This window comes from Pseudorasbora parva, chromosome 11 (assembly GCF_024679245.1).
Source record: "Pseudorasbora parva isolate DD20220531a chromosome 11, ASM2467924v1, whole genome shotgun sequence".
NCBI classification, from domain to species: Eukaryota; Metazoa; Chordata; class Actinopteri; order Cypriniformes; family Gobionidae; genus Pseudorasbora; species Pseudorasbora parva.
Window position 1 is genome coordinate 1,514,431 of NC_090182.1, and position 71,755 is coordinate 1,586,185.

The 71,755-nt window shown below is 40.4% G+C and overlaps 6 protein-coding genes across 6 annotated transcripts in view; 1 reads left to right on the forward strand and 5 right to left on the reverse strand.

Annotated features, from left to right (window-relative positions):
* The window catches only part of itln3 (intelectin 3), a 7,494-nt gene extending 1,092 nt beyond the window's left edge, over positions 1-6,402 (reverse strand). The window contains 5 exon segments of the mRNA XM_067456755.1: positions 492-612; positions 1,435-1,593; positions 3,077-3,324; positions 6,020-6,160; positions 6,244-6,402. Coding sequence (XP_067312856.1) covers positions 492-612; positions 1,435-1,593; positions 3,077-3,324; positions 6,020-6,160; positions 6,244-6,295 — 721 coding nt within the window. The 5' untranslated portion in view covers positions 6,296-6,402.
* Positions 6,403-17,371: 10,969 nt separating this feature from the next.
* pcdh12 (protocadherin 12) lies at positions 17,372-35,098 on the forward strand. The gene is made up of 4 exons (XM_067456757.1): positions 17,372-21,229; positions 24,153-24,244; positions 26,093-26,238; positions 33,335-35,098. Exons 1-4 carry the CDS (start codon positions 18,341-18,343, stop codon positions 33,700-33,702), a joined length of 3,495 nt encoding a protein of 1,164 aa, XP_067312858.1. The 5' UTR covers positions 17,372-18,340; the 3' UTR covers positions 33,703-35,098.
* A 2,243-nt stretch (positions 35,099-37,341) lies between these two features.
* LOC137092949 (NACHT, LRR and PYD domains-containing protein 12-like) lies at positions 37,342-41,676 on the reverse strand. Its single transcript, XM_067457517.1, has 6 exons — positions 41,564-41,676; positions 40,661-40,834; positions 40,389-40,562; positions 40,075-40,248; positions 38,038-38,084; positions 37,342-37,892 (listed from the first exon to the last, which is right to left on the reverse strand). Exons 1-6 carry the CDS (start codon positions 41,674-41,676, stop codon positions 37,342-37,344), a joined length of 1,233 nt encoding a protein of 410 aa, XP_067313618.1.
* On the reverse strand, positions 40,081-49,246 carry LOC137092953 (NACHT, LRR and PYD domains-containing protein 12-like). Its single transcript, XM_067457524.1, has 14 exons — positions 49,137-49,246; positions 48,927-49,034; positions 48,052-48,218; positions 45,137-45,284; positions 44,929-45,036; positions 44,719-44,826; positions 44,305-44,412; positions 44,097-44,204; positions 43,889-43,996; positions 43,683-43,790; positions 41,564-43,444; positions 40,661-40,834; positions 40,389-40,562; positions 40,081-40,248 (listed from the first exon to the last, which is right to left on the reverse strand). The coding sequence occupies exons 1-11, from the start codon at positions 49,244-49,246 to the stop codon at positions 41,860-41,862; spliced, it is 2,766 nt and encodes a 921-aa protein (XP_067313625.1). The 3' UTR covers positions 40,081-40,248; positions 40,389-40,562; positions 40,661-40,834; positions 41,564-41,859.
* Positions 49,247-55,874: 6,628 nt separating this feature from the next.
* On the reverse strand, positions 55,875-67,312 carry prpf19 (pre-mRNA processing factor 19). The gene is made up of 16 exons (XM_067456766.1): positions 67,103-67,312; positions 66,478-66,627; positions 64,227-64,303; positions 63,864-64,005; positions 63,286-63,359; positions 61,785-61,850; positions 61,654-61,695; positions 61,496-61,570; positions 60,799-60,874; positions 60,609-60,718; positions 60,370-60,525; positions 60,131-60,200; positions 59,782-59,955; positions 58,162-58,244; positions 57,977-58,082; positions 55,875-56,311 (listed from the first exon to the last, which is right to left on the reverse strand). Exons 1-16 carry the CDS (start codon positions 67,119-67,121, stop codon positions 56,214-56,216), a joined length of 1,518 nt encoding a protein of 505 aa, XP_067312867.1. The 5' UTR covers positions 67,122-67,312; the 3' UTR covers positions 55,875-56,213.
* Positions 67,313-69,640: 2,328 nt separating this feature from the next.
* polr1a (RNA polymerase I subunit A) overlaps positions 69,641-71,755 on the reverse strand; it is a 38,430-nt gene continuing 36,315 nt past the window's right edge. The window contains exons 33-34 of the mRNA XM_067456768.1: positions 71,606-71,755; positions 69,641-69,839 (exon numbers count right to left, since the gene is read on the reverse strand). The exon at positions 71,606-71,755 is cut by the window's right edge and continues 15 nt beyond it. Of these exons, the coding sequence (XP_067312869.1) occupies positions 69,733-69,839; positions 71,606-71,755 (257 nt within the window). The 3' untranslated portion in view covers positions 69,641-69,732. The remainder of the gene's footprint in view (positions 69,840-71,605) is intronic.

Sequence of the window (71,755 nt, forward strand, 5' to 3'; positions counted from 1 at the left end):
GGCGGGGCTTTAGCATATCATTAAATATGACTGCAGTGGGCGGAGCTTTAGCATATCATTAACTATGACTGCAGTGGGCGGAGCTTTAGCATATCATTAACTATGACTGCAGTGGGCGGAGCTTTAGCATATCATTAACTGTGACTGCTGTGGGCGGAGCTTTAGCATATCATTAATAAAGAGCAATACCTTTGTACAGCGTTCACTACAGCAAAGTTTAGAAAGTGGATCTCTGAGATAAGTGAATGGAGACGGAGCTCATTTGCATATTCATGAGTCTGTTTATACAAATGTTGAGTTACATTCAAGTTATTTTAAGGCATTAAAAAATTTTATTTCACAGAAAAAAAACATTGAAGTATGTAATTTTGGTGATGAAAGATGAGTCTTAAAGGATAGAATTACTGACTGCAAGGGCTCTTGAACTAATCTGACAGCTGAAAGCTCATGAAGTGAGCAGGTGTACGCCAGCCCTATAATGGGGAGAGTACCTTGAGTAGATGGCCCGTATAAGACTGCAGTTGAGTCTTTATCTCCAGTATCATACACCACTGGACTGACTGCTCCCACATCGCTCTGACACTGACCAGCTCCAAACCGCACCGGGTACTTCTGTTACAACACAACAACACAACACACCTCAGTCTAACGCTTAAAGCTGTTTCATTCTCTCCAGAATTATTGTAATTTTACTGGTGTTCAGGGGAGAGCAGGGTCAGTCAACGTCGTGTTGCACAAATGCCTTTTCTCCAAGGAAAGACAGGCATGGTTTTTTCAGGCAGTGACCAAATTTGAGAGGTTTTAGACTAGTGGAAATGCAATGCATAACTTGATTTTTCCCTCTCTAAATTAGTCATAAATCTTCACACACACCGAAATCTACAGTTTTATTCCTATACTGTAAAAACATATTTTAAAAATAAGTTACCTGGTTGCCTTAAAATTTTGAGTTCATTGAAATTAAAAAATTGAGTTAATACAATGATTTTTTTTTTAGAATCGACAACCTTTATTCAAATATTATTACAAAATATATAATATTTGGTAAGCATATTGTGTAATTGTGTGTTTTTATTTGTGATGACGCAGCCAAATTGTGCTATTTTCATCATTTATGACATTTTTTATGTGGTTCAGATACAATAATATTTTCTGTTTCTATTTATTAAACAAATTTCCTTCATTTTATCAACTCAAATTTTTAATTTAAATGAACTCAAAATTTGAAGGCAACCAGGTCACTTACTTTTTTAAGTTAAACCAACAAAAACCCAAATATTTTTTTACAGTGTAGAGTGATTTTTGGGGAATTGTATTGAATCCACTTAGGGTCAATTTGACCCGGATCACACTGAGTGTCACAGAAAGCTGACAGTGCATCCGTGCATGCTGGATTTGGCGATTGTACCAGAAGAGTGTGTGAGTGTGTTTGACCTTGAATAAGTGGTAGAGGTTTCCGCCGTGCTCGCTCAGGAATTGGCTCTCCGTATGGTAGCGCAGGATGGCAGAAGATGTCCAGTTTTCCAGCTGCTGGTTATTTGGGATGTGCCACACCGACACGTCTCGCGCAGAGATGTCGTAGTAGCCAGGATTCTGCGGGATTTGAGAGCATTAGTACATCAGATGATCAGGAACATGCACTCAGTTCCAATTTTGTAGTCGAGACCAGCTCATTCGAGTCCGAGTTGAGACCGAGACCAGACGGCGTGATCATAGATATATTTACATAGATGCCTCATTCGACCGATCCACACAGTCACTAATAAGGAATATATATATATATATATTCGGCGGGCGACCTTAGACATTTTTGGTGGAGATGCTCATTTTATTATTAATTAAACAAGGTTTGGATTTCTCCGTGACACTTTAGTCCTACTTTGCAAACAGTAAATATATATTAAAATAATAGTTAAGACCCATAATGTAGCAGCAATATGACTTTCTGGAAAACACGATCACTAGGCGGATGCAGCGTAAAATAGAAGCGCGAGCATGAGCGCAGGCCTAAAAAGCCACTTGCAGACTTCTACAACGAACAAACTACTCAGCATTATCTGTCAAAATGCTGATATTTTATGCATATACAGAAACAATTAGCTCCACATGTTGATGAAAATTGTTCCCTTTGCTTCAGTAACAGATATACCGCTGAATTTACACATCGCAGTATGTTTTTTGTGCTTTTTTTAGAGTCTTACTACATATCTTTGTGGCTCTTATTAGCAAACTGAATATCAGATGATGTGGCAGACATTTACACACATAGTTCAGAGCTAGAGGCTCACTCCACTGGACATCCTTCCTGACCTGAGTCCTGCTACTTGTGCACTAATGTTAGTTATGCGCAGTTGCGCTTAAGAAAATCACACATCATTGGACGTGTCAAACATCAATTAAAAAATATATATTAAAGGGGTGTTTGCATGCGATTTGACTTGTTTAGCTTTAGTTAGTGTGTAATGTCGCTGCTTGAGCATTAACAGTATCTGCAAAGTTACAGCGCTGAAAGTTCACTGCAAACGGAGATATTGTCTTTTAAAGTTACGGCAGTTTATTGCCTACAAAAATGGCCGGTTTGGACTACAACGAGCTTCTTCCTGGGTTGGTGACATCATAAACCCTCGCTAGTCTCCGCAGATGTGACTTCTGCCTGTAATGGGAAGGGGCGTGGCCTTAACCTGTGCTTCAGCCAATAAAAATACAGGAAACTACATTTGGCCATCTGACCAATCTAAGACCATTGTGTTTTTCAGAGGGAGGGGCTTCAGAGAAGCAGGAAGCAGACGAGCCGTTCAAAGGACAGACAGCGGTGTGGAATAAAGGGAGGATAGAAGAAAAATACAGCGTTAGAAAGAGAAAGAAGTATTAAGACATGTTATACTGTGGCCCATAAACACAACCAAGCCTAGAATAAAACCAAGGAACCACCGCTTAGAGTAATAATCATGAATATTTTGAATGGGACTCGAGTGGACTCGGAAATAAGTCAGAGTCCTAATATGTTCAAGTACGAGTCAAGACCGAGTCCGAGTCTCGAGTACAAATCACTGTTTAGTTTGGTGTGCTGAAGCACCTTGTAGTCGTCACTCGTGGAGCCCTCCGCGGAGCCGAATGTGGCGGTGTTGGCCCACGCCCCGTCTCCTTCAGGCTGGCTCTGGTCATTCCCCTGCTGGCTGGACCAGCGGTCACCGACGGAGCACCGGCCTTTAATGTTGTTCTCATGGACGCTGGCCACTAAAGTCCACCCACCGCCGGCCGAACTCATGTCACAGAACGCCTGGTAATAAGAGCCGCTCGCTGTGGTCAGGATATACATGCCATCTGAGGAGACACAAACACAGAGGTGGACGAATACACAACTTCATTACTGGAGTAAAACTGCTGGTCTAATATTACTCCGTTACAAGTGAAAGTTTTTACTGCAGTAAAAGTACAGAAGTATTTGTTTTCTAAAGTACTTAAGTATCAAAAGTAAATTTCCTTCTTTCTTATGTCGCCGCATTATTGTATTATAGTTGTTTAAATGCACATTATGCCATCATGGTTTAAGCCAGTCAGTGACGCTCCATCTGACACACTAGCAGACGACTAACTTAAACTCATTTAAATACTAAAGTTACAAAGCTCTTTATAAAGCTGCTGTCACTTTAAGGCCGAATGCACGGGTCCAATACACTGATACACATCTGATATTCTCACACTGTTCACCTTCACTGAAGACAGAATCAACTTTGTTTATGTGAATCCTCCACTAAATGAGCATTTGGACATCCGTCTTCTTCCATTTTGCTCTAAACTATAAATCAGTGTTTAATAAATGCTGTGAAATCATTGAACTTCACGAGACTCTACAAGAGTGATTCCTGAAAGGCTTTCTGCAAAAACCCAAACACCTTTTAAAGAAGAAAAAAATCATCACTGACTTTCAAAGCTGCGACAGAAACGACTTTCCACTTCGAGGACCTTGATAGAAATGTAGTGGAGTAAAGAGGACGATATTTGTCTTTCAGATGGAGTGAAGTTAAAGTCAGAAGATTACAGAAAAAATAATACTCCAGTAAAGCACAGAGACTCAGACAGTGGACTTCAGTACAGGACTCGAGGAAATGAGCTGAGGGACTGAGCTCAAGCACTTTCACAAAGCTGCTTGACTCTGACCTAACTCAACTCACGGCTCATTCAATCATCATATAAAACAAGCCGAAGCATTGGAGTTATGAAGTGAGCAAAAGATAATGACTGACGAAAACACTTCCTCTCTGTTCAGATTCAGCTCTGCTCAGCTACACAAGGTGATGCATTGAGATTTCAAGCACTAAAAATACTTTTGGGTTGATGATCAGATCCTCATCTGAGAATGATTAGTGAAGGATCGTGACACTGAAGACTGGAGTAATGATGATAAACTCAGCTTTGATCACAGGAATAAATCACACTTTACTATATATTCACACAGAGAACAGATGATTTACACTGGAGGAATATATTACACTGCTTTACTGGAGTTATGATCAGATTAATGCAGCTCTAGTGAGTATACGTGAGAGAACATTAAAAAATCCAGTAACAAGGTTTCATTAGTTAACATTGTCTTAAAATGAGCAATACTTCGGCGTTTATTAATCTTAATCAATGGTAATTTCAACATTTAGGAATACAAGTTTTACATTAAAATTTGTATTTAATAAAAGTTGTAAAGTAACGTCAAAAACGGTTATTAAATGCCTTCACCCTCTGGTGCTCTTCGTTCATTTTCGACTGAATATTTGTGGGGTTTGGGGGTTTTTTTGTTTTGTTTTTGCTTCAGAATGATATGAAAACTGTTAAAGGTTTTGGCACGTGCTGTGGAACACACACAATCATGGACATTTCCCCACTTATTTCAATACAGAAATATTTTTTGTGTGCAGCAAATGGTAAAAAATTAGCTATAATTTATTTTTTCAGTCTATCTGAAATACTATCTCTTACATACATTGGTTTTCTTTAAATGTTATGACTTTCTCTCATTTAGGGTCATGAACATGCATGCAACGTTTCAACATGCTGATGCGTTTTGTCATATACACACAAAATAAATGTTACATTCGTGATGATCACGGGTCAATTTGACCCGCGTATTTTGTTGTTCTAAGGCAACTGTAGAAACCCAAAATAACACGTATTGGTTATACTTTGTTATTTTAGTTTTTTACTAACCTATGAAGCTAAAGAAATAGTTTTTCCCCCACTTATTTCAATACAGAAATATTTTTTTTATACCATAAATGGTAAAAAAATAGCTATAATTTCTTTTTTCAGTCTTTCTGAAATACTATCTAACCTACATTGGTTTTCTTTAAATGTTATGACTTTTTCTCATTTAGGTTTGTTAAAATGCATGCAAAGTTTCAACATATATCGTTTTGACATATACACACAAAATAAATGATACATTCGTGATGATCACGGGTCAATTTGACCCGCGTATTTTAATGTTCTAAGGCAACTGTAGAGACCAAAAATAACACTTATTGGTTATATCTAGTTATTTTAGTTTTTTACTAACCTAAATCATAAAACATGACCAGTAAATCGTAATTATTCAGAAGTTTTGACTGCACTCTTAGAAATAAAGGTTCTTAAATGGTTGTTTGGCAGGGTGTATGGTTCCATGGTAATATCCAAAGATCCTTTTTATTGCACAAAAGGTTATTTAGACTATAAAATGGTTAGGAAAAAAATGTTTTTTTGAACACAAAACTGTTCTTGAATGTTTCTCAAATGGCATCACTGTGAAAGCCCATTTTTGATTCCTGCACTCTAAAAAATGCTGGGTTAAAAACCACCCAAGTTGGGTTGAAAATGGACAAACCCAGAAATTGGGTTGTTTGAATGGGTCCATTCACTGGGTTCAAACAACGCAATTTCTGGGTTTGTTCATTTTCAACCCAGCTTGGGCTGTTTTTAACCCAGCATTTCTCGAGTGTGTCACCTTTATTTTGAAGTGTGTTTGATAATGAGAGACAGCTCTTACCCTGCGCGGCCGGATTCTTCTCTCTGATCTCCAGGCAGCTGCGAGCGAGACTCCTCAATCTGGCGTGATATTTGCCCAGCTCTGGGTTGACATATGAGCCATTGATAATGATCGGTTTAGGGGTGACCGGGGTTCCCAATACTGCAAACAAGACAGAGATATGAACGCCACATTCACAGACACATTTCAGAATAATGTCACGGCCATATTCCTGATCCCCTTACCCGTGTGCTGTAAGTGCAGAAGGCACATGAGGAAGAAGACGGTGTTGAGCATTGTGTCGAGTGTCCAGCTCTAGATGAGGATTGTTCTGCTGACCACCAGCTTTTATCTGCTGATATCTGGAGGAAAACTGCCATTGTGCAACACTGGTCGAGTGTAATCATTAAACATGAATTGGAAATCAGGGAAATGCCCAATACTGAAACACCAGTGCATCCTCATGGGCTGTTTACTTATCAGTTCGTCATGAGACATGACATCTATATTTGTGTTCCCGGCACGTGCTTTCATCACAACACATTATGGGAAAGTGTTCAGCCCGGCCTCCTCTGTTTACATCTCAGTGCCTCGGACCTGGCTTTTTTTACGGGAAAGTATTTGAGAAAGTAATTGTTGAATTCGGCTCTGATAGCTTCAGGCTGATAAACAAACAGAGATGATAATATACCGAAAAAAATCTATTATTTAACATCTCTCAATTGAGAAAAATACATTCATTCATTTATCAACAAAACTAGTAGGATTTGAATCATAAGGGAACACTTGCAGGCTTCTACCTTTCACAGTGAATGTTTTTTCTTTTCTTCCAGCTGTAGCTTTGCATTTCTCCTTTATTTTTCTATTCATCTCTTGCGGATTCACATTGTGTCACTGTGCAGAATGATTAAATGCCCAGCAGGACATTTGCTTGCCCAAGTCTTGTAAACATACTGTGCCTTTAATGAAGCGAACCCAACCAAGGCCAATGTCCACTGGAGTGTTCCAGTCTGTGTGTTCATACTAGGCATTTCCCAATGTGCTAACTTCCCAAAAATAGACCCTCCTGAACGCTTTGGGAAATTCACCACATCTCAGAGAATATCAATAGTTAGGTTGGTGCAATAATAAGGATTCACAATTATTAATTTGCTTGTTTCAAATACACACCGGTCAGGCATAACATTATGACACTGCTGATCTCTTGATCACGGCTCCTGTTAGTGGGTGGGATATATTAGGCAGCAAGTGAACATTTAGTCCTCAGAGTTGATGTGTGTGAAGCAGGAGAAATGGGCAAGCGTAAGGATTTGAGCGAGTTTGGCCAAATTGTGACGGCTAGACGACTGGGTCAGAGCATCTCCAAAACTGCAGCTCTTGTGGGCTGTTCCCGGTCTGCAGTGGTCAGTATCTATCAAAAGTGCTCCAAGGAAGGACCAGTGGAGAACCGGCCACAGGGTCATGGGCGGCCAAGGCTCATTGATGACCGTGGGGAGCGAAGGCTGGCCCGTGGGGTCCGATCAAACAGACGAGCTACTGGAGCTCAAACTGCTCCAGAAGTTAATGCTGGTTCTGATAGAAAGCTGGCAGAATACACAGAGCAGCTCAGTTTGAGGAGCACAACAACCAGTTTGAGGCGTTGACTCGGCCTCCAGATTCCCCAGATCTCAATCCAATCGAGCATCTGTGGGATGAGCCGAACAAACAAGTCCGATCCATGGAGGCCCCACCTCGCAATTTACAGAACATAAAGGATCTGCTGCTACCATCTTGGTGCCAGATACCACAGCACACCTTCAGGGGTCTAGAGGAGTCCATGCCACACACAATATTAGGAAGGTGGTCGTAATGTTATGCCTGATCGCTGTGTATTATAAATACAAAACTATAAAGAATTCAATTTAGAAAAAAATATTATTTATTTTATTATTATTGAATTATTATTACTACTGTAAGTAGTCCTGATACACTCACCAACTGTTGCTCTTGCTTTATAGTCAGATAGTACCAGTGTTGGGGAAGTTACTCTAAAAAAGTAATTACTAGTTACTAATTACATCTTCAATAGTGTAATATAGATTACTGTACAAATTACTCTCTCCAAAAAGTATTTAATTATTACTTTTTAATTACTTTCTAAATCATATATCAACCCTCGAGTTAAGCGATTCAATGTTAGACGTGAAACGGCTCTTCTAATTCATTCAAATACAATATAAATTCACATAAATTACTCTTATTAACTGACCAAAGTATTACAAATGTGAGAAGGATTCATAAAAACATGCATTTTAAATACTAAAGACTTTAAATGTTGATGTTAAGTCCACTATTAAATTATGTATAATTATATTTAGTATTCAGTTCAATTATCAGAAGGAACTGTAATTAAAGTACAGAAAAAATAAGAGTAATCGCTTACTTTACTTTTTCAAGGGAAAATAAATTAAAATACAGTAACTAATTACACCCAGCCCTGGATAGAAGATGAAATAATCTTAATAGAGATTGTTTATTGTAGTATGTTCATGTGGATTGTGAACTGATTTATACACAATGACACTTAAAATTCTGGCTCAGATCATAATTCGATGCATACGTGTAAACACACAAATCTTCATGAGATCCGATTTTTCTGCATCCGTTCTGATCCACTCACAAATGTGGTGTTAAATAATCAGATACATATCCCCATGGGCGTCGGAACCATTGTGTGTGTGTGTGGGACGAGACCCACCCACTTTTTATGACCAATGATATTGGACCCGCCCACTTTTTATGACCAATGATATTGGACCCACCCACTTTTTATGACCAATGATATTGGACCCACCCACTTTTTATGACCAATGATATTGGACCCGCCCACTTTTTATGACCAATGATATTGGACCCACCCACTTTTTACGACCAATGATATTGGACCCGCCCACTTTTTATGACCAATGATATTGGACCCACCCACTTTTTATGACCAATGATATTGGACCCACCCACTTTTTATGACCAATGATATTGGACCCGCCCACTTTTTATGACCAATGATATTGGACCCACCCACTTTTTACGACCAATGATATTGGACCCGCCCACTTTTTATGACCAATGATATTGGACCCACCCACTTTTTATTTGCTTCCGACGCCCACACTGTAAAAATGTTTTGTTGGTTTAACTTAAAAAAGTAAGTAACCTGGTTGCCTTCAAATTTTGAGTTGATTGAAATTAAAAATTTGAGTTGATACAATGAAGGATATTTGTTTAATAAATAGAAACTCAAAATATTATTGTATCTGAACCACATAAAAAATGTGATAAATCATGAAAATAGCACAATTTGGCTGCGTCATCACAAATAAAACACACAGTTACCCAATATGCTTACAAAATCTGTTAATAATATTTTAATAAAGGTTGTCGAATCTCAAAAATGTTCATTGTATTAACTCAACATTTTAATTTCAATGAACTCAAAATTTTAAGGCAACCAGGTGACTTATTTTCTAAATATTTGTTTACAGCGCAGGCATATCCCATATCTGGCCATCTGACCTGCATCTAAACACATATCTGATTTCCCCTGTAGTTCCAAACCACCACAACATGAGGACGGAACAAAGATCACTTTTTAATGTGGTATTATGAAGCAGACATGCATATATTCACTCGCAATAAAACTCTCAGGTTTATTTATAAGAACTTGTTAGTTGAGAAATCGCGCACACGCAGACACATTCAGGATCTTTTTCCTGCCCCTTGTTTTAAAATGTCCATTTAGGTCAGTGGTGCGTGAACACACATCCCTCTCCCGTCTCTGTTTCCGAGCAGCCTTGACAGATTAACCTCAGGATGAGGTCTGGTGTGAATAATGTCACCTGTGGAGTTGAAGAGGCGGAGCTCTGCAGGTGTCAGTAAAGGCCCTCAGTCTCTCTTCACCTCACAGGGACGGAACGGGCGGCCGCTGGCAAACAAAACCTACCTTTAATACTTAAAGTCCCCCTGTGGTGAAAATCAAGTTTTTAAAGTTGTTAGTATGTATATGTGGTGATTTTATTATGCTTTAAGACAAACCAATCACATATTCATAAGCTGAAAATAACACTCTTTAAAACTGCAGTGAACAACATATCATTAGCTATGACTGCTGTGGGCGGAGCTTTGGCATATCATTAACTATGACTGCTATGGGCGGAGCTTTAGCATATCATTAACTATGACTGCAGTGGGCGGAGCTTTGGCATATCATTAAATATGACTCCTGTGGGCGGAGCTTTGGCATATCATTAAATATGACTCCTGTGGGCGGAGCTTTAGCATATCATTAACTATGACTGCTATGGGCGGAGCTTTGGCATATCATTAAATATGACTCCTGTGGGCGGAGCTTTGGCATATCATTAACTATGACTGCTGTGAGCGGAGCTTTAGCATATCATTAACTATGACTGCTGTGGGCGGAGCTTTGGCATATCATTAAATATCACTGCTGTGGGCGGAGCTTTGGCATATCAGTAACTATGACTGCTGTGGGCGGAGCTTTGGCATATCATTAAATATGACTGCTGTGGGCGGAGCTTTAGCATATCATTAACTATGACTGCTGTGGGCGGAGCTTTAGCATATCATTAACTATGACTGCAGTGGGCGGAGCTTTAGCATATCATTAACTATGACTGCTGTGGGCGGAGCTTTGGCATATCATTAAATATGACTGCTGTGGGCGGAGCTTTAGCATATCATTAACTATGACTGCTGTGGGTGGGGCTTTAGCATATCATTAACTATGACTGCTGTGGGCGGAGCTTTGGCATATCATTAAATATGACTGCTGTGGGCGGAGCTTTAGCATATCATTAACTATGACTGCTGTGGGCGGAGCTTTAGCATATCATTAACTATGACTGCAGTGGGCGGAGCTTTAGCATATCATTAACTATGACTGCTGTGGGCGGAGCTTTAGCATATCATTAAATATGACTGCTGTGGGTGGAGCTTTGGCATATCATTAACTATGACTGCTGTGAGCGGAGCTTTAGCATATCATTAACTATGACTGCTGTGGGCGGAGCTTTAGCATATCATTAACTATGACTGCAGTGGGCGGAGCTTTAGCATATCATTAACTATGACTGCTGTGGGCGGAGCTTTGGCATATCATTAAATATGACTGCTGTGGGCGGAGCTTTAGCATATCATTAACTATGACTGCTGTGGGTGGGGCTTTAGCATATCATTAAATATGACTGCTGACTAAATATGACGGCACATCTGGCTCTTTATTACTCCTTCATTCAAGTTTCTTTATCGCTCAATGTGTCAACATTGCACACTAAAAGCTGCGATTATATATTTGAACACCGCGATATACAAACGACACAGAAAAGGTTCAACTGATTCACACATTTAATCATCACCATTATAAAGCCAAATCATCCAGTCCTAGCAGGCAGTAACGCTTAAACATTTGACTAGCTGACAAAACCAACAATCGATTAACTATCAAGACTGACTAATGCTATTTTCCCCTTGCCAATGCTCTTTTATACCTTTATTTTAAATGCAGTTGCCAGGGTGCTCTGTATGGGTGCAGGAGCATTGCTAAGGGGTTTTATGTGGTTTATGTTAGTACAGTAAAATTGTTTTTAAAAAATATGTTAGTTTAGTAAATGCATGTGTGAGTCATTTATAGTGAGTGATTTGTCCATGCAAAAATCTCCAAATCAAATCAACAACCCATGTACAGATCCAAGTCCTGCCCTACATTACAACAACACTGCAAGTGTTTATTCCCAGACAGCAACATACTGTTGGCCCAGATCCAGGCCAAATCTGGTACATGTAGATTTAACGTGTACCAGATGTGGGCCGGATCTGGGCCGAAACTATGTGGCTGTCTGGTTTATGACACTAACATCTACTTCATAGTCTGTGTATTTATGCACATTTCATTGTCAGCTCTTAAACAATGAATGGAAAGTGCCCAGAAGTCTCCAACTTTCTGCAGAGTCAACAGCTCCAGACCTCCAGACTTCTGTGGCCTTCAGATGAGCTCAAGAACAGCGTAGAGAGCTTCATGGAATGGGTTTCCATGGCCGAGCAGCTCATCCAAGCCTTACATCACCAAGAGCAATGCAAAGTGTGGGATGCAGTGGAGTAAAGCAGCCGCCACTGGACTCTAGAGCAGTGAGACGTGTTCTCTGAGCGACCAATCACGCTTCAGTCTGACAATCACATGGACAAGTCTGGGTTTGGCAGTCGCCAGGGGAACGGGACTTGCCTGACTGCATTGTGACAAGTGTGAAGTTTGGTGGAGGGGGGATTATGGGGGGGGTTATTTTTCAGGGCTTGGCGCCTTAGTTCCAGTGAAAGGAACTCTTAATGCTTCACCAAGACATTTTGGACAATTTCATGCTCCTGACTTTGTGGGATCAGTTTGTGGACGGCCCCTTCCTGTCCCAGCATGACTGCGCTCCAGTGCACAAAGCGTCGGTCCATAAAGACATGGATGAGGAGTTTGGTGTGGAGGAACTGGACTGGCCTGCACAGAGTCCTGAGCTCAACCCGATAGAACAGCTTTGGGATGAATTAGAGCGGAGACTGAGAGCCAGGCCTTCTCGTCCAACATCAGTGCCTGACCTCACAAATGAGCTTCTAGAAGAATGGGCAAAAATCCCCATAAACACACTCCTAAACCTTGAGGAAAGCCTTCCCAGAAGAGCTGGAGCTGTGAGAGAGGGTGGGCCGACTCCAGATTAAACCCCACGGGTTAACAATGGGATGGCATTGTAGTTCATGTGTATGTAAAGGCAGGGGTCACAACACTTTTGCAATATAGTGTATCTTTAGTCAAATTAGTGCTCACAAGCTTAGGAGGCATAAAGAGTCTCTGATGTGCCTGTATTTCCTAAAACAGATGTTTGAGACGCACTCCTTCTACTTCAGTCTGATTTAACAGGGTTTTATCTTCTTTCGGCTCAACCTTCCAGTCTGAATCCTGTCTTTTCTTCATCTCCTGCTGGACTCTCTCTCTCACTCAGAGATGAGACTTTGTGATATAGTTCAACAGAATGGATCACTTGTCCTCATTTCGTTGTCATGCTCTGTGATGTCCTGTTTTTTAAAGTCTTTTCATCTTCGTTACGAGAGGCTTGACGGTGCAGCTTGTTTGTCAGATGGCCATAGTTTTGTGAATATCCATCTGGAGATAAGAGGCTGTTGTCTGTCAGGAATGTGTTGTGAGATTGTTCGGCATTCCTTCCAGACCAACTGACCTCACGCCAGTGAAACTTGTGTTTATATGAGTCTTCACCATTTCCTCTCCTTCTGCCCAAAGCATCAACAACAAGTAGCAGCTCACCTCGGCCGGCTGGTTTACTGTGTCACCGTCCATTGTTTAAGCCACACAATGATGTTTAGCTGGTCCTGGTGTGGTAAGGGGAAGCGGGGGAGGCTCATGAAACATGCACACACACACATGCACACACACACATGCACACACACACACACACACACACACACACACACACACACACACACACACACACACACACACACACACACACACACACACACACACACACACACACGCACACACGCACACACACACTCAAACGTACGTACACACACACACACACACACACACACACACACACACACACAAACACACACACACACACACACACACACACACACACACACACACACACACACACACACACACACACACACACACACACACACACACACACACACACACACACACACACACACACACACACACAAAATTATGTCGGGACTGTGGTCTAATTTAAATCACATATGCCATGTCGAAGAAAACCTCAGCGGCGCAATGTGGCATCCAGAGACAGGATATCCTGGGGCTTTAGTTTTTGTGCATGTGGGAAAAACTCACAAATAATTGCATTATGTTTTTGCACACATGCATGTGTGGTATTCGGAAGAGAAAGTGGGAGAGATATACATCTCTATGTGCAGCTTTGCCCACCATTCACATGATTATTACTGGAAAATATAGATCCTCAGCTGGGTGAACCTTTTTTCATGCAACACAAAATAAATACAGCTCATGCCACACTATAGCTTTGTATGGAAGCTTGTTTCCACCACTAAATGAAAAAACAAATGCTTCTTTTTTTCTCAAAATTGCGAGTTTTAAATATAATTTATTATAGAGTTATAAAGTCATAATTCTGTGATATAAAGTCATAATTGTGACATATAAAGTGACAATTCTGTGATATGAAGTCATAATTGTGAGATATAAAGTCATAATTCTGTGATATAAAGTCATAATTGTGAGATATAAAGTCATAATTCTGTGATATAAAGTCATAATTGTGAGATATGAAGTCATAATTGTGAGATATAAAGTCATAATTCTGTGATATGAAGTCATAATTGTGACATATAAAGTCATAATTCTGTGATATAAAGTCATAATTGTGAGATATAAAGTCATAATTCTGTGATATGAAGTCATAATTGTGACATATAAAGTCATAATTCTGTGATATAAAGTCATAATTGTGACATATAAAGTCATAATTCTGTGATATAAAGTCATAATTCTGTGATATGAAGTCATAATTGTGAGATATAAAGTCATAATTCTGTGATATGAAGTCATAATTGTGAGATATAAAGTCATAATTCTGTGATATGAAGTCATAATTGTGAGATATAAAGTCATAATTCTGTGATATGAAGTCATAATTGTGAGATATAAAGTCATAATTCTGTGATATGAAGTCATAATTGTGAGATATAAAGTCATAATTCTGTGATATAAAGTCATAATTGTGAGATATAAAGTCATAATTCTGTGATATGAAGTCATAATTGTGAGATATAAAGTCAGAATTGAGATATAAAGTCAGAATTAAGATATAAAGTCATAATTGTGAGATATAAAGTCAGAATTGAGATATAAAGTCAGAATTAAGATATAAAGTCATAATTGTGAGATATAAAGTCATAATTCTGTGATATAAAGTCATAATTCTGAGATATAAAGTAACAATTTCGAGATATAAAGTCATAATTCTGTGAAATAAAGTAGGATTTCTGAGATATAAAGCCATAATTGTGAGATATAAACGTGCAATTACTCTTTTATTTTTTTATTTAGTGGCGGAAACGGCCTTTTTGATAACTTTGACTTTAACGGTTCCACATTCGCAGTAAATCCCAGGGCTCATTGCTTTAATATCTGTCCGTTGTGACCCGGAGAAAGAGAGGGAAGGGGAGAAAGAGAGGGAAGGGGAGAAAGAGAGGGAAGGGGAGAAAGAGAGGGAAGGGGAGAAAGAGAGGGAAGGGGAGAAAGAGAGGGAAGGGGAGAAAGAGAGGGAAGGGGAGAAAGAGAGGGAAGGGGAGAAAGTCGAGCTCAAACCGCTGGGACACGGCGTGGGGAGCCACAGGAGAACATGAGGACTCAAACCCCTGGTTTACACTCCGTCCAAACGGAGTTAATTAGAAAACGGAGAGAGGATTATGTGTGAAAGCAAAGCCGTGTTTATTTAAGAGATAGACCGCGATCACATGGCGTGACCTCTGACCCCTGAGAAACACATGCACACTAGCTCTAAGAGAAAGAATAACTCCATAGTGCCCAGTTCATGAGCATCAGATCGCACATAAATACACAAGCAGCCTTGATCTCTGAGAGCACGCGTTTAGGAACAGGACAAGGCTGCTATCACCGCTCGTGTTATCACTCTGGGAAAAGCTTTTATTGGCTCGCAGGTAATGGGATAGTTTGTGTTAGGAGACCCCCATGTAGAGAGGAAGCGGGGTCTGCTTTTTTCACCATCCTCTTTTCATTGGCCACAGGCCCTCAATAACATTAGCCCCTCGCTTGAATAACCAAAACCAGTGGGAGACGTTTGATATATGAAGGCCTGACAATAATGTAACAATATTTACCTTAAAATGGATAAAAGCATCTGCCAAATGCATAAATGTAAATGTTAATGTGAAAATGCATGTATGTGAATGCTAGCACATTTCATTCATTTACAGATAATCCTTTTACTTTCGTTAATCTAGCATAATGTTCATTATTAGTTAAATGCATTAAATTGCATTTGCATATATAGAATTAGGTTACCCTTTTTGGTAACACTTTACAATACGTGTGCGCTAATATGCATTAACTCCTGCTTAACTAATGCACAGATAATCATGAGTTAATGTCTGACTCCTGAAGAACTAACACATTTATTAATGATCACTGCATCAGCAACTAATGAGCATTAAATATGATTAATATATTAAATAATATATGAATTAAATATGACATCATGTATTCATTCCCTAATAACCTATTATATTAACTAATAATGTAAATTAATGTGTTAATTACCACAACGGGTCAAAGCCATGCATTTCAACTTCCAGTGTCTGCTTTAATGAATCATTAGCTGATGATTTATAAAGGTTTCATTATGTACTTTACTTGTTGAGGCACATCCACTTGATTTTACAGTGGCATTGTTACAGTGTACTTATATATTTAAGTACTGAGTAATATTAATTATCTACATACTATAACTACATGGCCATACTACTTACTATAGGGTTATTATGGTAGGATTAGGGTTTGGTTGGGGGTTAGTTGCATGTAATTATGTTACATTTACAATTAACTACATGGAACATATGCCACAAGGACACTGTAAAAAAAAAGAGTTGCCTAGAATTATATTTCCACTAGTTTTTTTTTTAAATCAAATATTTTCTTTCCAGTACAAATAACATGCATGAATGAGTAAGATTGAAGTAAAAAATAAAATAAAAATCAACATTATTATTTGGTATGTCTGTCAAAGTGATGCCAAAACTAAAAATGCATGTTGACTAAGCCCAGCAATCCCAGAAACCCATTAGATGCATCAAACTGAAGGACAGCCCAGTTATTTTGGTTTGGGATTGTAAAGCGAGCCCTGAGGGTTGTGTCAGTGTGTCACAGGGGTGAGTATCTGGGTTTGTGATAACAGGTTCTGGACTTTACATCAGCACTCTCAGAGTTCAGATCCAGGTCTCTGTTTGGTTTTCGGGCCCCTGAGGGCCTCACCTTAGGCTCGCTTCAACACCGATGACAGATTCCACAGACCACAGCTCTTATTGTGTTTATTTAGCCCGTTTGGAAACGGAGTAAAGTCAGATGTGTGGAGAGCTAGAGGCAGTGAATGAAAGAAGTGTGATCATGTTTCGACTCATTTCTTCAGAATCCACTAACTTCTAGAGATGGCACTGTAGACTCCTCCCTCGGTGTCTGTGATTGGCTCAAGGGCCATTCCCACTCAATGTGCCATCCCAGAATCCACAGCTCCTCACTTTAGTCCTGAGCCGGGAAACAGCAGCTGTGTGTGAGTGAGTACTGCTGGAGAATAATCTGGCTGAAGATAGACCGCTTTATTTTGCTAAACAGAAGGGTTATGTGTATGGTTTTGTAGTGTGAATAGTGATCAATAGTTGTAGTATGCTATTGGCATTAAGTAATGTGTGATATGTTTTAAGGTTAACACTTCTTTTAAGTTTTTTCATGATTATCATTGTGACTTTTATATTTACTGTAATTGGTCATTTATAGAGTATCTGGTGGTATAAACTATGTTTAACTCTTCAACAGCATTTAAAGTATTTCCTTTTAACCATTGAGTAGTAGTTTTGTGATGCATTAGAAAGCCTATTTTGACTCTACGTCAGCTTTGTTTACAAATCAGAAGGCTTTATATATATATACATATAGTTTTGTCGTGTGAATAGTGATCAATAGTTTACCATGATTGTTTATTGTAATGTGCTAATTGCATTAAGTGCTCTGTTTTAAGGTTAACACTTCTTAAACTTAATTTTCATGATTATTATTCTTGTGGCTTTTACATTTACTGTAATTGGTAGTTTATAGAGTATCTAGTTGTAGTGGCATAAATTATTTTTAACTCTTCAACATTCATTTTAACCATGGTTTATCGGTTTTGTGAATTGTAGGTGTTTTGTGATGCATTAGAATGCATATCTAGACTCTACGTCAGCTTTATTTACAAATCAGAAGGGTTTATATATATATGGTTTTGTAGTAACTTCGTTTTAAGGTTAACACTTCTATTAAGTTTTTCATGATTATCATTCTTGTGAGTTTCATATTGGCTGTAATTGGTAGTTTATAGAGTATCTAGTTGTAGTGGTATAAATTATTTTAACTCTTCAACAGCAGAGTAGGTTTGTTTATAGGTTTTGTGAATTGTGGATGCTTTGTGATGCATTAGAATGCCTATCTAGACTCTACGTAAAAGGAAATAGGAAAGCTCACACACAGTCATGCTCCAGGTTTTGCTTCTTCTGGTTGCTCTTATTGAGTGTCCATCCTGTTACGCCCACAATGTGGGCTCCGCTCCCCTAATTATCCAATATCGTGTCTGGGAAGAACAACCCTCGGGGACAAGGGTGGGTCGCCTCCTGGATGACCTACGTGAGCGCGGGGTGACGGGGTCACTGGAAAACTTCCAGGTCGTCCAGCATGGGCATCAACCACCAGTCACAATTGCTTCAAGGGATGGTACTGTGTCAACATTAGGAAGGCTGGATCGTGAGGAGCTTTGCTCGGGAGCAGAACTTTGTAATCTGGCATTTAGTGTGCTCTACAGGAAAGGTGGTGCTATGCATTTCCTCTCGGTTCATGTGGAGTTGATGGACCTAAATGACCACAGCCCAGTTTTCCCAAGTCTAGTGCAAGAGGTGGAGATCTCAGAGACAGCCTCGCTGAGAATGCGCATCCCTCTGGACCATGCTGTGGATCCAGATGCAGGACAAAATGGCTTGCAATATTACACCCTGTCTTCCAATCTGCACTTTGCTCTGGATGTCCGAACCCCCGGGGGCGCCGAATTAGTGGTCATCAAAGAATTAGACAGGGAGTTGCAGCCATCTTTCGAGCTGGTTCTGACAGCATGGGACAAAGGAAACCCACCAAAATCAGGCAGCACGAAAGTCATAATCACAATTCTTGACTCCAACGACAATAGCCCCATGTTTGAGGAGGCCCCGTCAGTTATTGAGCTCGCAGAGGACACAATTCGTGGGACGAGTGTTGTTAATCTCCGTGCTACAGATCCTGATCAAGGTGCTAATGGGGAGGTGGAATACTCCCTTAGTAAACACGCCCCCGCGGAAGTGCAAAGACTATTCAGCATCCATCCCAAAACAGGTGCTTTGACTTTACAAGGCCTCTTAGACTTCGAAGAAAAGAAGGTGTATGAGGTAGATATCCAAGCTCGAGATCTGGGGCCCAATGCCATCCCGTCCCACCACAAGTTGCAGGTAAAATTGCGAGATGTCAACGATAATGCCCCTCGGATACACATAACATGGACCCCAGCGAATTCCCCCGTCGCAACGGTCAAAGAAGGAGCACCAAATGGATCTTTCCTCGCTCTTGTGATGGTGTCTGATGCCGATTCTGGGGCAAATGGGCAGGTAGGAGTGCACATTCTCAGTGGATCCGGCCCCTTCAGACTCAAACAGATCCATGGAGACAATTACATGGTCGTTACCAATGATACTCTTGATCGTGAGAGACAAATGGAATATAACGTTACTCTTCTAACGCAAGACAGCGGGGATCCTCCTCTATCCTGCGTTAAGCACATGACTGTCCATGTTTTGGATGAAAACGACAACGCACCAAAGTTCACCAAAAGTCACTACCGGAGTGTCCTCAAAGAGAACAACAAACCTGGCTTTCATTTCTTGACTTTGGAGGCTAATGACGTTGACCTGGATCACAGCGGAAGGGTATCATTCTCCATTAAAGAGTCAAATGAACTTGGGACACCCACAGCATTTTTCTCTGTCCACCGCAGCAGTGGGGCTGTAACTGTCCAACAAAAATTAGACTATGAGGAATCCCATTCCTACTCTTTTATTGTGGAGGCTGTAGATCAAGGACACCCACCAATGACCAGTAGTGCAACAGTGGAGGTCGAGATACTGGACGTTAATGATAATTACCCCGTAATTCATGAGCCTACACCCAAGAAGGGAGTTGCATTGCTAAGTGTCCCAGTGAATGTGGACAAAGGGGAGATTGTGACTGAACTTGGAGATAAAGCTCTGGAGGATAACTTCCACAAACCAAGAAATTACTCTTCCCTCAACAAGCCCGAAGGTTTTCTGGCCACTACCATTCGGGCCAGTGATCCAGATTCTGGTCTCAATGGAAGACTCAGTTTTAGTATAACAGATGGCAACCCTTCTAGCATATTTTTTCTGGACAAAACCTCTGGACAGCTCTATGTGAACACGTCTAACGCCACAGAACTGATTGGCAGAACTTTTAAGCTGGGCGTAGCGGTATCTGATATGGGAACACCTATGCTAACCACAAGAGCCACTTTGGAAGTAACTTTCATCAACTTTCGTGATCACCTGAAGAACTTGTCTCACGATAACCAGGCCCAGTACAGTAACACAATGCTTTTGGCCATTTGCCTTGGATCAACCTGCTTGGTTTTATTTCTAGCCATTGCTTTGGCCAAGACATTCTGTCATCCTGACAAACGGGACAACCGTGCTTACAATTGTAGACAAGCCGAGTCAACCTACACCCGCCACCCACGTCGGCCTCAAAAGCACATTCGCAAGACTGACATCCAGTTGGTTCCGGCGCTTCGAGGTCGCAAAGAAACCCCACAAGAAGATGAAGCTGAGGCACTGCCATCTACAGCACCCTTAGTGGAAAAACCAAACCCACATGGCCAGTTTACCCTAACACCAACTCTTGCGCGAATGACCCAAAATCAAGCTCATATGGAAATGGATGGGAATCCACCGCTCACTCAAAGCAAGATACTCAGAAAGCCCGGGAGCATAGAGTGGAATGGAGCACTTCCTTATAGCCCAGGCACACCATATCGAACCCTGCAAAAGACCAGGAATTCGTCCTCCTCATCTTTCGCAAACTCACAGACCAGCACTCTCAGACGCAACAAAACCGACGAAGTCAAGCCCACTACCATCGACCCCTCACAAAGTATAGCTTCACTTCCTAGCAATCAAGCCACATTACGGAGACCGAAAACCATGGAAAGAAGAGGAAGGATGGACGAGTCGGACCACAGGCAGATCCTAAGGAACCTTGTTCGGCTTTCAATGGCGGCCTATGCAGAGAACGGCTCTATTGAACTGTCCTCTGCCTCACCAGAGGTGCAAGTAAGATACTTATTTTTACTATTTTAACATTTCAGATATACATTAGACCAACTTTGAAGGGTATCGTCTTCAATGTCAAGGCACTCCAGTTCATATAATCTCAAGTAGATGATAGTTTTCCCATTCCACTGGATACTGGATATCTATAGCGGCCTAAGGGGACAGTTGACAGATGATGAAGGCATGATGAAGTGTATTCAGACACAGTTCAGTGTCACACAGTAACTTAAACCTTTAATATGCCTCGGGAGAAAACGCTGCCAATCTTCAAAGTTATCACATTACAGAGTCCGACTGAGTGTGAGAAGAAAATAATGATTTGTTGCATGTTTGAGGGGGCAGCTACTTAGATACTTCTGCAGAGTAATATTATCCTTCTCAGGCATGTATGGGCTGGAGGGAGTCTGCAACAAATTGCTTGTACTGATCTGATTCTCATTAAAGGGATAGTTCAGCCATAAATGAGCCTGTGATGTTTATCTGCAGGGCGTCCGAGATGTAGGTGTGTGTGTTTCTTCAGGAGAACACAAATGAAGATTTTTTAACTCAGCCGTTGCTCGTATAATGCGTGTCAATGGGGTGTGTTTCTATGAGAGTAAAACACACACACACACACATACGAGTCCATATTAAACCCTGAGGCTCGTGGAGACACACTGATGTCTTAAGACACGAAACGAGCGCTTTCTGCCAGAAACACAACAGTATTTGTGTTATTTTACCTCATATCAGACGAATCTCATCTAGTGTTCCCAGCGCCATTACTTCTGCCGGAGAAGGTCAAAATATCAGCGCGATCATAGATATATTTACATAGATTCCTCGTTAGTGTCTGCATTGCAAAAAATGAATTTCTTACTTGTTTCAGAAACAAGAGTTTTTGTCTTGTTTCTAGTCCAAACATCTACAAATTCTTAACTTGAGGAAAAAATAACTCAAAATGAAGAGAGTTTTTCCTTAAAATAAGATAAATAATCTGCCAATGGGGTGAGAAAAATAATCTTAATTCAAACAGAAAACAAGATTATTATTCTCACCCCATTGGCAGATTATTTATCTTATTTAAGGCAAAAACTCTCTTCATTTTGAGTTTTTTTTTTTTCCAAAACAAGACAATTTTTACTTGTCTAGTAAATGTTTCTTAATGTAAGAATTTTTAGATATTTTGACTAGAAACAAGACAATAATACTGAGTAAGAGAAGCATACATAAATATATCTATGATCGCGCTGATATTTTGACCTCACTCACCAGAAGTAATGGCGCTGGGAACACTAGATGAGATTCGTCTGATATGAGGTAAAATAACACAAATACTGTTGTGTTTCTGTCAGAAAGCGATCGTTTCGTGTCTTAAGACATCAGTGTGTCTCCACGAGCCTCAGGGTTTAATATGGACTCGTATGTGTGTGTGTGTGTGTTTTACTCTCATAGAAACACACCCCATTGACACGCATTATACGAGCAACGGCTGAGTTAAAATCTTCATTTGTGTTCTCCTGAAGAAACAAACACACCCACATCTGGGACGCCCTGTAGATAAACAACACAGGCTCATTTTGGGGGCAACTATCCCTTTAAATAAAAATAAAAAACTGGAAAATAGAAGAGAGAATAACTACATTTCACCAGTTTATATTTCACAATAGCCAAAAGTGCTGTGCTAGTCAAACGGTGTATCCTTTGGGTCCACCCAGATGCTTACCTCCACCAAAGCGTTCAGCAGAAACAAAAGGTCCTGGCACAGGTTCGAGTCCTCACGTGAATTAGTCAGGAAGAGCGTGGATCCTGACCTCCCTTTCTCTTTCTTTCTCTTTTCCTCCTCTCTAATCCACCCTCCCTCACTCGCTTGGCCCAGTTGGCAAATTAGACCTGTGGCGGCTGCAGAGGAAAAGGGCCGAAATGTCAGCCAAGGCTGGGTTTCTTATGTGCATCCTGGAAGGAAATAGGCTCTAGAAGAATAGACCCTGTGTAGAAACAGCTTCCTGCCTCCCCATCAGCCCTTCCACAACTCTAAATTAAAGGGTTGTCTGCATGCGATTTGACTTATTTAACTTTAGTTAGTGTGTAATGTCGCTGCTTGAGCATTAACAGTCTCTGCAAAGTTACAGCGCTGAAAGTTCACTGCAAACGGAGATATTGTCTTTTAAAGTGACGGCAGTTTATTGCCTACAGAAATGGCTGCTTTGGACTACAACGAGCTTCTTCCTGGGTTGGTGACATCATAAACCCTCGCTAGTCTCCGCAGATGTGACTTCTGCCCGTAATGGGAAGGGGCGTGGCCTTAACCTGTGCTTCAGCCAATAAAAATACAGGAAACTACATCTGACCAATCTAAGACCATTGCGTTTTTCAGAGGGAGGGGCTTCATAGAAGCAGGAAGCAGACGAGCCGTTCAAAGGACAGACAGTGGTGTGGAATAAAGGGAGGATAGAAGAAAAATACAGCGTTTAAAAAAGTATTAAGACATGTTATACTGCGCCCCATAAACACAACCAAGCCTAGAATAAAAACACAGAACCGCCGCTTCAACAAACTCACTAACCCATTTTCCCATCCCAGAATGATTAATGTAGGCTGGCCGTCTATGTTGTTGTAGCTTAAACAAATTACGGCCTTCAAACTTGTCAGCCATTGGACATGTGGGGGTTCATCTTGAAGAAGTCTGGCTTCTCCCAAGGAGTTTTGCTTTTAAAATAAATATCAAATATCTTAATATCCAAATAAAATGAATTACTAAATGAACTATACCAATGATCTGCCAACATTGTCTCTCTCTGATAAATTAAAATAAGCTGATAACATCACTGTTTACTCCAGAACGACTGTACAGCCAAATCTAATTCTGCTGCAGTATTGCCCTGTTTGACACTGAAGCTGCTCAAATTTTTATGATGCATTGTGTGTGTTTTTAATTGTACAGCAGGTGTCTCAGCTCCTGTCTCTTTTGCATCAAGGACAACTTCAGCCTCGACCCAATTTCCGAGGAAACAAGTATTCGCACAGAACCGGCCGGTAAACCTTTTTTTATCCTCCTTTTGACCATTTCTCTTGACTAAATAAACACAGTGCTCATCCCTGAGCTAAAGCAATACCACAATAACCACACTAGCCATCTTAGTCAGGTTACCAGAGTTGAGATTTTATCCGGTATATTTCTGGGAAGTAGCCGTCAGTCAGTGAGTATGAGGGCTTCACACACAGATTGGTATCCAGATGAATCCACAACTGTTTATAATTTAACTTATGTTCATTTTAGAGTCAAGGATAGACTGTGATTCATCTGTGCAAGACTCGGCTTGCTGAACACAAAGACATCAGTCAGCCACGCTTCCTTTTGCTGTGTGCTGTATGGTTTGAGTTTCAGTGTTAGCTCACAGTAAAATCCCAGAACATTATTTAACTGATTAGAGATAATAACATACCTGATATTCCCTGACAAAAGGCATTGTGCCGGCACCCTAGTACAGTGATGGAGCTTCAATATCCCATAGTACTGAATGATCACCATATTAAAATAAAATGGTGCTAGAATGGATACACTGGAAAATTGAAAATTTTCAAGTGACTGATCACATCTAAAATTTTTAGTTTGCCAAATTAAATTTCTGTGAATTAAATTGCATCAATTAACCGAAAATCAATTTGGCCAACTGAAAAATTTAGATGTGATCAGTCACTTGAAAATGTTCAATTGGAGACCTGATTTTTGGAGGTTTTTTTGTATTCCATCATGGATGTGTCTAAATAGTATCCTGGCACCATAATACAAGTCTATACTCTACATGATACAGATTTGCCATACACTCTATTCAACCCATGTTTGGGTCAAATATGCACTGTACAAAAATTGTTTAAAAAATAAGTTTCCTGGTTGCCTTAACATTTTGAGTTCATTGAAATTTTGAGTTAATACAATGAACATTTTTTGAGATTTAACAACCTTTATTAAAAGATTATTAAAAGATGTTGTAAGCATATTGGGTAACTGTGTGTTTTATTTCTGATGACGGAGCCAAATTGTGCTATTTTCATGATTTATCACATTTTTTATGTGGTTCAGATACAATAATATTTTGAGTTTCTATTTATTAAACAAATTTCCTTCATTGTATCAACTCAAATTTTTAATTTCAATAAACTCAAAATTTTAAGGCAACCAGGTTACTTACTTTTTTAAGTTAAACCAACAAAAAACAACCAACATTTTTTACAGTGTACAATGACATTTTTGAGAATCGACAACCTTTATTCAAATATTATTAAAAATTATTTTGTAAGCATATTGGGTAATTGTGTGTTTTATTTGTGATGACGCAGTGAAACATACCAAATTGTGCTATTTTCATGATTTAGCACATTTTTTATGTGGTTCAGATTCAATAATATTTTGAGTTTCTCAAACTCAACTCAAATTTTTAATTTCAATAAACTCAAAATTTTAAGGCAACCAGGTTACTTAATTTTTGAAGTTAAACCAACTAAATAAAATTTACAAAATTAATAAAATAAACAAAAGCGTAATTAAATTCAACTTTTGTGTTGGTCCACACACTGTAAAAACAAATAAAAATGCAGGTGTCCAATTGAAAATTTTCTAGTGACTGATCTCATCTAAATTTTTCAGTTGGCCGAATATAATTTCTGTGAATTGAAGCAATGGGATCAGTCACGAAATTCTTCAATTGGAGACCTGCATGTTTTTTACAGTATATGTAACCCAAACATGGGTTGAAACAACCCAGTATTTTTGAGTGTGAGCAGTTCATCTGCCAGTCCTCCCACATTTCAAACTTCAGTTTGCTTGCATATTTGCTCATCTTTCTGAGCTCTTTGCTTTCTAATTCTCGTTGTGTCCTGTAGGTCAGGAGCGCAGGATGCTGATTGGCTGAGCACTAAAGACAGCGGTCATGGCGAGAGTGAATTGGGTGATATGGACTGGGAAACTGGCAGAGACTCGCCGGTCGACCCCTTATATGAAGAAGGCCTCAATAATCTGCTGGCATCGGGTAAGTGCTCATACTTTTAAAACCTTTAATATTTTAACGAGTCTACTGATATGTTTAATTAAAGGGATAGTACACCCAAAAATTACACTTCTGTCATCATTCGCTCAACCTCATGTTGCTCCAAACCGACTCAAATTAAGATATTTCGTTTGTGTCTATAAATTGGAAATCCACACAACCAAAACTTTTTCATGTGTCAAAAAGTACAGTCTGAAAAAAAAATGTTTTTATTTTGTTGGTTTAACTTAATAAAGTAAGTAACCAGGTTGCCTTAAAATTTTGAGTTTATTGAAATAAAAAATTTGAGTTGATACAATGAAGGAAATTTGTTTAATAAATAGAAACTCAAAATATTATTGTCTCTGAACCACATAAAAAATGTGATAAATCATGAAAATAGCACAATGTGGCTGCGTCATCACAAATAAAACACACAATTACCCAAAATGCTTACAAAATCTTTTAATATTTGAATAAAGGTTGTCGAATCTCAAAAAATTATGAGTTTATTGTATTAACTCATAATTTTAATTTCAATGAACTCAAAATTTTAAGGCAGCCAGGTAACATTTTTTCTAAGTATTTTTTTACAGTGCATGATGTGTGATCCTTTAATTTAGGTTTTTAATTTAATCAACGCACAATCGCACATGCTTGCTTGATTCGCATTGCATTAGTTCTCATTGGTCAAGCACTTTTGTACTGTAAAAAGAAAAGAAAAGTTGAAAACTTAAAAACGCCGTGCAGCAAGTTACCTTACAATTTTGAGTTTACTCGACTTTTACAAAGTAGTTCACTCAACTCAATTAACCGAGTGAGGTCACATGACTCCCAATTTAAGATCTTTTGTTCAGCTGATTGAGTTTTATTGTGTTTTATTTTGTGTTGAATTTTTTTGTCACCATCATGGTGATTAGTGTTTAGTTGGGCAGTTTGATGACTATTGTGTACGCTGTAAAAACATATTTAGAAAAAAAGTTTCCTGGTTGCCTTACAATTTTGAGTTAATATAATGAACATTTTTTTGAGATTTGACAACCTTTATTATAATATTAAAAGATTCTGTAAGCATATTGGCTAATTGTGTGTGATTTATTTCTGATGACGCAGCCAAATAGTGCTATTTTCATGATTTATTAAAAAATATATGTGGTTAAGGTACAATATTATTTGAGTTTCTATTTATTAAACAAATTTCCTTCATTGCATCAACTCAAAATTTTTATTTCAATAAACTCAAAACTTTAGGGCAACCAGGTTACTTACTTTTTTAAGTTAAACCAACAAAAACCAACAAATGTTTTTTACAGTGTAGTGGTTTAATTCACTGAGTTTAATATGAGCAATATACTATTAACTCATTTTTTTGTGTGTGATGAAAAGATCCAGTGTGGTTTAATCAGAAAAGCTGAATAAGGTTTAAAACTGATTGTACTTTAAGCACTTTGACCTCCTGTGAGATTTAATCATCAATAATCAGCGTATGGATCTCAAAAATGGTGACATGCTTTATGCTGCAATGCATGCTGGGAGAATGAGTTGTGCACCCAGAATGCATTGTTAACTTGTTGCAACTTGTATGCTTGCAGTTACAAATCAAATCTACAATTAATTCTAGGTTTGGCCAACAATTGTTGAACCAACGTCTTGTCACTGGTTAAGCCAAGTTTTTTTGTATTTTATTGTCCAGTTAACTAAAACAATCATTAGTGTACATTTTTGTGAGTTGGATTTTTTACAGTGTGTTTGTAGCACACTTTATATTCAGGAAAAACAGCACTGTCGCTCATATGGTGTGACTTGATAATTTACTGCAAAATTACAGTTCTGTCCTTACTACACTGCAAAAATGCTCTTCTTTAGTATTTTTTTTGTCTTGCTTTCAGTCCAAATATCTAAAAAATCTTAAATCAAGATGCATTTACTAGATCAGTAAAACCACATAAGAGATTTTTTCTTGTTTTGTTAAAAATAAAATCTAAATGAAGAGAGTTTTTGCTTAAAACAGGCAAAATGATCTGCCAATGGGGTGAGGAGAATAAACTTATTTCTGTTTGGGACAGAAACAAGAAACAAGATTTCAATCAGAAATAAGATTATAAAATAAGATCATGTGCAATTTAATTTCCCCAAAACAAGCAAAAATCTAGAAGATTTAGTAAAAGCATCTTGATTTAAGAATTGTTAGATATTTAGACGAAAAACAAGACAAAATTATTTACACTCTAAAAATGCTGGGTTAAAAACAACCCAAGTTGGGTTGAAAATGGACAAACCCAGAAATTGGGTTGTTTGAACCCAGTGAATGGACGCATTCAAACAACCCAATTTCTGGGTTTGTCCATTTTAAACCCAACTTGGGTTGTTTTTAACCCAGCATTTTTAGAGTGTAAGTAAGAAGAGCAGTGTTTGCAGTGTATTTAATTTAATTTATTAATGTATAAACATTGATCTTTGCACATGTGGCGCACACTGAATATGGTGAACAGAAAATATGCAAACCGCTGTTGGGGTAAATATCAGCCCTTTCTAACGCTGCAAAAATTAAAGTTAAATTAGAGGAGCAGAGCTAACTGAACTGTGTAAAGTGAAGTCAGGCGATTGTGTTTGTGAATGTAATACAGGATTTACTACTTGTTAGGTGATTTCCAGATCTCTATCATCCTGTTTACTACGTTTCTTAATAAACAGTCCAGTAAGACAACAAATAAAGCATCCGTGTGTAAAGTAGGCCGATTTCTGCCGCTGTGTTTCCTTTGCCTATGTTTAGAGTAAATGTTTGAGTAGTTCCTTCCATCTATTGTTCTGAGATTTAGCACGGGGGACCTTTTTTGTTCTCCTGAATTAACGGTCTGGTTTGTTTTCTCTGTTTTATCTCTCTGATGCCTGAGGGGTTTTACCTCAATCTCTGTTTCACCAAATCAAAGATCCATGGTGAATGATTTTAAACACCACTGTCTCTGAGATCTCACACTCGCGTCCAAACACTAGTCTTCATAGGTGTCCCAAAGTTGCCTTTTAAAATGTCCCATTATGCTTTTTCTACATTTCATGAAGTGTGTAATGAAGAGTTTGTGAATTTAAAGTTTGCAATGTTGTGTGAATCACGCTACAGATGGCAGACAGTCAGTGTTGTGTTCTTTCTGAAGCATGCAGATACATATTCCCTCTCTGCTTCTGGAGTCATCTCAGTCTTAACCCCTGACTCACACACACACACACCTGCTCACACGGCTATTCACATGTCCTTGGGCTCTTCACGTCATGCCTTAACCCTTATTGTTAACACAGGGCAGGTCGTGTGTGTGTGTGTGTGTTATGCATACCCTAAGGACAGAGAAGGTGCGAGTGTGTTGTGCCGTTTGCATTACAACCCTTTCTGTTACTCGTGTTTACGGTTAGAGTTATTAATCTTCAGTGTGTAAAGCCTATCGCACTGACACACTAAAGCAGACGTGCTATCGTTTTACCAAGAGCTCAGACTCACTGGAAGGCTATAGTGGTGATAAAGCTGCACTGATTTACGACCCGTTCACAGCCAGAATATAACGCCAACTCTAAAGATTGTCTAGTTTTCCGAGTGGTGAGCTTGTGAAAGTGTAGCCGTCTGAATGTCACACACATGTCAGTGTAAAGTCTGCTGCTGGCTGTTTGGATGTGGTTGGACTTTAACCATGTCTGTGGGTTAATGAGTTTAACAGTCTTAGATGAAATAACGATGCCACCATTTCCCGCCGTAGCGAATGATGAGGCTCTGTAAGAAGGAGATTTGTGAAATAAAAGCCAGAAATGCATGATGGCTCCTCTAATAACCTGAATAATAGCGTGAAGCGGTGAGGAAGTGGTGGAGCTGAGGCGGTTCTGATGTGGCTGTGTGGGCTCGTTTCGTTTTATCAGATCTTTACTCACACAAGCTGAGCTCCACATCTTTAATTAAGACCCACGCACAAGAACAAAACGCTCGAGAAAGACTTGTGCTCTTTGTAGTGGAAAAGGCTTCTTTAGATGCTCTTCATACTGAGCAGAAAATGCAAACTATCCTCCAAAAAAACGACTCTACAGGTCGTTTCTCAAGCACCTTATTACGAACACTCCCCTAAAGGATTATTAGGAACACACACTAATCCTGTGTTTGACCCTTTGGCCTTCAGAACTGCCTTAATTCTCCGTGGCATTGATCAACAAGCTGCTGAAAGCATTCTTTAGAAATGTCGGCCCATATTGATAGGAGAGCATCTTGCAGTTGATGGAGATTTGTGGGATGCACATCCAGGGCACGAAGCTCCCGTTCCACCACATCCCAAAGATGCTCTATTGGGTTGAGATCTGGGGACTGTGGCGGCCATTTTAGTTCAGTCAACTCATTGGCATGTTCAAGAAACCAATCTGAAATGATTTGAGCTTTGTGACATGGTGCATTATCCTGCTGGAAGTAGCCATCAGAGGATGGGCACATGGTGGTCATAAAGGGATGGACATGGTCAGAAACAATGCTCAGGTAGGCCGTGGCATTTAAACGATGCCCAATTGGCACTAAGGGGCCTAAAGTGTGCCAAGAAAACATCCCCCACACCATTACACCACCACCACCAGCCTGCACAGTGGGAACAAGGCATGATGGATCCATGTTCTCATTCTGTTTACGCCAAATTCTGACTCTACCATCTGAATGTCTCAACAGAAATCGAGACTCATCAGACCAGGCAACATTTCTCCAGTCTTCATCTGTCCAATTTTGGTGAGCTTGTGCAAATTGTCGCCTCTTTTTCCTATTTGTAGTGGAGATGAGTGGTACCCGGTGGGGTCTTCTGCTGTTGTAGCCCATCCGCCTCAATGTTGTGTGTGTTGTGGCTTCACAAATGCTTTGCTGCATACCTTGGTTGTAACGAGTGGTTATTTCAGTCAAAGTTGCTCTTCTATCAGCTTGAATCAGTCGGCCCATTCTCCTCTGACCTCGAGCATCAACAAGGCATTTTCTCCCAGAGGACTGCTGCATACTGGATGCTCTTCCCTTTTCACACCATTCTCTGTAAACCCTAGAAATGGTTGTGTGTGAAAATCCCAGTAACTGAGCAGATTGTGAAATACTCAGACCGGCCCGTCTGGCACCAACAACCATGCCACGCTCAAAACGGCTTAAATCACCTTTCTTTCCCATTCTGACATTCAGTTTGGAGTTCAGGAGATTGTCTTGACCAGGACCACACCCCTAAATGCACTGAAGAACTGCCATGTGATTGGCTGATTAGATCATTGCATTAATGAGAAACTGAACAGGTGTTCCTAATAATCCTTTAGGTGAGTGTAGTTTGCAATGCTTTACCAATTGAGCTATACAAAACCTGAAATATTTCGCAGATAAAAAAGGAAAAATGCTTTAAAATAAAAGTGTCCTATTGTCATTATGAGCACAACTTTAGTAAACGCTCCTATGGGTCGTATTTCAAGGAAGTGACAAACGACCTTTATAGAATGCCATGTCTATGAAAGCACCATCTCGTTCTGTGCCATCTTCACTGATCAGGAACCATTTCTCCACTATAAAGAACATTCTGTGCAATGGCATGCTGAGTTCTTCATGTTTAAGAAGCTTCGCTCACACACAAACACAGAAAACCTGTGAATTACAGTCGAGTTATAACACAATTTAAGCTTATTCACTTAAGCAAGTATCTGTGGAATGTTTCTGGCTTGATGAAGGTGCTTTCCTTGTTTACTGCGGCACTGAATCTTTATCCTGAGTGTCATTTTAAGAGCCGCTGTGCTGTCAGTACTGATGAAGAGGAAATGCCTGTTTACTGTAGTAAAGATAAATGCTCACCTCGTCCTGGTATTTCCTGTTTATCATCTGCACAAACTCAAACGGGTAAACAAAGGAAGATTCGGGCAGGTTCTGCAGCCTTCAAAAACATTATCTATAGGCTAATCAATGTGTATACTTTAAAGCTGCATTTATGGTCAGGTTATTTGTTTTGTAGGTATTCTTTGCACTCACTTTATTTGAGCTTTCTGGGCCATAGTGATCTTTTCACTGTAATATGAAAATATTGCCATTATTTACTCACGCTCAAGTTATTCGAAAACTGTGAATATTTTGGAAAATATTTGTTATTTTATCCACTTTCAACCATTAAAAAGTATGTTAAACAACAACAGGAACATAATGAAAGTAGATGATGTGTGCTATATTAGTCAGTGAAAAAAATAATAGATTACATAAAGACTATATTACTCTTAGAAGAAAGGTTCATATTACACATTTTTTAAGTGACAGCAGCTTTATAAAGAGCTTTGTAACTTTAGTATTTAAATGAGTTTAAGTTAGTCGTCTGCTAGTGTGTCAGATGGAGCGTCACTGACTGGCTTAAACCATGATGGCATAATGTGCATTTATACAACTATAATACAATAATGCGGAGACATAATAAAGGAAATTTACTTTTGATAACAAATACTTCTGTACTTTTACTCCAGTAAAAATCTGTTTTTACAACTTTCACTTGTAACGGAGTAATATTTGACCAGCAGTACTTTAACTTTTACTCAAGTAATGAAGATGTGTATTTCCCCAACCGTTTGAAGAACCCACTGAACCTTTATGTCTAAGAGTGTATATCATGTATATTGATTCATGATTCAGATCGTCAATGTCACGTGATTTCAGCAGTTTGACACGCGATCCGAATCATGAATCGATTCGCTGATTCATAACCGTTTGAATCTTTATTTGAGGATTGAACACAAACGCGGAAGAGAAGCCAATGCTGAATAAAGTCGTAGTTTTTGTTATTTTTGGACCCAAATGTATTTTGGATGCTTCAAGAGACTCTAATTAACCCACTGATGTCTCATATGGACTACTGTGATGATGTTTTTATTCCCTTTCTGGACATGGACAGTATAGTGTGCATACACTTGCATACGCTCTCGGACTAAATATAAAATATCTTAAACTGTGTGTGAAGATGAACGGAGGTCTTACGGGTGTGGAGCGACATTAGGGAGACGAGTTAATGACAGACATTACATTTTTGGGTCATCTAACCCTTTAAGAGATCAACTCAATGATAACCGAGTGTCTAATCTGTCGTTCCAGACGATGTGTTCTCAGATATTCCCGATCCGGCGTGGATGGCTCGTCTTTCTCTTCCTCTCACCACAGACTACCATGAGAACCTGTTTGTCCCGGACGGGCCGCCCCATGACGCCAATCTTGATGACTCCAGCTTCTCCACGTTTGGTAAAAGCCCAGAGAAGCGCGGGCTGGGCGGCAGGGCCCTAATGTCAGAGGTCAGCTCTCTGTTTGAGATGCTGTTGACCCAGAAGGCCGAAGCCCAATCATGTCCTCCCGCAGATGTGCTTTATAGACTCTCGGCCGCTTACAGACGCTCGCTCGGCCTGGACGCATCAGCCACCACACGCCAGCAATCTCCCATAACGCAATATGCCAACCCTATGCCATAACAGCAGCATTTGTGCAAGCCTCTGGAACACTGGCCCCTAAACCCCTGTCAAGCGGCCCTTCTAACCAGGTCTGTCTGGAACAGGCCATGACAAGACTCTTACGGATTGTTTGCTAGTTCTTTCATATATTCTTGTGCCTAATTCGTGAGCTCTGAACTGTTGATGTGTATGTAACAAATGTATTCTTTAAGGATAAATCCCTTGAGATGCATCATCTCGTTTTCAAGGGGGTCCTAATACATTTAGATGTATGCCTTTATCTAAAGCGACTTATAGCTGAGGAGTATAGGAAGCGATTTAGCGAAGAAGCGCAAAAAGTGCCTTAAATACAAAGATTTGGATATTACTCAAGAGTAGCAAAAACTAGAATAGGGAGGGAAACGAGAAACATAAATGTTATACACAGCATTAAATAATAAAACAATAACAACAGTCATATTATCCCAAACCAACAGACATACCACTACACAATTAGCCCCCTAAAAATGAAAAATAGATTTGTTGCCAAACATTAATAAGTAGTATGCTCATATCCTCCAGGACAGTTACAAGTTTCGACACAACAGAATAAACATTTTTTAACGATATAATATATGTATGAGGATAAACGAGTCTCTCTTTGGGAAGCATATGTTTATATCTGCCTGAAGCGTAACACCAGGGCATACTGCACACAACTAGGATAAGGGATTGAGCCGGGATATCTTGGGGATCCTGCTAATATCGTTATCTTTGGTTATCGTTCAGTGTGAGTGTACGTTTACACCACAGCGGTGTACTAAATTTAGCATAAAGACGACAAGATCACCAAGATATCAATCAATGTGCATTTATAGAGCACATTTAAACACAACAAAGGTTGACCAAAGTGCTGTACAAGGTATACAAGTAAAACAAGAAAATAAAGAAGTAAAAGAACGAGAACAGGCACACAAATAAACAATCAACAATAAAGAAGGAGAGCCAAGATAGCATACTAAGCAGTGTTAATAGCCAATGAAAAGAAATATGTCTTGAGATGAGATATCCCGGATTAATCCCTCATCCTAGTTTTGTGCAATAGGCCCCTGGACACTAAATCTGCAGGTCTGAGAACAGCGCCCACTGCTGGCTGTTTTGCTCATTTTCACTTCTCTAATGCGAAGATTAATTTGTCACATAAAAGTTTCTCCAGTCAAACATGTAGAAATAAGCCGAACACTGTAAATACTGCGAAGCACTGACGACGATTCAGTCACGCTCTGAATGTTTTTCCTCTTTTTCTTTGAATGCCATAAGTTATTGATATCAAAAACAAAGATGTATAATTTTTTTTTTGCAATATAATTTTGTATATGTGTAGTGCTTTTTTAAAATTCATAATTGTGTGCACTTTTTCTGTTTGTAAACCATGTAAGCGAAATAAATAATTTCATGAACTTGTGCAATTTTTATTTTTTCAACCCTAAAGTCCCAATGAGTTCAAAATTGAATAATAATAATAATACAAATATTAATTTGAACTGCTTTTTTATTGAACTGTTAAACACATCTTGCAGTTGGATATATTATATTTGACACATCAGACGTTTATGTTTCATAAGTAAAAACTGAGCAAAAATATACAGTTTGGTGCAGATGCTTATATTAAAATGGCCAAAAATAAGATGTAATTCTAAAGCTTGTAATGTATATAAATTAGATAACAAAATGTAAGAGTAATTACATAAAATCCATATACATATATGCCAATAATGTCTTAGAAAGATGACATTTAATGCCTAATAGTTTTATGATCTGTAGTTTTAAAACATATAATGCAATGCAGTGATGATTAAGAGATGAACTAATAAACCTTCCTCAAAAGCCTGGTGGTCATATTTGATACACTTCATACCACCAGAGTTCAGTAATACCTGCATTGAATATCATAGCATATGACAGATTCCCAGTCAACTTGAGGACGATGGGCTCCCCCTGCTGGATCTTCTAAAGTTTGATCAATCCAAGCCAGTAAGAGTAAGATAATTATTGTAATTTTAAAAGTACAACAACATTTACGGTGGCAACTCTTAGACACATTTAAAACAATATATAGAGTACAACAGGGCTAAAGGCTCCACGGGGCTTAAGGCTCCTTTGATTTTATTTTTCCTCTAAACCATTAGATGGCACAAAAACTTGCCTCAGCACTTTCCAAAACATCCGCTTTTCGAGATGCTCGTGGAGATTCGTCTGATCTTTGCAGCGAACTCAGGCAACAGCGCAAAGTTGATTCTGCTCTCGTTTGATCTAAAATTTGATGTTTTAATGTTGTAGATTTAAGTAGCAAATCAGAATCACTAAAATTATTGAATATATTTAGAAACAAAGGTATTGTTAATGTTTGTTAGTTTTGTTCAAGTTAATTCATTACATCTCAGACACACAATAATGTAATAATTGGTCTGTTGGTTAAGTTATTAATAAGGCTAATCTCAGTCATTAATTATTGATTACTTAATAAGGAACTATCTCCTAAATTCAATGTTACTTACTTATTAGTTCAGCTTGTTTCTATATTAGTTAATAGCAGTAGCTGAAGTGTTAATGTAGTGCTACTCGTTAGTCCTGCATTACTTCCTGCATAGTTATCTATTAAAGGTGCACTATGTAGTATTTTTGCAGAAAAATATCCACAAACCACTAGGCCGGTGTTATATATTTTGTTCAGTTGAGTACTAACAATATCCCAGATGTTTCTAACTATTTGTAAATTGTGAGAAAATTGCTATTTTAACTAAGGACCGGGACGTGTCAGTGTAGCGTTTGAGGGAGTCGCCTGTCAATCGCGTCATATCTGCGCTACCCTCGGTTTCGGCTTTTATTTGGCAGGAGCGCTTTACTCTTAGCAGTGTGAACAAGTGAACGCACGGAGTAACGTCATAACATCATTTTAAACACACTTAAATGTATCTAATATGATAAACAGAGCTGCATTACCTCATAATCATAACCGGAAGAGCGGATCTGTGCAGGCGCCCGGTGACTGTCTCCCGTCCCGACATAATATTAGTCCCGGTATTCGCGAGGCGGTATTTGTTTAACCATCGCTCCAGCGGCCGTGCTCAGCTCCACAACACTCGGTCCTGCTCTGCTTCACTACAGTAACGTTAATAACCGCATGCATGAACGTGATTTCTGCCCGATTCCTATTTTCCACCGGCTGTGATGTGAAGACCACATCTCCCAAGATGCTGCGCTCACACTTTGCGTCATCAAACTACGCATTTGTTTTGAATAGGCGCCCTCCAGTGGACGGAAAGTTGCATAGTGCACCTTTAATAACGGACCATTATTCTAAAGTGTTACAGTAAATCCTATTTGCTGCTCTGTTACAACACTTCATGCTGTCATCAGTTCACATCAGTCATTGCTAATTGCTTCATGATTAAATGAGTGATTAAATATGATTTCTTCTATTGCTCTACTCAATTTTAAGTTTCTTTCAATAACAAAAGCTGCTAAATGATTAAATGTACTATTATTAAATTTGATGATCAGGTTTAAATATAAACATTAAAGCAATCTGATTACTCTGTTGTCATAAAACTTTCATGGTTGTTTTTTATAGTTATTCAAATGTAATTATGTGAGAGGTTTGGATGTTAGAAAAAGGATTTACAAGTGTGTGTGTTGTGTTTTAAGCTGACACAGAGACAATAATGAATCACCATAAACTATAAATCCAGCATAGAGGGGTTCAGTGAATGTGGTGCTGAATGTGTGTAAGTGTGTGAGTGTGTGTGTGTCAGAGACTCTGTAGAAGGACAGAGTGCCGGATGACACGTCAATATACACTCCTACTCTATTAGGGGATGAACAGACAGCAGGAATATCAGTGAAGATCTTATTGTGACAGACAAGGAATCTGTCATATTTCCAAATCAGACTCCAGGATTTGTCATTGGATCCAAACTCACAGTCACTCCCTCCTTTCCTCCTGATCCCTTTATATGTCACTGATATACCAGCATCTCCATCCCATTCAGCCTCCCAGTAACAGCGGCCAGTCAGACTCTCTCCACTCACAACCTGAGGAAACTCTTTAAATCTCTCTGGATGATCAGGATACGGCTGATGCTCTTGCACACATGTGATCTTCCTGTTCTCATCAGACAGAACAAGACGAGTGTGTGCTGTGTCTGGATCCAGTGTGAGATCACAGGCATCTGAACACAAGAAGAGAGAAACATCTAGAACAACAAAACAATAGTAACTAGACAAGCATGTGTGTGTGTGTGTGTGTGTGTGTGTGTGTGTGTGTGTGTGTGTGTGTGTGTGTGTGTGTGTGTGTGTGTGTGTGTGTGGTCGTACACTTTTGTAGTCCTGCTGTGATCCTGATCTTTCCTCCATGATCCACACTATAAACAAACAAACACACATTAATGATCTAAAGCTCTAATGTCACGTCATTCAGACATAAATCTTAGGTCTGGAAAATCACTGCTTGACATATTGAACAGGAGTATATCTGTTCTGTACAGTTTTACGTTTGCTGCTGGTGACGCTCACATAATTCACTTAAATTTTAGCTTGACTATATTTTAGTCCATGACATAAATTACATTTTAATTGCTCATGCACACTATATTATAGTGATTATGTAACAAAATAATCACAGGAAAAGTTTGCGGTCTTTGATGTAAAAATATTAATAATTTTACCGATAAAAAAAGGAAATTAGCCGTAAATATGTGCGCATGTATGGACACTAGTCTAGAACATGTGTCTCCACTCTTTTACGGGAGTGAGCAAAGTAATGAAGTAATCTGAATTATTTATATTTTTTACATCTGATATACACATTTAGATTAGATATGCCACTCATGAATGAAGTTATGCACTGAAACTTACTTATAACTTTTTAAAATATTATTAAGGCATAAATATTTGTAGTGGATGTGCTGCTTTTGAGCCCTTTTCCTGTGGCATGCTGTGTTTTAATGTTTTAACCACCACGAGGATTGCTTGGCAGATGATAATTCTGCTTTAAACTGTGTTCAAAATAGCAGAACTCATGTTCTGAGAAAAGATTTTCACGCAAATAATGATCAATGATGCGCACTTGACTCCATCTCAGCAGAGCAGCATAATAGTATAGTGACAGACACGGAAGGACTCGCTCTGTGAACGACCGGTCCATTGGCCAGTTTGAATGCATCTGTAAAAACACTGCTGCACGCAGGTGTGCTGTTGATTTCAAACAAGAAATTTTGATGAATTAGAGCGGAGACTGAAAGCCAGGCCTTCTCGTCCAACATCAGTGCCTGACCTCACAAATGAGCTTCTAGAAGAATGGGCAAAAATCCACATAAACACACTCCTAAACCTTGAGGAAAGCCTTCCCAGAAGAGCTGGAGCAGTTAGAGCTGCAAAGTTTTGGCAATATAGTGTGTACTCACGTTTCTCCAGGTTGAGTAATATACAGGTCTGCAGTTTCGTTTTTTCTCTCAGTAAATGCATAAATTCCTGACTAAAATTATGAAATTATTATTATTTTATTATAATAATTCAATTTTGTATAATTAAATTCTAGATCTTTATGACCTTAGGAAAATGTTGTATGTTTTATGTGCTCAACCAAAACAGATCAGAGTGCTGAACAGGTCCTGTTCAGATAACAGTTATCCAATAGCACTAATTTAATTTGTTATTCAACCCAACACATGGTGCACTCCTTGAATAAACACTGAAAATATCAGATGTGAATAACTCATGTTCCATACGTTGTCCTGTTTAATGAGAGGATTTTGCAAATATGCAAAACACAGTCAGTGAACATGCGCTGAACTGTTATGATCTTGATTTAGTGGGTTATGAAATTTGTGTGCCTTGTGGAACATTAATATCCTTTGTCATTTGGCTGTTTCTATATATGGTAACAGATTTATACTAGTGCTACAATTGTGTGGCCTGTGCTAAAAAAAAATAAAAATCCAACCTCCGTAGCACCAGCATTATGCTTATTATGCACCTTCTCTTTTTTCATGGCTCTCTTTCAGTAAGCATTATCTCTTCAGGTATTGCACAACGACGCTTGTAAGGGTATTGTATGACAAGCCTAATTTATCAATCTTCGTTATCTATTCTATGTATTTCAAGTATTTGTTTTATTTATCTGCCATGCCTTCATCTTTAGACAGGACCAGGCAAATCTGCATCCCCCAGCATTTAAACTTAGGTCCGGGACTACACCAAACAACGTTTCTATACAACTAGACATTAATCACTGCAGCTCACTACCTGATAACACTTTTTTGTGTACTACCTGCTCTCTGAGTCTTTCTGTTAAAAATGTTGATTTACATCATGCACACACACTCAGTATGTCAGTATCAGTGTTTGACATACTTGAGACTTTCTAATGAGCAGTTTGGATCCTCTAGTTTTTCAGAGAGCAGCTTGATTCCTGAATCTCCTGGGTGATTGTAGCTCAGATCCAGCTCTCTCAGGTGAGAGGGGTTTGAACTCAGAGCTGAAGACACAAAATCACAGCCTTCCTCTGTCACCATACAGCCAGATAATCTGTAGTGGGATCAAAATAGTCTCATTATCTACAAAAACAAACATCAACACTCAACAGATTATACAAGAGTTATCTTTATGATGTTTACCACATCAAAAACATTATGTATTCAAACATCAGCAATAGTGCAGAATCAAACCTCAGTATCTGCAGGTGACAGCTAGGACTCTTCAGTCCATCAGAGAGCAGCTCCACTCCTGAATCACGTAGGTCATTGTTACTCAGGTCTAGCTCTCTCAAGACACAGTTCGAGGATTGAAGGACTGATGACACACTCTCACAACTCTGAGCAGTAAGATTACAGACAGAAAGACTGAAAGAGATCAGAACACACAACGGTCAGATTATCTAAAGACACATTAACATTATGTCCAACTGACAGTAAATCATCTCCTATATGTTCTTACACACCTCAGTATCTGAAGCTGAGAGTCTGGACTCTTCATTCCACCCGAGAGCAGCTTCACTCCTGAATCATGCAGGTCATTGTTACTTAGGTCCAGCTCTCTCAGGACAACATTTGAGTACTGAAGAGCTGATGACACAATTTCACAATGCTGACCAGTGAGTTTACAGCCAGCAAAACTAGAAGAGATGCAATAATATTATACAATTAAACAAATAATGAAAAAACAATAATGCATGCAAAGGAAGTAACACATTTTCAGTTTCTTTCATTTCAGCAATAACACTTTTTTAACATTAACTTAATTTCTAATTCATTGGATGATTTTCAAGGGTTTTGAATGTATTTAGTTAATTGGTCATGACATGAGGAATCAAACGTTCTTTTTTTCAAGTGCTCCTCCTGAACTTGAATAAAGCATAATTTGATGAAAACTAAGACTTTTCTTCCTCCTCCACATTGTGATGTTGAACCTCTTACACCTGTCTCATCAAGTTTTCCCATCGGCTATTACTTCCGTCTGGTAAGGTCAAACTGGTGCGATCATTGATATATTACGTAGATGCCTCATTCGACAGATCAGCGCAGGCACTAATGAGGTATCTATATATGTACTATGATCGCGCCAATTTGACCTTATCAAACGGAAGAAATAGCCAATGGGAAAACTTAATGAGACTCGTCTGGATATGAGGTAAAAAAATAACATAAATACTGTTCGGTTTCTGTGAGAATGTCATTGGTTCGTGTCTTAAGACATCAATGTGTCGTCAGGAGCCGCTAATTTTAATTTTTGGGTGAACTAATCCTTAAAGGAGAAGATCTCTCATTTAGGAAATGGTTCATTTTAATGGTGCTACATTCATTACTAAACATGATTCTTAATTTGTCAATTATCAAACACTCACAGAGCTTTCTTGCAGTTGATCAGAGCTGGTATCAGTCTTCTTCTACCCTCATCTGATGTGTTGTATGTCTTGAGGTCCAGCTCTTTCAGCGGCTTCTCTGACATCTGAAGCATGTAGGCGATTGTTGAGCAGTAACCAGGAGAGAGATACGTCTCTGAGTTTTTGTCTGATTCCACAAACTCCTGAATCTCTCTGGACAGAGTCTGATCTTTCCCTTCCAGCAGACAGAGGAACAGATTGATGGACTGATCAGCAGAGAGAGAATTTTGTCTTTTATTTTTAACAATGTTGAGACTTTATATCTTCTTTTGAATGTACTGTGTGGTTCTCCCGATGGTCTCTGAGCTGTTCTCTGTATGTGTCAGTAGATCCTGTAAGAGTCTCTGATTGGATTCCAGAGAGATGCCCAGTAGGAACCGCAGAAACAGATCCAGCTGTCCATTCTTAGTTTCGAGGGCTTTATCTACTGCTAATGTTAGTAGATCAAACAGAGAGACTTTGAAATTGTAAACTCTCCAATCATACTGAAAAATCTGCAGTGGTTCTTTGTTCTCGATCAAATGTGAGTAAAACAGATAGAAAGCAGCGAGAAACTCCTGGATGCTCAGATGAATGAAGCTGTAAACTTTCCTCTGATGAATCACAGATTCCTCCTTAAAGATCTCAGTGCAGATCCCAGAATACACTGCTGCGTCAGTGACGTCTATGCCGCTCTCTTTCAGGTCCTCCTCATAGAACATCACATTGCCCTTCATCAGCTGATTGAAAGCCACTTCAGCAAGTTTCACAATCACTTCTCTGTTGGACGGCAGGAGTTTCTCTGGATCTCTCTCTTCATACTTCTGATTCCTCATGTTGATCTGAATCAGCAGGAAGTGGATGTACATTTCAGTCAGAGTTTGAGGGATTTCTGCCCTCAGATCTTCTTCCAGGAGCTTTTGAAGCACAGTGGATGAGATCCAGCAGAAGACGGGTATGTGGCACATGATGTGGAGGCTTCTTGCTCTTCTGATGTGGGAGATGATTCTGCTGGCTTGAGGCTCGTCCCTGATTCTCTTCCTGAAATATTCCTCCTTCTGAGGCTCATTGAATCCCTGAATCTCTGTCAGACGGTTGATGTATTTGGAGGGGATCTGATTGGCTGCTGCTGGTCTGGAGGTGATCCAGATGAGAGCCGAGGGAAGCATCTCTCCTTTCATGAGCTTTGACATCAACACATCCACTGATGAAGTCTCAGTCACATCAGAAACTTCCTGAGCGTCTGAAAACCTCAGTGTGATTCTGCTTTCATCCAGACCATCAAAGATGAACACAACTTTACACTCCCCATAAATCTTTGAGTCCAGATCGTGAAGTTCAGGATGAAAGTCCAGCAGAAGTCTGCGAAGACTGTACTTCTGATCTCGGATCAAGTTCAGCTCTCGACATGGAAACACAAACATGAAATCTACATCCTGATTGGCTCTTCCCTCGGCCCAGTCAAGAATGAACTTCTGCACAGAGACGGTTTTTCCGATTCCAGCGATGCCTTTAGTAAGAACAGTCTTGATCTGCTGTTTCTCCTCACGTCCTGGTTCAGCTGAGACTGTAAAGATGTCATTGCAGTAGATTGGAGTGTCTTGTGAGTGTTTTTTTCTGGCTCTTTTCTCCATCTGTAAAACCTCATGTTCTTCATTCACTCCTTCTCTCTCTCCCTCTATGATGTAGAGCTGTGTGTAGATCCTGTTCAGGAGGGCTTCATTCTCCTGGAGTTTCAGTCCCTCAAATAATCTCTCATACTTGTTCTTCATGCTGGTTTTGTGCTGGTCTTTGACTCTCTGAAGGACTTTGTCTAATGGTTGAGAAGGATCCTGTGGTTCAGTCTGACCACCTCTATTCACACTACAAAATAAGAATAAAATAATAAAATAGAAGAATAAAAATATGGTAAATAGCAATCATTAGAGTATTAGTAGACTCTTAGGTTAGGGTAAGATGCTATAATTAAAGTTATTAGAATAAGTTGACATCTAGTTGCAAAGGTACTTCTAGTTAGTAAAATATATAAAGTGGACCATTGAAAATAAAGTGTCCCCTGACTTAATTTAAATTTTTGGATGAAATAAACGTTTACACTCACCCGGGGTCAGAGGTCACTGCTTCATCGCTAAATTTAGGAGGATCAGACAATGATCGTGTACTCTTCTGAGACACACAGCTGGGTTCTGCAGATGAAGATCTCTGACCACTGATAGAGAAAACATATAATTCTTCCTTTAGGTCTGTCTGTGGTTTTATTGATTATGAGTCAGTGTCTGTAGTCTCTGATACTGGATTGATTCTCACCTGGGGTCAGAGGTCACGGCTTCATCACTGAATATAGGAGGATCAGACAGTGATCGTGTACTCCTCTGAAACACACAGCTGGGTTCTGCAGATGAAGATCTCTGACCACTGATAGAGAAAACATATATAATTCTTCCTTTAGGTCTGTCTGTGGTTTTATTGAGTATGAGTCAGTGTCTGTTGTCTCTGATACTGGATTAATTCTCACCTGGGGTCAGAGGTCACGGCTTCATCACTGAATATAGGAGGATCAGACAGTGATTGGTCACTCTTCTGAAACACACAGCTGGGTTCTGCAGATGAAGATCTCTGACCACTGATAGAGAAAACATATATAATTCTTCCTTTAGGTCTGTCTGTGGTTTTATTGAGTATGAGTCAGTGTCTGTAGTCTCTGATACTGGATTAATTCTCACCTGGGGTCAGAGGTCACGGCTTCATCGCTGAATATAGGAGGATCAGGCAGTGATTGGTCACTCTTCTGAGACACACAGCTGGGTTCTGCAGATGAATATCTCTGACCACTGATAGAGAAAACATATATAATTCTTCCTTTAGGTCTGTCTGTGGTTTAATAATTATGAGTCAGTGTCTGTAGTCTCTGATACCGGATTAATTCTCACCTGAGGTCAGAGGTCACTGCTTCATCACTGAATATAGGAGGATCAGACAGTGATCGTGTACTCCTCTGAGACACACAGCTGGGTTCTGCAGATGAAGATCTCTGACCACTGATAGAGAAAACATATATAATTCTTCCTTTAGGTCTGTCTGTGGTTTAATAATTATGAGTCAGTGTCTGTAGTCTCTGATACCGGATTAATTCTCACCTGGGGTCAGAGGTCACTGCTTCATCAGTGGATTTATGAGAATCAGGCAGTGATTGGTCACTCTTCTGAGACACACAGCTGGGTTCTGCAGATGAAGATCTCTGACCACTGACAGCGAGAAAACATATATAATTATTCCTTTAATTCTGTCTGTGGTTTTATTGATTATGAGTCAGTGTCTGTAGTCTCTGATACTGGATTGATTCTCACCTGGGGTCAGAGGTCACTGCTTCATCGCTGAATATAGGAGGATCAGACAGTGATTGGTCACTCTTCAGAGACACACAGCTGGGTTCTGCAGATGAAGATCTCTGACCACTGATAGAGAAAACATATATAATTCTTCCTTTAGGTCTGTCTGTGGTTTTATTGAGTATGAGTCAGTGTCTGTAGTCTCTGATACTGGATTAATTCTCACCTGGGGTCAGAGGTCACGGCTTCATCGCTGAATATAGGAGGATCAGACAGTGATTGGTCACTCTTCTGAGACACACAGCTGGGTTCTGCAGATGAAGATCTCTGACCACTGATAGAGAAAACATATATAATTCTTCCTTTAGGTCTGTCTGTGGTTTTATTGATTATGAGTCAGTGTCTGATGTTTACAAACCCGATTCCAAAAAAGTTGGGACACTGTACAAATTACAAATTGCAAAAACAGAATGCAATGATGTGGAAGTTTCAAATTTCTATATTTCATTCAGAAAACAACATAGATGACATATTAAGTGTTTAAACTGAGAACATGTATAATTTTAGGGTAAAAATAAGTTGATTTTAAATTCAACACATCTCAAAAAAGTTGGGACAAGGCCATGTTTCCCCCTGTGTGTCATCCCCTCTTCTTTTTATATCAGTCTGCAACAGTGATGCCAGTAACGAGTTACTCTAATCTGACTACTTTTTTCCAGTAACGAGTAATCTAACGCGTTACTATTTCCAAACCAGTAATCAGATTAAAGTTGCTTATCCAGGTCACTGTGAGTTACTATTTTAGTAAAAACCGACAGCTTATCAAAATTCTCAGCCCGAGTCCGGCTGGAGCCCGTGTTTTTTTTTTTTACATTGTTGCAGCCATTAAAATAGTTCAGTTTTGTTTTTAATGTCAAAGTAGTTATTTTTCGTTTCGTTTCTTTATTAACCTAATTTAGAAAAATGTTCAGAGCAATTTTTTGTTTGTTAAATTAAAGTTTATATAGGCAAGACAATTCAAGAGTTAGTTTGAGAGACTAGGCTATTAAACATGCGGTTAACTCTCTGGGTCGTCACATAAAAAAATGTAAACTTTAACATAACAAACAAAAAATTGCTCTAAACATTTTTCTAAATGAACTTAATAAAGAAACGAAATGAAATATAACTACTTTGACATTAAAAACAAAGTAGGCTAGTTATTATAGCACCACAAAGGCATTTCTGACGAGCTGAGGCAGCTGATAGATTAGCCTACTGCTCGCAACGGCGCTCAAAAAACCCGAAACGGGCTACACAATCCAAACAAAACAAAAAGTACAGGCAGGTTGTCTTATAGCCTACCTTACACTTCAGCTAAATTAATATAAATCCGATCTTCAATTCCCGCGGTATATGCTCATTTAACGGAGTTCACATCAAAGCAAAAGATTCCAGAATTTTATTCAGCAGCTCATTTCAAATTCAAAGATCGCAATATGAGAGAGAGTGGCCTAAGCACTGGTAGGATCATTAGTCTCATTAATTTATATTGAAGATGATTGTGTTTTGTGTGACTTATTTTAAAGTTTCATTTACGGCCATATGCGTTGGCTTGCTTTACTCATTTGCAGCGATGTTGCAGTAGCACCATCATATCTATCTGACTACAACATAACACGCTCTCACACATTTATTTTTTTAATTATTTGCCAGGAGTAAAACTTACACATGTGGTTTAAACAACCAGATATATTTACATGTGTCCGGTTTCGTCTGAAATGCTTTCATGCACCTTCTGAATCGGTTTGTTTGAGTGATCGGAATTAAATATGTCTCGAAAGACTCTCGGAAGGCATTTAGGCCTAACGTTACTCCTGGTCATTTCGCAATCAGATAGACCTGGTCACATAAAATGAATGAAGGAACCAGTTGTAAAAAGGCCATAACTCTAGCAGCTGCACTGAAGAGACGGACTCTTTAACCCTGCGCGAGCCATGTCTGACAGCGGCGTAAGCTATCATGGTCTCATGTTGTTTCCAACAGCACAGCACATCTCATTGTTCCTTTTAATGATTAAAATAAATATAAAACGAAGGAGAAGCCTAAAAAAAGGGGCGTAAAAAAGTCGGGGCCGTCAGGCTCGGGCATAAATGCAATAAAGTGTGTTGCCAAAAACGGTCGTCATTTCTATTTTGAGGCGGCAGCGGTGTTGTCGGCAACTGCTGAATGTAACTAATAAAGTAACTTGTAATCTAACTTAGTCACTTTTAAAATCAAGTAATCTGTAAAGTAACTAAGTTACTTTTTAAAGGAGTAATCAGTAATCAGTAATCAGATTACTTTTTCAAAGTAACTGTGGCAACACTGGTCTGCAAACATCTGGGCACTGAGGAGACGAGCTGCTCAAGTTTAGGAATGTTGTCCCATTCTTGTCTAATACAGACTTCTAGTTGCTCAACTGTCTTAGGTCTTCTTTGTCGCATCTTCCTCTTTATCATGCGCCAAATGTTTTCTAATGGTGAAAGATCTGGACTGCAGGCTGGCCATTTCAGTGCCGGATCCTTCTTCTACTCTGCCATGATGTTGTAATTGATGCAGTGTGTGGTCTGGCATTGTCATGTTGGAGAATGTAAGGTCTTCCCTGAAAGAGACGCCGTCTGGATGGAGCATATGTTGTTCTAGAACTTGGATAGACCTTTCAGCATTGATGGCCTTTCCAGATGTGTAAGCTGGCCATGCCACACACACTCATGACCCCCAGACCATCAGAGATCAGCTTCTGAACTGAGCGCTGAGAACAGCTTGGGTTGTCCTTGTTCTCTTTAGTCCGGATGACATGGCGTCCCAGTTTTCCAAAAAGAACTTCAATGATCTCAGAACAGTTTTCCACTTTGCCACAGTCCATTTTAAATGAGCCTTGGTCCAGAGCAAACGCCTGCGCTTCTGGATCATGTTTAGATATGGCTTCTTCTTTGACCTGTAGAGTTTTAGCCGGCGACGGCGAATGGCACGGTGGATTGTGTTCTCCAATGTTTTCTGGAAGTATTCCTGAGCCCATGTTGTGATGTCCATTACAGTATCATTCCTGTGTGTGATGCAGTGCCGTCTAAGGGCTGAAGATCACGGGCATCCAGTTTGGTTTTGACCCTTGACCCTTACGCTCAGAGATTGGTCCAGATTCTCTGAATCTTTGAATGATATTATGCACTGTAGATGATGATAACTTAAACTCTTTGCAGTGTTTCTCTGAGAAACTCCTTTCTGATATCGCTCCACTATTGTCAGCCGCAGCATTGGGGGAATTGGTGATCCTCTGCCCATCTTGCCTTCTGAGAGACACTGCCACTCTGAGAGGCTCTTTTTATACCCAATCATGTTGACAATTGACCTAATAAGCTGCAAATTGGTCCTCCAGCTGTTCCTAAATGTCCATTTAACTTTGCCGGCCTCTTATTGCTACCTGTGCCAACTTTTTTGGAATGTGTAGCTCTCATGAAATCCAAAATGAGCAGATATTTGGCATGACATTTCAAAATGTCTCACTTTCAACATTTGATATGTTATTTATAGATGTCACATGCCTGTCCTGTCTTGTGTGCACATGTGGGTTTTGTATCTATGACCATCTGTGCTTCTGTCATTGTCTGATCCCTCCCCCTTGTTATCTAATTAGTGTTTGATTTCTCCCACCTGTGTTTCCTCGTTCCCTGCCTCATTTGTTCCCTTTTATAAGCTCCTGGTGTTTGTCAGTCTTTGTCGGATCATTGTACTGTCTACGTCTCCCGTTCCTCCATGACTTCTGTTGGTATGTTTTTGAGTTTTTGGTTTATGTGTTTTGCCCCCTCGTGGGTGTTTGTTTTGTATTTATGTTTATTTTTACAATTAAATCTTTAGTCCTCTCACTATTTTCCTATTGTTAATAAAATATAAGTTTATGAGATTGGTAAATTATTGCATTCCATTTTTATTCACAATTTGTACAGTGTCCCAACTTTTTTGGAATTGTGTTTGTATGATACTGGATTATATCTCACCAGGGGTCAGAGGTCACTGCTTCATCAGTGGATTCATAAGGATCAGGCAGTGATTGGTCACTCTTCTGAGACACACAGCTGGGTTCTGCAGATGAAGATCTCTGACCACTGATAGTGAGAAAATAGAAATAATTATTCCTTTAACTCTGTCTGTGTTTTTATTAATTATGAGTCAGTGTCTGTTGTCTCTTATACTGGAATATATCTCACCTGGGGTCAGAGGTCACTGCCTCATCAGTGGATTTATGAGAATCGGGCAGTGATTGGTCACTCTTCTGAAACACTTTGCTAATTGCCCTTATGCACCATGTGTTCCCCATAATGAGAGACTAACACAAGCTTGTATATGGAAACACAAATAATATATGACATTAAATCCTTTTCTTAAATTAAAATTGGTCAATTTATCCACTACACTTCAAAAACACGATGAATTTGAGAATTCAAAGAATTGCAGTGAGTAAGATGATGATAATTACCTCTACACTTCAACCAGTCACATCACACAGGAAATCAATGTGTATTGTGTCAGGAAAACATGACACCTGTCCCTTTAAGAGAAAGAGACAGATTTAAACTCTAAAGTTGTTCAAACTACAAGATTCTGCGTCTGCATTTTTGTATCTTCATTTAATCAACAGTGATCTGACTGTCCCATCCCCACAAAAGTCAGATCAACAGGACAACATGCACAGAGCTGTCACGTTACTCGCTGTGTAGTGGAGTCCAAACAAACCGCATGATGCAGAATAGCTGAGATAGAAGAATTTAATGAACCACCAATAAATACAAAGCACACAACCCATTTAACAATGATGGTAACAACACAGAACTGAGCAACCAGAGGGTTTAAATAAACTGGGAATTACCATCAACAAAACATGGAAACGGTGTCTGCTGTGGAGTTTCAAAATGAGAAAGCAGTCACTTTTTTTTTTAAAGGGGCGGTGAAATGCTGTTTCAGGCATACTGAGCTTTACACTGTTAAAGACTTGGAATCCCATCCTAAACACAGACAAAGTTTCAAAAACTAATGTTGGACGTTTGATGGAGTATTTCTGTGTCAAAAATACTCCTTCCGGTTTCTCACAAGTTTCGGAGAGTTTTTTTCGAGTATGGGTCGGCTTGACGTTAATAGAGCGGAAGGTCCTTGTATGGGCCGTACGGGCTCTTCTCCCGGTAGGGTGCGCGCGCGTGACTAGAGCGAGAGAGGAAATGCACGCCCATAAACACTCGCTCAGGTGCAGATCCAGTCGTCCGTGAACACTTCTGACGCGCCGCGCTCCACTTTATTCCTATGGGTGACGTCGAGCGACTTCAACGCTTCAGCACAGCATTCTGGGAAGGCAGCGCTGCATTTGAACCGATTTGAACGCAGAAATGACGGGAAGCTTCACAACATCGCTTCAGTCGCGTCTCAAAGTGGATTTCCACGCCACTGCTGTCGGGACTTCACCAAATCATACCAAAGAAGTGTGTTTCTGACGGAGCGGTCCCAGCGATAAAGGTTCGGTCCTGCTTTGGAAGCAGCCGGTGAGTAAAACTGCTTCAAATGTCTGTGCTGTCGGCTATCGTCGCGTGAGTGAACATCAGTAAACGACACGATCGCGTGCTTCATCATTCCCGTGCAAAACCGTTTTGCTTGTTACTGCTAAGGTTTAGTCGCATACAATAGTCCATAAACCGAATCATGTCCTCATAAACTGCGAGTAAACACACACAAATGTTGACAGGCCACTAAATACAGTACATACCACAGAGACGGACGTCCTGATGTTGCCGTTTCTCCTGTTCAATTTATTTCTGCCTCAGATTTGATTCTGGATCATTATCTGTATTAGCTGAGATAGATGGGTTTCTCCACGCTTGAGGACGTCACCGCTTTGCGCGCTTGTCATTCTTTAGCTCCGCCCACACGATACGCCTCGTCATTCTTTAGCTCCGCCCACACGATACGCCTCGTCATTCTTTAGCTCCGCCCACACGATACGCCTCCAGGCGCTCGTTTTTTTCCGGAAAGACTCGGTACAGCCCATATTTCTTTTACAAATATAATAAAACTAAAGACTTTTCGGAGATATGAAGGATGCAATACTACTCTATAGGTACTCAAGATTGACATGAGATTGACTGAAACTGAGTGTTTCACCGCCCCTTTAATATTAAAATTATAAATTTATGTCCCTGTTATACTTCTATTTATTAATACCAAGTATACATGTCATCAAATAATTGCACACATTTTTACATTTATTCCAGTAACAATTTAATATACATTCAACTGTCCAATTTTGGTGAGCTTATGCAAATTGTCGCCTCTTTTTCCTATTTGTAGTGGAGATGAGTGGTACCCGGTGGGGTCTTCTGCTGTCGTAGCCCATCCGCCTCAAGGTTGTGTGTGTTGTGGCTTCACAAATGCTTTGCTGCATACCTCGGTTGTAACGAGTGGTTATTTCAGTCAAAGTTGCTCTTCTATCAGCTTGAATCAGTCGGCCCATTCTCCTCTGACCTCGAGCATCATCAAGGCATTTTCTCCCACAGGACTGCTGCATACTGGATGCTCTTCCCTTTTCACACCATTCTCTGTAAACCCTAGAAATGGTTGTGTGTGTAAATCCCAGTAACTGAGCAGATTGTGAAATACTCAGACCGGCCCGTCTGGCACCACCAACCATGCCACGCTCAAAACGGCTTAAATCACCTTTCTTTCCCATTCTGACATTCAGTTTGGAGTTCAGGAGATTGTCTTGACCAGGACCACACCCCTAAATGCACTGAAGAAATGCCATGTGATTGGCTGATTAGATCATTGCATTAATGAGAAACTGAACATGTGTTCCTAATAATCCTTTAGGGGAGTGTTTTTGCCTTTACAGAATCTCCAGAGGTATTCTAGCAGGCATTTAAATCTGCTCATTGAACCAGACTGGATTGTGTCTGTTAGCAGCAATGGAGGACTTTGGATCAATAGGTTTAGGTCCGATGCCTCAGAATCCATCAATAGAGTAAAATCCACAGTTGTATCTTTTATTGTGCCATCCGACAAAGCTTTAAGACAAGATCCCCAAATAAGGAATGTAGACGGATGGACAACTTAATAGACAAAATATACAATTTGGTGGCATCAACAGCAGACCACTGTGGTAAGGTCAAGGTGCACCATTAAGTTTGGATAACGCAATCACATGTTGCATTCAAAATAAATCACCAGGGTGAAAAGAGAACATTGAAACTTTGGTTATGGGCAGAGGCTCCTCTATTGTATCAAAGGGCCCTTTCACACGGAGCTTGTTTGGTCCGGATTTGAGCCAAATCAAGATTACAGGTTTGAAACCTTCCCCGGACCACAGTCCGGACCAAACAGACAAAATTTGGTCCGGTAAAACGAGGTAGTTCTATGTCCGGATCAAACTGAGCACAGGTTTGGTTCGTTTGTAGTGGGAAAGCATTTTCTGTATGATTGGGACTTCCAGACCATTTACAGGAAGTTCCTGTTTATGTTTAAATATTATAATGTTATTTTAAATATTAAACTATATTGATTATGAAAAGATGTGCAATATGTCAGAAGACAGAAGGTCGGAAACAGTGGCGTAACTTTGTTTTATAAAGTGGGTGGGACATAAATTGTGTATCATATGCACGCGAAAAACTGCATACTATATGCATGCCAAAGCTCATGAGGGGCGCTCATCCGTCAACATGAGCTTTGGCGTGCATATGGTAGGCAGTTCTTCGCGTGCATATAATATGCACTATATGGCGTATTAAGGGGGGTTGCATTGCTGATACAATGTTATATCAGATGTAAAATATGTACAATAACAATTGCAGAAAAATTAGTATTAAGATGTCCGTAAATCAATTAAATAGTTCATTTATTGATATAGATCTCGTTTAATTATTGCATCTAAACACAATATAGCGTTGTGCCAAGAGTGTTCACGTGAATAAAGGCATATAGATTTGCTTATAATCCCTGGTCTAGTTTGTTAATCTTGTCAGAAGTTCTCGTTTCTAATCTGCCCTCATAGCCTATTCTCTCTCTCATCAAATCTGAATACCATCAGTGGCAGTACATCAAGAGCAGGGACAGTTTTTGTGCATTTTGTTTCGTGATCTGACCGGAACAAATAGAAAGTCTCTGCAACGGCGTTAAGCGCTCGTCTGTGTGGAGACTGCATGAGCCGCGAGAGAAATCTGCTCCACTGATAACAGCAGCAACGAGCGCCAGATCGCCTCTTATTAACAAACGAGCAAAATGATGCTCTTCTAGTTAACCAGAGATGTTTTGTTTGTATTAGTTCATCCGTAAAGCAAGATGTTTTAAAAAAAGTGGTGGGGACATGTCCCACCAATTTCGACCACTTCATAACATTTAGTTTTGTAGGAAGCCTTTCTTTAAAGTGAATTTTGTTTAGCATAAATTGTATCTTAATTTTAATCAATCTTTCATCGGCCAATTGCCTGGATTTTATAAATAAGAAGCAAATAGGCTACAGCAGACAATAATCGTGACATGGAGGCGCCAGAGCGATCACTTGCTTTGCTATTGAACATCAAACTAGCCAGAATTTAAAAACAGCCAATATTCAGTGGCGAGTCTTCAATTTAGGCAGTCTGGCCCATTCTGTAAATCTGTGGTAAAGAATCTTGGTGTAGTTTGATAATACATTTTTAAAGAGATTTAATTCTGTGGTAGAATCCGGCCTTTACTGTCTGAGATCAATAGCTCAGGTTAAACCACTCCTGTCTTCTAGTGATTTTAAAAATATAAATTATGTTTTCATCTCTGTAAAACTGGATCACGGTCACAAAATGGTTGTGCTTCTTAACTAAAGATGCATTGAGTTTTAAAAGCTGTCCTGAAAAGGGTGGGAATACTTGTGGGACATATTTTTGCTCTGAAAAACCAGCAATAATAATTTAGTTTGTGTAATTATTTTTATTATAGCTTGATTTAAGTTATGTTTGTTATATTCATTTGTAAATCGTCTGGTGAAATTAGGCATTATGAGGGCTAGGAAACATTCTCTGGAATATTTATTAAATTCAGAATTAAATATAATTTGGCTAAATAATATATAACATTCATCTCTAGCTTTCATTTCTCAAATGCACAAAAATAAATATTATACTCCTGTCGCTCAAATGGGTTTTTCAAAAAAGATTTTCTTTCCTTTGCAAACAGTTTTGTTATATAATCTTGCAAATAAATTTCAGTGGCAGGAAAGTTTGAACACATCTTGATTAGTTTAATCCATGTTTTGATTAATTTCCCCCCTCAGGTTTAAACAAAAAAGAAAGCCGAAATAAGAAACAAATCAAGCAAACTGTTGAATTTACATTCATTCTTGAAAAGACTGACAGGCACAGAAATCTAAAGACTGATGCTAATTTAAACACAAACTATTACATGATATCAGAAGTAAATAACTTAACTTACCGTGAAGTGTGATATTTATTTGGGCAGTTTCTGTGCCCCAGATTGGCGTAGTCTCATTAAGATCTAACAGCTGTTTAAAGGCTGACGTGAAAGAGGAAATGCAAAACCTGCTAAACCTGCAGAACGTTTCAGAGCTCACATGACAAACCTGAAGATGTTCAGCGCCGTCCTGGCACTGATTCCTCATCAGATGAGACACCATATCAGTCACTCACAAGCCTTTAATGATTGCCTAACTGGAAACAAAGTTAAAAAATATATAACTTTGTATAAATCAAGAAGTGTGCATGGAAACAAAGTTGTCTGGTTACATTGCAGTTTTCAACGACAAGCTGTTGCATCTAACAGGAAAATTAGGGGGGAAATGTAACGTACGATGTAATACTGAGTCCCTGAGCTTTACTATGGCAAGCTACACGTTTTCTTTTCTTTCAGAGGGAAATGTGCAGCTTCCTGATAGCAGAAGCTTCAAAAATCTCACAAAACCGGCCGAGGACACATCCAGCTCATAGTTCACCACATCAAACGAAGGAAAAACAACTTATATTTTGAAGTTATAGAGAATATTTGTGTGCATGCTGAACTATTGTAATCTGCTGCATTTAAACATTGTTTTATTGTAATTATAACATCTAAAAATACTTTAATACAGAAAATCTAATGAGAATTATATCACAAGAGAACCTCCGCAGTAAAACATTTGGACAAACTACAGAACTGAGAATGAGATATTCATTATGTTTTATAGTTTAATTAAATAATTTAATTTCTCTGAAATTAATAGAAAGTTCAATAAACATAATTTGTTTGCATTTATTAAATAGAAATTAATGTAAGCCTGTCTTCAGTGCCACTTCTGATCAATGTAAAGTATTAATTTCTCTTTTTTAATCTTAGCACCAATGGATGAAGGCTATCGTTTTTCAGGAAACCATGAAGCAGTTTTCCACACTGATAATAATCATAAGTGTGTGTTGATCATCAGATCTGAGAATGATTAGTGAAGGACACTGAAGACTGGAGTAATGATGATGATGATCACAGGAATAAATCACACTTTACTATATATTCACACAGAGAACAGATGATCTACACTGAAGGAATATTACACTGCTTTACTGGATTATGATCAGATTAATGAGCTTTGGTTAACATAAAAGACTTAACACAATACATTATTTATAATGGTTCCAGACTTTTGACAGAGCACTGTATGATTGTCACATTGATATTGATTACAGCTCACAAGTGTAATGTAATCTGTTTTAATTAGCATTATTCATTTACATTGAAGTGCCACTCTCCTTTATTATAATTTTTTAGAAACTACATCTAAATATAACATTACCTTTACCTTTTATGCTTAAGATACAACTTTTAAATGTTTAAAAAAATCTGCAGGGCACATAATAGTTCATGCCTTTTCTGGCAATCATCCCGAAGCTTGATTTGATTAAAACTGCTGATCAACAGACATGAAAAATCAGAACTCGAACAATAGATAAAAACAATTTAAACTTTATTGTAATCTATGTCACAGTTGTTGTTATTGTCCACAAAAGGATAAAAAGAAAAGGAGAAGTCATGGGACACTAACAGAGTTTCCCAGCCTACAACCGAAGCTTAAAAGAGGACACGAGCTCAGATCAGGCTCGAAGCAATAATCGAGAGAAGAGTTACTGATGAGTAAGTCAGGCTGTGCTGTAGATATCAGAGGAATTCATCACTACAATGATGCGAATGACAGCGGATGTATATCTATGAATACACATGCACGGTTTAATCACTGAGGGCTGTGTTTGCTGAGGGAATAACCATCTCTGCGGAGCGCTCTCCATTTATTAAAGGCTGTAGAATTTGAGACTTCTGTCCATGCCGGTGGAAGCCAGGAACTGAGCATGCTCACCGAAAGCCACGCCGGTCACCAGACCAGAGTGATCTACAGGAGACAACACACACACACACAACTCAGAACACACACACATCTCAAAAGCAACACATTACTAGGGCTGCCACTACAAATCGATAATGGAAATGTGTCTTCCTGCAAAACACTCTTCTTATCTTATAACATTGAGTTTGTGTTTCTTTGTTCTTTAATATTTTAATGTAGGGAGTTAAACCCCTTTTGCCTGGAAACTTTTTTTTTTTTTGCACATAATGTAGGCTAGAGCACAGATATACACTTACGGAAATTAACCATGTTTCTAATACATAGTAAAACCATGTTTTCATTATAATAAAGCCATGTTTTGCTGTATAGATGACCATTTGTATAAAATCACACCAATATCATACAGTTAAAGTATGGCTCTGAAGCAAAACTATGGTTCATTTGTGGTTACCATTGAATAACTACAATAGCCCTGTTATTTATTTATTAATATTTTTGTTTGCTTTGTTCATTGTAAAACTCTGGTTAATTCATGTAAAGGTAGATATATTCACCGTGTGTGTTCACAGCACTCAGCGGACCCGTTGGTTTGAAGGACAGCATTGGACAGGATGTGGAATAGTGTTGTCAATTAAAATAAAGTGCCTTTTTTAAATCCGATTTATCACAATAATCGTTAGTGGCAGCCCTAGACATTACTAAACAAAACTTGGACACACACTAGTGTTGATTTTGTTAATGAAAATCTCTCTTCTTCCCATGATTAAGACGACAACTAGACATCTAGTCAGCTAAAACTTGATCAAACGAAAACAAGAAAAGGTTGACCAAATATGAAAAAATAATAAAATAAATCACATTTGACACAGGACTAAGACTGAAGGCACTTTTACACTGGATACGATTTTGACGTGCGAATAATTATTTTTTGATCAGCTGATGGTGTAATGAGCACTTCCACACCAAACACGAAAACGGCTTCAACCAATCACAATCAAGGAAACAAAGGTGATGAAATGTCCGGTTGATGTCAGAGCTATTCACTCTACATTAGCCATCGTTTCTCATGAGATTACAGCTGTAGGTCGAGTTAAAGCTGTACACCTGCAGCCGAGTTTACAGACAGCAATAACTTAACCTTTTATTAATTGTTGATTTTTTATTCTAAACCTTGTGTCCGCGATTATAGAAAGTGAATGTGTTGCCATCAGTACGCCTGTGGCACTGAAATGTTCACATTGAGACTGAGCTAGAACCAGCTGCTGCGGATCGATTGGTTCCTGAAGTGTGTGTTAGTCTCCTCAGACGCGCTGCTAATGTTACTATTACTCAAAATGTCCCACAGACTTTAGAGAGTAAGTGCAGAAACGGCCATGATAAAGCTTTAGCTCCTGTTCCAGATTAGCAGACTCCCCTTCAGACTCTTCTTTAAGACTGGAGCACCCAAAACCTTCTTCTCGGTTTTTTAAATAAAATGTAAAGCTCGTCTTCACTGAATGATGAAGTGTCCGTGTTTGCTCAGCTGTCGCTGTGAATGTTTTGTAATGTTGAGCTCTGAAACGTCACAAATTCGTGTCGCGGCTGATGTGAAGGGTTTTCACGAAAAATATTCACATGAGAAATATTCGCTTTTTCCGTTCCGCATCCGGTGTGTAAGGGCCTAAGTGAGGAAATGAACACTAACACACTGAGCTATTGTTCTGGACTCACCGGAGAAGTTGAGCACCTCGGACCACTGTTTGCAGATGTAAACTCTGATGTCCGATCCGCCGACGGCCAGATACGTCCCGCTCTGGTCAAACACCAGAGACTTCACCTGTGGAGAACCACACACACACATCAGCCAGGAGCTCAGCATTCAGCTGAAGAACACACTGCGGAGGGGTATACGAGACCTCATAATTGTTGTCCAAAGTGATTGTCTTGAAGTTCTTCAGCTTCCTCAGATCCCACAGCTTCAGGGAACTGTCCTGAGCACCTACAGGTCAAACAACACACTTCAACATCCAGATAACCCATCAGTGTGACTGCACGGACACTGAGCAACTTTCACATGCAGAGATAATGTTCAAATCAACACTGAGCTGACTGGAGCCGTGCAGACTAGGGCTGGAACCAAACAAAGGAAGTCTTGGTCGGCTGAAGTCCGGAAATTTGACTAAAAATTATGTTAGGAAAAAAAAAGTTATATGAATTAGCTGCGCACTGTGCACAGTACTCGGTAGCCTTGCTGTCTGCCTAAATTATTTATAAATAAAGTAGTATATTAAATAGTTTTTGAGCTGAATATTGTGCACTGAAACAAGTCTGACATGATCTGTCGGCTCTACAGCGTTGCATCACAAGAACTTCTGAGGAATATGCAACATAATTTAGACAATTGTTTTATTCATATGTATTATAATAACTCACAGACTGTATTATTTCAGCTCGAGCATGGGACACGAATAGACTATTAAGCTAAACGCAAACGAAAAGGGCACGCACACTTTAATAAAAAAGGAATATTTATGAATCAAGCCAGATCAAGAATAGAAGCGAAATAATGCATAACTGAAAATTAAAGCCTAGGCTCAACACTAATACATACGGTATTGGCACAGCGCATCAGGCTGCAAATAAAACAAAAACAACACTTAAATATTGAAATATTTCATATCAGCAAATCTGATATGCCTATATTGCCTCCTCAAAACAGACGGGGCAACCTTACACAGGCGAGTCAGCGTTACTGTTTTTAGCTGATATGACATGTTTGTCGTCAAGCTGTGATATGAATTTGCATTCAACTTTCCCCCTCCATTTTCAATTTTTTTTCCAATGCTGCCACACTGCCGATGTCTTTGTTGACATGGTAGAAGACGACTGACGAGGAAAAAGCTCACAATTAAATGAATAATACAGTAGAGTAGCCTACTTCAGTCTGGCTAAACCAAAAGAAGTGAAAACAGGGGTGTGTTCTGAAGACAGACTGATAGCTGTGGAACAGGTGATCTGAAAACACATTGGGGCTGTCAAAATTGCTCAAAAATGATGTTCGAATATTCCCTCTAAAACAAACACGTATATTCGAAAATCTGGGTGCGCATTTTGCCAATAACAGGACAAATTAATACAAAGAGACATTACTTGTATAGGTAGCCTATTTAAATGTATACATATTTGACAACGTATTACACAAAAACAGGTAAATTAACTAATGGCCAAGACCGCAGTGCTTTTTCACCTTCGAAATTCGTTTTTTTAAAAACTATTCGAATATATATTTGAATTTAGAATATTCGGTGACAGCCCTAAAACACCCCCACTAGCAATTATAGTACTTTACAGCTGACGAAATCAAAACGGGGCAAAACAGACCAATCAAACGCGACGAATCGAACGGCGGCAAAACCGACGAATCGAACGGCGGCAAAACCGACGAATCGAACATAGAATTTTGTTCGAGCCAGACTGTATCGACTAATAATGGACTGGGAGATTACAGCCCCAGTGCAGTCCGTCACGTGACCTACCAGTGGCCAGATAGTATCCGTTCTCAGAGAAGGCGATGGCCGTCACAGGGCCTGAATGTCCGGGGAAGTTGGCTACATTGGTGCGCTCCTTCAGATCCCAAATCTTGATCTGAGAATCAGCAGTGCCAGTGCCAAAGATCAGGCCGTCAGGATGGAACTGAGCACAGGTCAGAGCTGGAAGAAGGGAAGAGCGGGAAACAATTGAGCTTTTCACATACAAGCATAAACAATAGCATTTAAGATCTGAGCAATGCGTTTTTACGGAGGAAAGAACAGTGAAGATGCGTCAGGTATGAACCTACACAACACCTGAATATATATGGCTAATATCTAAAAGAGGAATACACACCACATCCAGCGGTCTCATCAGTGACTTTAGTCAGGACTCGTCCAGTCTGGACATCAGAGAAGGCCCAATACTACAACACACACACACAAGATGCATTACACTCTGACACACACAATGCTTTCGTTCATTTCACAGGGGAAGTGAAACTGTGAACCACCAAAACAACTTCAAGAGGCGCTCTATTCATAATCATACTGAACTGCTCCTCACTCATCAGCCTGTGTGTGTGTGTGTCTCACCTGGTCCTCAGAGGAGCTCAGCAGATAGTCTCCAGTGGCGTGCAGAGAGAGGCCTGTAACTCCCGCCTCGTGAGCCCTGATGACCTGCACACAGTTCCCTCCGGTGACCGACCACACGCGGATGGTGCTGTCCGGAGACGCCGAGAACACCACCGACTGACGGAGATAAAGCAGAGAGAGGAGTGAGAGAGATCTGAGCAAACCCTGAGCCGGTGCAGGTGTGCCGAGCCGGAGCCTACCTGAGCGGGGTGATAGATGACAGACGAGACCTTTTTGGTGTGTCCTTTGAGGGTGGCCACAATCTGCTCCTCCCGCCGGTCGAACACCACCACGTTCTTATCCGCTCCGCCTGAGGAGAGAGAGCAAGCGCTGAGCGGAGACAAGCCAGAGCCACACTAAAGCAGGTCTCCGTGGTGTATATAATCGTACCGGTGAGGACTTTGTTGGTGTCTGTCGGGCAGAGATCCAGAGAGAGGATTCCTGGTACACTGGCACTGTGAAGACCCTGTGAAGGGGAAAACAAAACGCTGCATGAAGCTTGAAACACTAAGCTTGATGTTGGCATGTTGCTAAGCTGACATGATATTGCAAAAGGCATAAACACGCATAGCTAGGGCTCCAGATGGCCATAAGCCACCAGTACAAAGCAGAGTCACAGAGATTCAACCGATTCATTCAAACAGACGATTCATTCTGTAACGAAGCATTTGACTCTCTTATTGAGTGAGTCATTGAATCATTCACTCAACCAATTCATTTAAAGTATGGATGGACGATATAGGATTTTTGCAGATATACCGATATTTTTCCAACTTATTTTGGCCGATGTCGATATCGATTTTGTTTTCCCTTTGTTTGGAAACAACAACATTGAGATAAAACTTTTTTTTCCATTCTGGTTTCAGATTTCTGAGGTCTCATATCGTTTCCATCAACGATACATATCGTCACATTTCATAACATCTCGATAGATCGTTACACCCCTACACGTCATTAAAACACAATCATGATATTACCGTAGACCTTATATAACCGCACACCCTTGTTGTGGGCCACGTGTCACCGTTAGGACAGCGCTGGGAGATGTGATGGAGAGCGGTGAAGCTGGGAATGGAGGAGTACTCACAGCATGGGACGCTCCTTGGCGATACTTGCTGAGATCTTCTGCTCGGACCAGCTCCTCCGGCACCGTCTTTCCTCTCTGAAGAACAGACACACAATAGAGCTCAAGGACACTCAACACAACCAGTGATAGAGAAGCAGATCACACACACACACACACACCTTCTTTCTCTCGGTGGTCAGGACAGTGGCCTTGTCTTGGAGCTGTAAAGAGAGAAGATCAGGTTGAGATGACTTCTGAACATGTGATCACACCAGTGCTGAACGCTTGTGTTTTACACACACACACACACCTTCTGTATGATCTCCGGAGTCATTCCAACCTGCTCGCTGACCTCCATGGCCTCTCCGCCGGCACCCTAAGGACACACACATTGTAAACACACAGAAACTCAAAGGTCACGGCAACCAGTCAAAATAAAAGTGCGGTCTAACTTGACACAGGAGATGCGTAATAGCGCCCCCTAGCGCCTGACAGTGAAAGGTCCCTCCATGCAAACCGCAGCATTGAGAACTTTGTAAGAGTACGAACAGTTTAATAAGAAGATACTTTATAAAGACAGAACATTACACGTTTACAGACGGCAGCCATCTTGGAAAACAGTCTCAACGAGTCGAGTCACGAACGCTGTGCTAAGAGATGAACTGTGACTGTGAGTCTCATATGGGACGCCTTCTCTTGTAGTTAGTCAACTATATATTTTAATGAACAGATATAATTCATGCATTTCCATGTCATTAGATTTCACAAACTTAATTCCTATCAATCAGCTCACTTAGCACAGCATTCGTGGCTCGAGACTGTTTTCCAAGATGGCTGCCGTCTGTAAACGTAATGTACTGTGTTTATAAAGAATCTTCTTATTAAACTGTGTGTACTCTTATAAAGTTCTCAATGCTTCGGTTTGCATGTAGAGACCCTCATTATGCTGCCGTGTTAGTGTGAGGCTATTTTGAGCTGTTAGTGGTATTAACTAGCCGTTTAATTTCACTTATTCTGTGCCCCATAGACAAGCGCTATAAGCTAATCTGTTTTTAGAGATAAAACTCTTTACATTCGATTTTCATGAAAACGCATCCCAGAGAACGATCTACTCACTGACCATCTGTTAATCACCCCGAGGGGCATTTCTCACCGGAGTTGTCCTTTAACATAATAAATATCTTAATAGGGAAAAAAGCGTTTCTGACGTTCTAACGATTTTATTTGACGTCATAGTTTTTCTTGACAGTGTACATTTGACAGTAGCTTAGTAAGCCTGCAGATGTAATTGATTGTGAAGCGTTGTATTATACCGTGAGTGCTAGGGGTGGGATTGGTCTAGAAACTCATGATTATTGTGGTGCACGCTTCACAATCAACACATCTGCATGCCAGAAGAACCAGGTATGCTTTCATAATGTCCTTTCAAATCAAAGAATAAAGTACATCTTGTGACATCACATCCTGTTTTTGGCTCATTTAGATGTCTTTGGTCCATGTTGTGTTCATAAATGACTCGAACCGCCCCAGAGTTGGTTTGGAAGTGGACCGAGACCCATCTTTTAGCTTGTTTGGTGCACATTCGGGGTCAGATGGCAGTGTTCATGTGTTCAAATGAACCGCACTAACCCAGCAATCGCACCAGAGTTCGTTTTAATCCAACCAAACTTGACAAGTGTGAACGCACCCAGTCGCCCAGAGTGAAGATGTAGTGGCATATGTGAGTGATAAAGATGACGCTTATCGTGATAATTATCGCCATTGACTGATTTTATGCCAATAACTGGTGTGTGAGGTGAGTGGAGACTGACCACAGCTGCAGGCTGAGACGCCGGAGTGGCCTGAGGAGCGATCAATCCAGCCTGAGGTTTGAGCGTCGCCAGAGCTGAAGCAGAACAAACAACACGTGAGTGACGGCACGAGGATCTCACACACACTCTCTCAAACACACACACACACCCTCTCTGGCCGCGTTGACCTCTTTGGTGAGGCGACACACACACACACACACACACACACACACACACACACACACACACACACACACACACACACACACACACACACACACACACACACACACACACACCCCCTCTCTAGGTGCATTGACCTCTTTGGTGAGGTGACACACACACACTCACCCTCTCTTGCTGCAGTGACCTCTTTGGTGAGGCGACACACACACACACACACACACACACACACACACACCCTCTCTAGGTGCATTGACCTCTTTGGTGAGGTGACACACACACACTCACCCTCTCTTGCTGCAGTGACCTCTTTGGTGAGGTGACACACACACACTCACATTCACTCTCTAGCTGCAGTGACCTCTTTGGCGAGGCGACACTCTCTCTCTCTCTCACACACACACACACACACTCACCCTCTCTGGCCGCGGTGACCTCTTTGGTGAGGCGAGCGATGACCCTGCAGGCCGCGTCGTGCTGGTAGAGTGCGTGGGAAAGCTCCTGTCGGGTCGTCTGCAGCTGCTGCCTCAGAGTGAAGCTGTGCAGCATCACTGCATCCTAGAAGAGAGGAGACTCAGCACTGGACACACACACAGAGAACACACGCACATAGACAGACACACACACAGACAGACAGACACACACACACACACACACACACACACACACACACACACACACACAGACACACACACAGACACACACACAGACACACACACAGACACACACACAGACACACACACAGACACACACACGTGGTCAGCCGGGTCAGAACTCACCCACTCGTCCTGCAAAGACTTGAGGATGGCAGGAATGCTAGTGGCCGAGGGAGCCTTCGGTCGGATTGGGTGAGACACTGAAAGAGAGCACATATTGAAATTGAGTGAGTGGCAAATTTATTTATTTATTTATTTAATGCCATATCAGCAGCAATGGCTATATTCATGGCAATCAGCAGTGAGTGGCGGAGTGAGTGAGTGAGTGTGTGGAGTGAGTGTGTGTGTGGAGTGAATGGCGGCGTGAGTGAGTGTGTGTGTGGAGTGAGTGGCGGAGTGAGTGAGTGGCGGAGTGTGTGAGGAGTGAGTGGCGGATTGAGGGTGAGTGTGTGGAGTGGAATGATTATGTGAGCGAGCGTGCGAGGTGGAGCGTGCGTGCGAGGTGGAGCGTGCGAGCGTGCGTGCGAGGTGGAGCGTGCGTGTGAGGTGGAGTGTGCGAGCGTGCGTGTGAGGTGAGGTGGAGTGTGCGAGCGTGCGTGTGAGGTGAGGTGGAGTGTGCGAGCGTGCGTGTGAGGTGAGGTGGAGTGTGCGAGCGTGCGTGTGAGGTGAGGTGGAGTGTGCGAGCGTGCGTGTGAGGTGAGGTGGAGTGTGCGAGCGTGCGTGCGAGGTGAGGTGGAGTGTGCGAGCGTGCGTGCGTGGTGAGGTGGAGTGTGCGAGCGTGCGTGCGTGTGAGGTGGAGTGTGCGAGCGTGCGTGCGTGTGAGGTGGAGTGTGCGAGCGTGCGTGCGTGTGAGGTGGAGTGTGCGAGCGTGCGTGCGTGTGAGGTGGAGTGTGCGAGCGTGCGTGTGAGGTGGAGTGTGCGAGCGTGCGTGTGAGGTGGAGTGTGCGAGCGTGCGTGTGAGGTGGAGTGTGCGAGCGTGCGTGTGAGGTGGAGTGTGCGAGCGTGCGTGTGAGGTGGAGTGTGCGAGCGTGCGTGTGAGGTGGAGTGTGCGAGCGTGCGTGTGAGGTGGAGTGTGCGAGCGTGCGTGTGAGGTGGAGTGTGCGAGCGTGCGTGTGAGGTGGAGTGTGCGAGCGTGCGTGTGAGGTGGAGTGTGCGAGCGTGCGTGTGAGGTGGAGTGTGCGAGCGTGCGTGTGAGGTGGAGTGTGCGAGCGTGCGTGTGAGGTGGAGTGTGCGAGCGTGCGTGTGAGGTGGAGTGTGCGAGCGTGCGTGTGAGGTGGAGTGTGCGAGCGTGCGTGTGAGGTGGAGTGTGCGAGCGTGCGTGTGAGGTGGAGTGTGCGAGCGTGCGTGTGAGGTGGAGTGTGCGAGCGTGCGTGTGAGGTGGAGTGTGCGAGCGTGCGTGTGAGGTGGAGTGTGCGAGCGTGCGTGTGAGGTGGAGTGTGCGAGCGTGCGTGTGAGGTGGAGTGTGCGAGCGTGCGTGTGAGGTGGAGTGTGCGAGCGTGCGTGTGAGGTGGAGTGTGCGAGCGTGCGTGTGAGTTGGAGTGTGCGAGCGTGCGTGTGAGGTGAGTTGGAGTGTGCGAGCGTGCGTGTGAGGTGAGGTGGAGTGTGCGAGCGTGCGTGTGAGGTGAGGTGGAGTGTGCGAGCGTGCGTGTGAGGTGAGGTGGAGTGTGCGAGCGTGCGTGTGAGGTGGAGTGTGCGAGCGTGCGTGTGAGGTGGAGTGTGCGAGCGTGTGTGTGAGGTGGAGTGTGCGAGCGTGCGTGTGAGGTGGAGTGTGCGAGCGTGCGTGTGAGGTGGAGTGTGCGAGCGTGCGTGTGAGGTGGAGTGTGCGAGCGTGCGTGTGAGGTGAGGTGGAGTGTGCGAGCGTGCGTGTGAGGTGGAGTGTGCGAGCGTGCGTGTGAGGTGGAGTGTGCGAGCGTGCGTGTGAGGTGGAGTGTGCGAGCGTGCGTGTGAGGTGAGGTGGAGTGTGCGAGCGTGCGTGTGAGGTGGAGTGTGCGAGCGTGCGTGTGAGGTGGAGTGTGCGAGCGTGCGTGTGAGGTGGAATGTGCGAGCGTGCGCGTGAGGTGGAGTGTGCGAGCGTGCGCGTGAGGTGGAGTGTGCGAGCGTGCGCGTGAGGTGGAGTGTGCGAGCGTGCGTGTGAGGTGGAGTGTGCGAGCGTGCGTGTGAGGTGGAGTGTGCGAGCGTGCGTGTGAGGTGGAGTGTGCGAGCGTGTGTGTGAGTTGGAGTGTGCGAGCGTGTGTGTGAAGTGGAGTGTGCGAGCGTGTGTGTGAGGTGGAGTGTGCGAGCGTGTGTGTGAGGTGGAGTGTGCGAGCGTGTGTGTGAGGTGGAGTGTGCGAGCGTGTGTGAGGTGGAGTGTGTCCCCCCATCCGGGCCACCGTACCCTTGATGTCGATGAGCTGCTCCTCAGACAGCGGCTGGCCGTTGATGGGGTCAGCTCCATTCTCAGCGATATACTTCTCTATCAGACGCCGCTCGAACACTTGGCTGGACACCGGAGACACACAGGGGTGCTCCGGCACCTCGTTAGAGACTGGGCGAGAAGAAGACTCACTTTAGCAATCATTTCAGTCAGTAACACTATTACACACCGTCCTTCTTATGGGGAACTACAACAACAACACATTGTGCATCATAATATGGAACTAACCCTAAAAGAAGGGTCAACTCAAATGGCAAAAAGTGTCCTAATCCCCCTGAATACATGTTAATTCAGCACTTACATTAATCAATGGCACCTTAAAATAAAGTGTAGCGTTTGGATTCATTCAAAGCATCAAATATGATTTCCTTCCGCCACAGGACAAACTAGTCCCACTTTAAATCAAACGAACCTGACACATTACCGAGCTATAAAGTTCCCTCAGGCTTCAGGCACACAGCGACCTTCACATTCCGCATAGTTTGATAATACAGTTTCTCAAAACGCAAAGTTTGCGCTGATACCTGCAACACAACAATGGCTAACAGCGCTAGTCACTCATGCTAACAGAAACAAGCTCACTTACTCGCACAAACCAGAGACATGTCGCTCGAACAGACGCGCTTCGGCTTCTCGGAGAAAGCTAGAGCACTATCAGATCCTCCACGGGACTTATCGATCCACACAGAGTTAGTGATTTATCTTTTATTGATCAAGGTGCTGCATGTCCTGAGACAGAACGGTCAGAACACGTTGAGATGCCGTGCCGCTCAAACCCCGGTGCATGACGGGATACTACTCCGCCAGAGCGGAAGATGAAACCGACGGCCTACCGACAGGGGGCGCGAGCATAGCTCTGATCTTTTTTTTCTTTCTTTTTTTACGGTAATAATGACTCTAATAATAATAATAATAATAATAATAATAATAATAATAATAATAATAATAATAATAATAATAATAATAATGTTCTCTATATATCGGTGGTCCATGGTCAAATTAACCAAGACCGCTCAAACTCCAACTGTCAAAATCCCATAAACCTTCACTGACGGACTGTTCAAATGAGCCAAGACTGCTGAAAGACTGTTGTCATGTATATATATATATATATATATATATATATATATATATATATATATATATATATATATATATATATATATATATATATATATATATATATATATATATATGACAGTTGGTTATATATTATTATATATATTATATATACATATATATGATATTTATAAGACATTTATAGGATACTAACGCCGCTCCAGAACAGAAGATGAAACCGACGGTCTAAAAGCCCTTTGAGTGCCTAGAAAAGCGCTATAAATGTATGGCACAATGGTCATTATTGGAAAACGTCAGATGCTTCTATACCGAAGCATAAACTCACCAACATGTATAAAGCTGTGCTTCTGCAGGCTGTTTCAATATTTTTTGAAGTAAATACTCCATTTATCTATTGAATCAGTGCGAGTGAACTGTCCGAGTGATTCTTTAAAAGATTCATTCGGTCACGAACTTCGGAGGAATCACGTTAAGTATTTATATTTTATTCTTTATTTATGTCTCATTTAGGTTTTAACAGTATCATAAAAGCTTTGTGCATGTTTAGGATTTTATTTGATTCAGTACAATCTTTATAGCGAATGCAAAGGAAATGAGAATTATGCAAATATCCAATTTGGAAACTTGACAGGAATTAATTGGAAATTTGTGGGAAATATATATTAACTGTATGATATCATATAGAAGCATTTATATTATTATTATTATTATTATTATTATTATACACACGTTTGTTTGGCGTTGACGTTTGTCGTGACGTTGTCCGTGACGCACCTTATGCCATGACGTGACATAGGTTGACGTTTTTTTGTTGCATATATCTTCCAATTCATAACTTCTAATTTAGTAAATATGTCAAAAAAAAAATAAAAAAATACTCGATTTATCTATCCACCTTTCCATACGACTCAGTACGAGTGAACTGCATTCAGACCGACTCGCGAACCGATTCTTTATTTCAAAGATTTGTTCATTCACGAACCGGGCAGGTGTTATATTGAGGAATCACGAAAGTATTCCAAGTCTTTTATTCACTATTTTAAAAGCTTTGTACATGTTTAGGATTTCATTTCATTCAGTATAATCCAATTGTTATGTTATAATTTGGAAACTTAACAGCAAATTACGGGAAATTATTGAAAGAATTGGGAAACTATCATATAAACATTTTGTTAGGCCATAAGTGGACTTGTTTTTTTGTTGTTGCATATGGTATGTTTCAATTAATTACTTCTTATTTAGTAAATATGTAAAATAAATATCTTTATTGCACTATTTGTTATGCATGGGTTATTTCAGTGTCACATCCTTCAGAAATCATTTTAATATGCTGGTCAGATACTCAATTATCAATTTTGGAACAAAATAATTGATAAATCCTCATATGGGAACGATTAATGAGTATCATGTGACACTGAAGACTGGAGTAATGATGATAAATTCAGCTTTGATTAAATTAGATCATAAAGTATATTAAAATATAAATCTATTAAGTTAATTTTTCCAACTAGATTTAAGTTTTTTTTCTGGTATAGGCTAACCTGCAACTTTTAGAAAATCCCAGTTTATTCCCATGGAAAATGCACAGAATTCACAGCGTTAATATAAAGAGCAAAGGAATATCGGCCAAAAATAAACCATGAACCAGATTTGTGAAACAGGGACATTTTCTACTTCAGTGGTCAAAATGTCATTTAAATCTCACTGGCTATCTTTAAAATAAAACAAAATGGTGACAATAATGTTTTTTTTTATTGTTGTGGGTGTCATATACTTTTATGATGATTAATAAGCATGATGTTTAAACTGGTTTAAATATAAAATTACTCAAAAATTACACTTAAAATAGTAAATGGTGACCACTGCCAACAATCATAACAAAAGTATGACTCATTACATAAAACACAATACAAAAATCACATGACAATGTTCAGTTGATATGTTTTAACACAGTGTATACTTTCACCCGTGTGGTATGGTTGTGTTGTGATGGCAGAATAAATGATGCTGGTAATAACAAAACAATAACAAAATGAAGAAGTCAAAAACAGAAAAATATATTTATTGATGATACAGACAAAAACACAGTGTTTGTCATTGTGGTGTGCATTATTAACTCTATAGCAGCGATATTCTTCAGTCCCGGTTTAACGGCTGTTTCAGATCGAAGATGCCAGTTCCTCCTTTCACAACCTTTCCTACAACCAGACACGCCGAGGGCGAACGGAGCTCGTCATAAGAGCCTGACAAAACACAAACAACAACAAACAATATTAAATATCATCAGGCCGAGCACAAAAAGAAACAATGTGACATGCAAACATGAGCTTCAGGAAACTGCAACAATAAATAAAAGATTATTTAAGATTATTTCAGTCAAAATTGCTGAAAAATCACAAACTCTGCTTAATTTGACTACTTAACTAGCTTATCACTTTTGACCAATAGGTGGCGCTGTTATCAAATTATGAAAGTGTGGTCAGTGTGAGGTGACAATGACGGTGTCCAGCCTCACAATCAGCTGGCATCATGCCGACACATTCATTGATGCGTTACTCGGTGTATCGAAAAGCTTTTATTAGCACTTTTGGAAATGCCATTATAACTTGTGGACACACGGCGGCGCTGTCGGCATGATCCTGATGATGCATAACGAGTTTTGTAACGATACAGGATTTAAGGCAAAATTCAAAATGGTTGACAACCACAATAGTCAATAAGGGACCAGTTTTATGTTTTTTAAGGAAAGTGTTAAATGTAAATTTTCATATCTCTGGACCAGTAGGTGGCGCTGTCCCTAAATGCTGCATGTAGCCTCAGGTCATGCTTGTGATAACACGTACCAAATTTGGTCTGAAAACACTAAAGTGTTGCTGAGATACAGCCATGCATCCAATTTGGCGCGCTCTTCGTCAAAAACGTTCGGGTATTGGGAAGCTTTTCATTATTTATTTTGCCAGCACGGTCTGAAGATGTTCTGATTTGATCTTGGTGAAAATCGGACGAACCGTGTAGGATGAGTTTGGATTTTTGGCGGGAAAATTGTCATGATGGAAGAATTTGGTTTCTACAGGTGCTGTCATATAATTAGAATATCATCAAAAAGTTGTAACTTGTATATTATATTCCTTCATTACACACAGACTGATATATTTAAATGCTTATTTCTTTTAGTTTTGATGATTATAACTGACAACTAAGGGAAATCCCAAATTCAGTATCTCAGAAAATTAGAATATTGTGAAAAGGTTCAATATTGACGACTCCTGGTGCCGCACACTCTAATCAGCGAATGAACTCAAACACCTGCTGGTCTTTAAATGGCCTCAGTCTCGTTCTGTCGGCGACACTATCATGGGGAAGACTGATGACCTGACAGGTGTCCAAAAGACGACCATTAACACCTTGCACACGGAGGGCGAGACACTAAAGGTCATCGCAAAAGAGGCTGGCTGTTCTCAGAGCTCTGTGTCCAACACATTAATAGAGGCGGAGGGAAGGAAAAGATGTGCTAGAAAAAAGTGTAAACGCAATAGAGATAACCGCACCCTGGAGAGGAGTGTGAAACAAAACCCATTCAGAAATGTGGAGGAGATTCACCAAGAGTGGACTGCAGCTGGAGTCAGCGCTTTAAGAACCGCTGCGCAGACGTATGCAGGACACGGGTTTCTAATTTGGGATTTTCCTTAGTTGTCAGTTATAATCATCAAAATTTAAAGAAATAAAAATTTGAAATATATCCGTCTGTGTGTAATGAATGAATATAATATACAAGTTTCACTTTCTAATTATATGACCAGCACCTGTAGTCCTTTATGGTTCAAAAGTTATTAGCATAAATGTAAGTGGAACTTTGGACAGTTGGTGGCGGTAGAGCGATTGAGTTAGAGACTCCAAAGAGACTTGGTGTGGCTTACGTTCAGACTGTCAGTGAGCCAAATAACTTTCCACCATACGGTTCAATGGGCTGAAACAAAATCAACACAGGAAGAGAGTAGAGCGGCTGTACCTAGCATGGTGGCCTCCTTCAGGAACTTGTAGCTGGTCTCGAAGGTCATCTTCTGTAGCGGTGAGCTGCTGGACCGAATGGCGTAGCGGTTTAGAGGCTTATACCTGCCCTCAAAGCACATATACTCAGCCACGAGAGAGAGATGGCGCG

Excerpts from the sequence above, each read along its gene's own strand:
- pcdh12 (XM_067456757.1), top strand. The coding sequence starts at position 18,341 with ATGCTCCAGGTTTTGCTTCTTCTGGTTGCTCTTATTGAGTGTCCATCC. Across the intron at positions 21,230-24,152 it reads CTGCCTCACCAGAGGTGCAA|CAGGTGTCTCAGCTCCTGTC; the intron begins GTAAGATACTTA and ends TTAATTGTACAG. Across the intron at positions 26,239-33,334 it reads CAATAATCTGCTGGCATCGG|ACGATGTGTTCTCAGATATT; the intron begins GTAAGTGCTCAT and ends CTGTCGTTCCAG.
- LOC137092949 (XM_067457517.1), bottom strand. The coding sequence starts at position 41,676 with ATGCTTCAGATGTCAGAGAAGCCGCTGAAAGAGCTGGACCTCAAGACA. Across the intron at positions 40,835-41,563 it reads ATCAACTGCAAGAAAGCTCT|TTTTGCTGGCTGTAAACTCA; the intron begins GTGAGTGTTTGA and ends CATCTCTTCTAG. Across the intron at positions 37,893-38,037 it reads CACAGCAGGACTACAAAAGT|ATGCCTGTGATCTCACACTG; the intron begins GTACGACCACAC and ends TCTTGTGTTCAG.
- LOC137092953 (XM_067457524.1), bottom strand. The coding sequence starts at position 49,246 with ATGGGGAACACATGGTGCATAAGGGCAATTAGCAAAGTGTTTCAGAAG. Across the intron at positions 48,219-48,926 it reads GCAGTGACCTCTGACCCCTG|GCAAGATGGGCAGAGGATCA; the intron begins GTGAGATATAAT and ends GTCTCTCAGAAG. Across the intron at positions 43,445-43,682 it reads GCAGTGACCTCTGACCCCGG|TGTGAATAGAGGTGGTCAGA; the intron begins GTGAGTGTAAAC and ends CTTATTTTGTAG.
- prpf19 (XM_067456766.1), bottom strand. Across the intron at positions 60,201-60,369 it reads TGAGCTCCTCTGAGGACCAG|TATTGGGCCTTCTCTGATGT; the intron begins GTGAGACACACA and ends TGTGTGTTGTAG. Across the intron at positions 58,245-59,781 it reads CGGATACTATCTGGCCACTG|GTGCTCAGGACAGTTCCCTG; the intron begins GTAGGTCACGTG and ends TTTGACCTGTAG.